The sequence below is a fragment of the Dasypus novemcinctus genome, chromosome 23, assembly GCF_030445035.2.
Source record: "Dasypus novemcinctus isolate mDasNov1 chromosome 23, mDasNov1.1.hap2, whole genome shotgun sequence".
In the NCBI taxonomy this organism is placed as follows: Eukaryota; Metazoa; Chordata; class Mammalia; order Cingulata; family Dasypodidae; genus Dasypus; species Dasypus novemcinctus.
The window spans coordinates 28,050,429-28,118,921 of NC_080695.1; the positions used below are offsets into that span (position 1 = coordinate 28,050,429).

A 68,493-nucleotide genomic window follows, 5' to 3' on the forward strand; every position below is an offset into this window, starting at 1 on the left:
TAGAGCTGGCCCATGCGCAGTGCTGATGCGCGCAAGGAGTGCCCTGCCACGCAGGGGTGTCCCCCATGTAGGGGAGCCCCATATGCAAGGAGTGTAAGGAGAGCCACCTGGCATGAAAGAAAGTGCAGCCTGCCCAAGAATGGCGCCGCACACACGGAGTGGTGACACAAGATGATGCAACAAAAAGAAACACAGATTCACAGTGCCACTGATAAGGATAGAAGTGGTCACAGAAGAACACATAGCAAATGGACACAGAGAGCAGACAACTGGGGGGGGGAAGGGGAGAGAAATAAATAAATAAAATAAAAATCTTTTTTAAAAAAGGCATGCTATTTTACAAGTTATTTTATTTTATTATTTTATTTTATTTTATTTTATTTTATTTTTTGAAGTGGTTTCTTGTTTGGGGGGGCTTTTTGGTTTTTTTCTCTTTTTTGGCAGTACAGGAGATTGAATCCGGGACCTGGGATATGCCAAGCAGGCACTCAACCCTGAGCTACACCTGCTTACCACAAGTGATTTTATTATTATTCTTTTATTTCTCTCCCCTCCCCCATTGTCTGCTCTCTGTGTCCATTCTCTGTGTGTTCTTCTTTGTCCGCCTGCATTCTTGTCAGTGGCACCAGGAATCTGTGTTCTTTGTTGCATCATCTTTCTGAGTCAGCTCTCCATGTGAGCGGTGCCACACCTGGGCAGCCTGCGCTTTTTTCGCAGGTGGCAGCTCTCCTTGCCAGGCACACTACTTGCACATGGGGCTTCCCTATGTGGGGACACCCCTGCATGGCACAGCACTCCTTGCATGCATCAGCACTGTGCATGGGCCAGCTCACCACATGGGTCAGGAGGCCCAGAGTTTGAACCCTGGACCTCTTATGTGGTAGGCAGACGCTCTATCAGTTGAGCCAAATCCACTTCCCTCGCAAGTGATTTTAGATGTTACATTTTGTGCAAAATATAACATACCCTTTAGAGGATCACAAAAAAGTATTTGAAGCCCACACGCTGTAATTTTCCCAAATTTTACTTATAGGTTATGTTATGTTAATGTAGCTAATCACGTAGCAAATGATAAAAATGAAACTACCTTGTGTAATAAAATTCTAAAATTTATAACACTACCAGGAAATTATGTTAGACCTGAACTACTTACTATCAAGAATATGCAAGTTTGATAGGCCCAGAAATAGAGAGTAAGTTTGCCTAAAGCCACTTAGTGAACTGGAAATATAGCAGGGGCCAGGTACAGACTCCTGGAGCCCACCTTGCTAACAGTGCTTAGCCAACGCCCAGAACCAAGGCTGCCTTGCTCTAGGAGTCAGGCAAGCTATGGTCTGTGGGCCAAATCCTGTCACTGCCAGTTTTTATAAGACCCGTGAACAAACAAGGGTTTTACAGTTTTTTAAGGCTGAAAAATATCTAAAGAAGATAATATTTCAGGATCCATGAAAATTCAATGAATTCAAATTTCAATTTCCTTAAATAAAGTTTTATTGGAACACACACAGAGAATATAAGAGGCCATGCACGCCATGACAGTGGCCTCGGCCGGTCACTAGCCCCGCCTCTCGATGATGCAATGTGGGTCACCTGACCCAGCTGCAGGGCTAAGGAGACAAAAGGGAAGTGGCTATAGCCAAAGCCGGCTCATTCACCGCCACTTCCTCCAGAGCCCCTCTCCCCCCCATGCCCTCCGAGAAGACATTCTAGCAGCGCCACACCTTCCAACAAAGAGCAAATGTCCTACTCTTCCGAGAGCAGCATCCTACCAAAATCCCGGTGATAACAGAAAGATAAAAGGGTGAGAAGGAGCTTCCTGTACTGGATAAAACCAAGTTCCTTGTACCAGATCATGTCAACATGACTGTAGCAGTTTGATATGATTATGAATTTGAAAAATAGATACTGGATTATGTTTCTAATCTGATCTGTACCTGGGCATGATTGACTTATGATTAGGGCATTGAGTCCCCACCCCTTGGTGAGTGGAGACTCACAGATAAAAGACATGGCAAAGAACAGATTTGAGGGGTTTTGACATTGGAGTTTTGATGTTGGAGTTTGAAGCCGAAGCCTTAAGCTGGAGCCCTGGGAAGTAAGCACCCAGAGGAAAGAGAAGCCAGCCCCAGGAAGAGAGGAGCCCTGAGCCCAGGAAGAAGCAAGCTCTGGGAGGAAAGGAACCATGAATCCAGAGGGAGGCAAGACCCTCAAGGGAGGAACCAAGGAAGCCTGAACCCTGGCAGCCGTTGGCAGCCATCTTGTTCCAACATGTAAAAATAGACTTTGGGGAAAAAAGCAACTTATGCTTCATGGCCTGGTATCTGTAAACTCCTACCCCAAATAAATACCCGTTATAAAAACCAACCAATTTCTGGTACTTTGCATCAGCACCCTTTTGGCTGACTAATACAATGACTGAACTAATCAAAATAATTAGAAGGAGCTTGCAGCTGAATGCTAATCAAGCCTTCTTCTCGTTGGTGAACTGACACAGCATGGTGAGCATTTCCACACCCATTTCTCAAGTGTGGGAAAGCAAGAAGGATGAAGATGGATTCCTGTATATGGCACATGCCTCTCAGGGGACATTTGGAATGAAATTGCTGGTTTAAGCCTGGCAGACGCCTTACTTAAAATTCCCTATTGTAGAATTTTAAAGCCCTTACACTGAGGCAAAAAAAAACAAGAATGTTACCAACTGAGATTTAATCACAGGTCATCAAAGAGTAGTGTTTCCCCTAGGAGCTTTAGGAAGTTGTTCTAGTATTTCAAGCAGAACAACTGAGCTCCAGATGAGCACATTCAGCTTTGGAAACCTATATTAGTTAACCCAGAGCATCTTATTTCAAATTTCAGAAGTTTTAAAATAAAAGAATTTGCATTTAAGTTGCCATTAAAAAAAGAAGATAAGAAATGAAATACTTTCCTTAGTTTTTGATTGCACAATAGAGTTCATCATGAACACATGTATCCTTTATAAAGTATATTCACATTAAGAGTATTGTCTTAACAACAGAATATGTTTCTACTTCATTGAACTTATAGAAAACATAGAATATGGTCTAGCTTAGGAAATGGTTATTAAATACTTGGAAAGAAATGATATTTACATCAAAATGCTTATGGCCAGAGATATAATACAGCAACTATAGCAGATGTATAAAAGGGTAGAGACATTATTTTCTCCCTGAAAATAATGATATATTTGTTTTGCTCCACTGATCATCTTAATATGTAAAACTTTTCCTTCTATGAATTAAAACATAATAAACTGTTGAAATATTATACAAAAGATCTTACACTTTTTTTGAAAATTCAGTGAACAGATTAGGTATCCTCTGTCTGTTCTAAATCCTATATTATAAACACATAAGGATATTCAATGGGCATCAAGATCAAATACAAGCAGAACACTTGCCCGACAAATTGGCAACATTATATGATATTGACATATATCTCAAATGAGGAAATGTGCTATGCTGAAATTAAAAGCATCTTAGTGCAAACAGATTACAAAGTTTTATGCAACTTATTAATGGAGGATATTTTTAACAAAATGGAAAAGTTAATGAAGCTCTACATTGAAAAACCTTGACCATACATAAAGCTGCATACTTACTCAAAAGCCAATCCCTTTGGGAAGCGGATGTAGTTCAAGTGATTTGGCTCCTGTCTACCATATGGGAGGCCCTGGGTTCGATTCCTGGGGCCTCCTGGTGAAGGCAAGCTGGCTGGTGCCACAGAGTGCTAATGGCCCGCACCGCGGAAAGCTGATAGCCCACGCCAGGGATTGCTGTTGGTTCACGCTGCAGAGAGCTGGCGCAGCAAGATGATGCAACAAAGGAAGACACAGAGGAGAGACAGTGAGAGAAACAGCAGAGCAGGAAGCTGAGGTGGCTTAAGCAATTGAGTGCCTCTCTCCCACGGAGGTCCTGATCGGTTCCAGGTGCCTCCTAAAAAGAAGACGAGAAGAGAAGCAGACAGAGAAGAATGTGCAGTGAATGGACACAGAGCAGACAGTCAGCACTGGTGACAAGGTTGGGGCGGAGGGGTGATAAATAAAATAAATCTTTTTTTAAAAAGTCTTTCCCTTTGCTTATAACAAATGAGAAAATAACTTTGAAGTATGTTTGGTTAATGTAAATCATAAGAAGACATACAAATATAGGTTCTGAAGTTGAAAATTAATAAAAAAGAGAAGGGGAAGCAGATGTGACTCAAGCATTTGGGCACCCATCTACCACATGGAAGGTCCTGGTGCCTCCTAAAGAAGATGACCAAGATAGCGAACTGATGGGGCAAGCTGACACAAGATGCCGCAACGAAGAGACACAAAGAGGAAACAATGAGAGATACAAGCAGGAAGCAGAGGTGGCTCAAGTGACTGGGTGCCTCCGTCCCACATGGGAGGTTCTAGGTTCGGCTCCCAGTGCCTCCGAAAAAGAAGATGAGCACACAACAAACACACATAGAGCAGACAGCAAGCACAAAACAATGGGAAGGGGGGGGTAAATACAACAAACCTTTAAAAAAGAGAGACAGAACTAAAGACACTGGAAATTATGAATCACTGTATGAAAATATCACTATGGGAAACAGGAATGGTTTTAAAAAACAAGATTAAGTCATCCTAATTGCACTTGGAAATGGAGATACAAAAAATTAAATGCTCTAGATTTGGAATTTTGTAAACGGAGAAAATTTACTTTAATGAATGCACTTCCTTTACATAAAGCAGCCAGTACCTGGCTCTTAAATATTTTGACAAAGTATGTCCTGTAAAAATTTCATATTTGGAAGTAGCTTTGGTAAAAAAAATGTTTACAATACTAGTCACAGTGGGGTCCTGCAAAAGATGTTTTAGGAAGCTAAAATCAATTAAAAATTATCTTTAACAGTCACAGGGTCATGAGAAATTATCAAACATGGCAATTCTGTCCATTGAAAATGATACAAGCTCAAAAGTATATTTTTAAAATATGATTATTAATGATTTAGCTTCCATTAAGTCTGGAAAGTAAAATTATGACAGATTCTGGTTTGGGCATAAAGTGATGAGATAAAAAAATGTGAATTTTAAAGTGCTTATCTTTCAACGTCTCGATATTTTTCTACTATTTTAATGTTGTAGGAGAAATTACTCATTAAATTTTTAATTAAAAGCATATATGCTCTTTGGTTTCGGCTGCAGAAATGAGATGGTGAAGGGAAAGTCATAGTTTGGAAATTGTCGCAATAAGAGGCAAACCTCGTGTGGCCACTGAGGCTCTAAGGCCTTCCTCCTTTAGAAGTCCACCTGTGGCAAATGTGGCTACCCTGCCAAGGGAAGAGAAAGTATAATTGGAGTGCCAAGGCTAAAAGATGAAACACCACCCTTGCGGGGTGAATGAGGCACCTAAAAATTGTATGCAGCAGACTCAGGCATGGATTCCACGAAAGAACTACACCTAAACCCAAGAGGGCAGCTGCTGCAGCATCCAGTTCATCTTAAGGATTTCACTGATCAGTCATGCAATAAATGTTCTGGTTTAAAAAAAAAAAAAAAAAAGCCCATCCGTATTACGGGTTCTGCTCTTCCCTTTGACCTCCAACTCCGCTATGGCTCCACTCGGCTCTGGCCATGTCCCCAACTCATTCGCCTTGGAGGGCCCCAATATTTTGTATATTCATTTCACGATTATATGTGTTTCCACTTTCTCTAAATTTGTATTGGGATTTCTCCCCTGGAAAAAAATCCTTAGTCTGTAAACAGCACAGCGCCTATGATTTCGAGCCGTCACATCCTCAGTCAGCGTACACTTTCGAAAAATAAGTCCTGCTAAAGCATTAAATGAGAAAGTGAAGAAGAAAACACCAGGGACAGAACAGAAAAGGGAAGTTTCTATGATCTCTAGTTAAGAAAAATATTTCAGGAAAAACCCGGCAAAGATCATCCGGAGCAAAGTTGGTCCCAGAGCCGCGGCAGGCGCCGGTTGGTCCGAAGAGACGGGCGCGGGCGCCCCCTTCCGGCCGTCGGCGCGCAGGGAAGGCCGGGGGCGCTCGCTGTTTAGCCGAAGCCGCGCTCCCCCTGCGGGCCGAACTGCTGAACCGCCGACATTCTCCATGGTGCGGTCTCTGGGCTGTTGCTGACGCTAGCAAAGCGCGGCTCCAGCTGCGCCTGCGCTCACAAACGGGTACACGCATTGGCGCCAGGACTTGGAAAAGAAGGAAATCTACATGCTTTTGAGGTAGCTAAAAAAGATCTCCTCTCAATCATGCTGGAATGAAGTGGACTGGCTAGTAGTTTCCTTAAAATTCATCAAAATCCAGAAGACACAAGGTACCTGTTTCTAAGGTCAGATTCTCCCGCAGAGGGATAAGCTATTCCCAGAGAAATTGTTTTACCTGTAGTACACTGGGGGAAAAAATGACTTGCCAAAAATATTCATTTCCTAATTCCTGGAACCTATGAATATTGCCTTGTATTGCAAAAGATGTGATTAAGTTGCAGATCTTGAGTGAAGGAGTTTATTCTGGGGCATCTAGTTGGGCCCTGAATGCTATCACATATATCTTCATAAAGAGAAGCAAAAAGAAATCAGAGACAGACAAAAGGAGGCAATTTGAGCACAATTAGAGATTATCGAGTGGCCAAAAGCCAAGAAAACCTGGGAGCAACCAGAAGATGGAAGAGGGGAGGAATGGGTCCTCCTCCAGAGCTCTGCAGGGAACTCGTCCATGCCAACAACTTCATTTAGGACCTGGGGCTTCCAGAATGGGAGAGAAGAAATTTCTGTTGTTTTATGCCACCCAGTTTGTAGTAATTTGTTTCAGCAGCAGCAGGAACTGACACTAGCCTTGACCACAGTCAGAAATAACTGGAGCTGAAATGAAACTAGGAAATATTTTTCTGTAACTAGGCTCTTGTACTAGGAACAGTATCTACACTTCTAACTTCCTTGGGAGGATCCAGCATTGAGTTGGAGTATTAGGCTCACAGGGGTTCTTGGTTAAAGGCTTCTTACATGAGGAACACAGGACCAGAAATATACAAATGCAAGGGGCAACTTCTACTTCAAGCATAAAAATACTAAGTGATTCAGACCAGCCCTCCCACTGAAGAAACTGGAAATTAGGGTGAGATAAAAAAGCCACCTTAAGAGTTACAACCTCTAACCAGGGAGCAAGGAATTTCAAGGAAAATATCCAGTAGAGGATGAGACCTCAGAAAGGTTAAGCAGTTTTTCCCTGTGGCATTTGTGGATCTGGAGAAAGCAGTTGAAATGTTCATCTGTACTTTTGACAGCCTTGTAGATCTAGAGAGGCAGTAGGGAAGTCTGGGTTACCAAGAATGGGGGTCCTTTAGGCTGGTACCACAAAAAGCAAGGGCTACCACTCAGGCAAGGGGTGAACTAGAAATAAACCAGTCCTCACTTGGAATTTATTTGGAGGCCCATAAAAGTATGGGCCTTGGACTTGGATTAAGATAATCCTAGACAGCTAGAGCACCTCAGGGGATGGACAGATACAGTCTCCCATTCCTTATATACATTCTATAAATAATTTTGCAATTACAACCTAAGTGTATTAGTCTGCCAAAAGGGTGCTGAAGCAAAGTACCAGAAATCTGTTGGTTTTCGTAAAGGGTATCTACTTGATATAAAAGTGTATAGTTATAAGGCTATAAAAAGTCCAGCTGGGGAGCAGATGTAGTTCAAGTGGTTGAGCTTCTTTACCAAGTATGAGGTCCCAGGTTCATTCACCAGTACCTCAAAAAAAAAAAAAGTCCGACTTAAGGTTGCTTTCTCACCAAAGTCAGTTGCCACAGATGGAAGCAAGATGATTGCTGATCTCTGGCTGGTCTCTGCCTTCCACTCTAGGCTTCCTATTACCCTTGAGGCTCAGGGGGCCAGGTTCTTTCTGATCTCAGCTGGAGGTTAGTATAGGGCTTGTCTATCAGGGCTTCCTGTATCAGTCTCAGCTTTCTTCCCAAGGTCAGCTGTAAGCTATCAGGCAAATTGCTCATTTTTCCCTGGGGCTTTAGCTGTTTAAGCCTTCTTTCTGTCACATGGCAGGATCAAGAATGACAAAGTTCTCTCCTCTGTGTGTATATGTCTGTGTGAATATCCATTTATATCAGACCCACCAAGGGGGCAGGGATCCAACCTGAGTCATGCTTTACTGACATGGTTGAATCAAAAAAGAAGCCCTAATCTTAACAGGTAATCTAATCAAATACATCTGAATTATTTTAATGCAATCAAAGGTATCACACCCAGAGGAATAGGTTAGTGTACAAGCATAATCTTTCTCTTTTGGGGATTCATAAAATAATCTCAACCTGCCACACCCAGCAATCAATCAAAGACACCCAGACACTTGAGGAGGTGAGAGCAGAAAAGAGAATCATAACAAAAAGACAACACTGTGAGAGTGACAGGACGCCAATATTGAAATTGTCAGAAGCATGCTATAAAAATAATTGTTGCTTGTTCCTTAAGAAGCTGAATATAGAACTGCCATATGATCCAGCACCCCTTTACTAGGGATATACTCAGAAGAACTGAAAGCAAGGATGCAAACTGACATTTGCACACCTATGTTCATAGCAGCATTATTCACAATTGCTAAAATATGGAACCAGCCTAAGTGTCCATCAACTGAGGAATGGATAAACAAAATGTGGTATATACACATAATGGAATACTATTCAGCTGTTAGAAGAAATGAAATCAGCATGCATACGACAATATGAATTAACCTAGAGGATATTATGTTGAGTGAAATAAGCCAGACAAAAGGACAAACATTGTATGGTCTCACTAAAATGAGCTAAACGCTATGAGTAAACTCACAGGTAAATTCTAGTAACCTAGGGTGTGGGTTACCAGGAAAAAGTAGGTGAGTTGAGAATGGGAGATGATGCTTAATGTATGTAGCATTATTAATAAGGTTAAGTGTAAAAAGTGGAAATGAATAGAATTGGAAGTAACACATTATGTAAGTATAACAAACAATGCTGATTTATAAATCTGATTGAAGCTGAAAGGGATAGTATGTGGAAGTAAATGTCAATTGAAAGGAAACTAAAGAATAATCTAGAGTGTTTAACAGTGATTTTGGTGGTGGATATAGATTGGGGTCAATTGTACAAAATAAGAATGCTCTTTTACAAAGTGCTAAGAATATGGTGATACCCAGGAAAATTACAACAAATGTAACTTATGGACAATAGTTAACAATAATATTGTAATATTTTGTAACAGTGTCGAGAAGATATTTTTTCAATACTAAAGGACAACAATGGGAAAAGGGGGTATATGATTTTTCCTTTTGTAGTAATGAAAATGTTCTAAAATTGACTGAGGTGATGACAGCACAACTCTGTGATGAAAATGAAAGCCACTGAGTATAGACTTTAAATGGATTGTACAAAGCGTGGGATCGTATAACATAGGAACTCCAATGGTGGATGATGGACTGTGGTTAAGAGGACAAATATGAGAATGTTTTCTCCTGAATGATAACAAATATATAATACTAGTATGAGGCGTTAATAATTGGGTGGTATATTGGTCCACTAAAGGGGTGCCAATGCAAAGTACCAGAAATCTGTTGGCTTTTATAAAGGGTATTTATTTGGAGTAAAAACTTACAGTTACAAGGTGTAAAAAGTTCAATCCAAGTTTGCTTTCTCACCAAAGTCAGTTGCCACGTGTTGAAGATAGATCTCTGCCTTTATCAGGGATCTCCGGCTGGTCTCTGCCTTCCCCACTGGGCTTCCTCTTCCTCCTGAGGTTCTGGGAGCCCAGCCTCTTGGGGCTTCATGCTTAAGTGGTGCTCTAGTCCTCTCTCTCCTGGCTTGTTTCTTTCTGGGCCTCCTCTATCGGTCTCAGTTCTGCTTTCTTCCCATTCTCAGCTGTAAGTTACCAGGCTAAATGTTTCATCCCTCCTGGGGACTTCAGCTGCTTGGGCCTCCTCCTTTCTGTCGCATGGCAGAATAAAAAATGGCAGAGCTCTCTCCTCCTGTGAGTCTGTCTGTGTGAGTGTCCATTTATATCAGGCCCCCCAAGAGGGCAGAGACTCCACCTGCATCATGCCTTACTGACACAGTCCAATCAAAAAGCCCTCAAAGCAATCTTAACAGGTAATCTAATCAAAGTCCCCTCATGGAAATTTAATATAAGCAAAGGGTATCACACCCAGAGGAATAGATTAATCTAAAAACAGTCTTTCTCTTTTTGGGATTTATAAATAGTATCAAACTGCCACAGGTGGGTTGGGGGAAATAACACCACATGTAAGATATGGGTTAAATATTACTATAAGTATAAATATTTTGACTAAGCTCTTTCATAGTTTGTAACATGTTTTACAACAATACAAGGTGTTAGTGTTGGGGACATGTATGGGAGCCTTGTATGATGATACGCATGTTGGTTTTGTAAATCCACAAATTTTCCTATACATTTATCATTTATGTATATTCATGTATGAATGATATACTTCAATAAAATTTTATTTTCTAAGAAAACTATCAAGCTCAAGAAGATAAAGGCAAGCTTAAAAATTGCAGCAGAAAACCAGAAGCAATGAAAAGTGATATAGCAGACATGAAAATGAATCACAAAGAAATCCAATAACTGAAAAATATAGCAGCCAAAATTGATCTCAATGGGGAGGTTTAACCACAGGTTAGACACAGCCAGCAAAAGAATTTGTGAATAAAAAGATCAGAAAGAATTAACAAAAAGAAATCATCTATAGGAAAAAATTATGGAGAATTAGATAAAGAGGAGGCACATCTGAGGGCAAAAGAGAGGTAAGCAAATAGTAAGGCATGCTACAAGGCAGGCAAAAGAGCCAGACATCCTTGAAGGCTAGCGTGAGCTGCAGGCACAGGGGTTGGAGACACCTGAGTGAAGATTCCATGGAACTTCAACTAAGGATGTCTAATTCTCTAAATTATAGATTTCCTGTATCCACAGAGAAAAAAATGATCTTGGCAGAGTGTTATGATAAGATAATCATATGTGTTGGCTTGTATCAATTTATTCCTTTGTATAATTTATTCTCATTTAATATACACTATTATTAAATGAAAATTTTAAATGAACATAACTATAGACCCCCACATGCAACTTACCACCCTCAGCTATTATCCACTTGTGTGAGCATTCTCTTAATACTTGTAACAAATTATAAGTACCATTTTATTATCTATTTCATTTTAAATATTACATCTACCATATTTTGCATAATCCTTTCAATCACTCTTTTCAATATTGCATTATGTTCCATGAAAGACACTATGCCAGTTCCTAATTATTGCTTCAGCAGTATAGGATTAAAGTTTATACCTCATTCCTAACTCTAATTCATATTGTGGTGTTTTGTTAACACAAATATCACCTGTGGAAGAATCCCAATGCCACCTAAGACCTCACTTCCCGAGAGCACACAGAGCTTAATTCTCTGGACATCTTTTTGTTTTTGCAGATTGGGGCGCTCCAATGCTTACCTTAAACAGGCTGTTGACAGCTTCACCTTAGCTGTCACTTCCTGCTTAAGTGGAGTCTCAAGATCAGCTAGAGGTGAAAGTTACGTGTCTTCTTAGGTCTTTTCTGAGCATGTGTCTGGCACTGATCAGGCACATGGCCTTCTGGATTCCCCAGGAACGCAAGTATTCCCCCCGATAGGGGCTTATCAAAGCCTTCACTCCCCTATATATCTATATATCTCCTTCTCCAGCCTCTTTCTTAGGCTTTTCTTTTTTTTTTTTTTTTTGTCTGCTGCTTGCCCTGTTTCTTATCACTTGCCCCAGGTGACTTTGAGTAGGGTGTACATTTCAGAAGACACCACCCAGGAGGCAGCTGCAACCCTGAGAAAGTTCCAAGAGAGATGAAACAAGGCAGGTACTTGAGCCAGTTCCTCAGGGAACCACCATATACATCAAAACACACAACTAAATTTTTTTGAAAACAAAGTCCTTCTTCCCCCCTCTTGCATGAGCAAGTTCCACTAGGAATCACGCCACTGTCCCCAGGGCTGCCTCCAAGCTGGAGAATGATGGGGGTGGGGGGAGGGAAGGAGATGAGTTAGCAAGAATGCCACAACCCCCTCTTATGGAAATCTAGCAGCTTCTTTTAAGCACTCTACTGGTTGGTGGAAATTTTTTATTAAATTCCAGAATCCCCAAAAAGCTGATTCTGATAGTCTTTGCCAGCTTTTTTTTTTTTTATCTTTAAATCCAGCCCTTTTTTTTTTTTCAAGATAATTAGATTACATAAATGTTACATTAAAAATGTAGGGGATTCCCATATGCCCCTCTCCCTACCCCTCCCACACTTTCCCACATTAACAACATCCTTCATTACTGTAATACATTTGTTACAATTGATGAACACATATTGAAGCATTGCCACTAAATGTGGATTATGGTTTACATTATAGTTTAAACTCTCTCCAGCACAGTTTTGTAAGTTATGACAAGATATATAGTGGCCTGTATCTGTCATTGCAATGTCACCCAGGACAATTCCCAAGTCCCAAAAATGCCCCCATATTACAATGGTTTTCCCTCTCCCTGACCTGACCTCAGAACCTCCAGAGGCCACCACCTCCACATTAATGATACAAGTTCTTCCATTGCTAGAATAACAAGTCTATAGTAGAATAACAGTAAGTCTACTCTAGTCCATCGTTCATTCCCCAACCCTGAGGATTCTGGGATGGTGATGCACACTCCACCTCCAGTTGAGAGGGGGCTTGGATCCCATTGGCCAGATGGATGAGGACTATCTTGCTTACAGTTGTAGACTCCCTCTCTTCCTTGGGGTGGTTATTTTCCATTCTCATTTCCTTGCTAGTTGCCCTGGGAGAGTCCAATGAACTGGAGAGTATGTGTTGCAACTCTGTTGAGATTCAGGGCCTGACTGGGAATTGGAAAGTCCAAAGATTTAAGTCTCTTGGACATAAACCTATCAACTCTAGTATTAATTATAGGTTCAAATATAAGGGGCAGAAGAGCCACGTGTAGGGAATCCACAACTGAGTCCAACACTCCCACACTGGGGACCATAAATTCCAAAGTAGGGCCACTAGCAGGGCGCCAAACACCTGAGCTGTCAGCCCTGCCTATACTGTCTGGATGTCTCTAGAGCCCTCAGGAGTACTATTTGAGGCAATATTTACTATGGCAGTCAATGAGATCCTGCTGAGATGTGCACAAGCATAACCTCTGGAATGACCTCCTGACTCACTTTGAAGTCTCTTAGCCATATAAACTCATTTGTCTTTACCCTTTTCCCCTTTTTGGTCAAGGCCTTTTCCAGTTGCTTTGCTAGTTGGTGCTTGGTAGCAATTCCTTGGTGTCAGGGAGGCTCATTCTCAGGACTCATGTCTCACACTGGGAGGAAGGTAATGCATTTATATGCTGTGTTGGGCTTAGAGAGAGGCCACATTTGAGCAACCAAGAAGCTCTCAGGAGATATTTGCTAGAGCCTCCCTATTTCACTATTCTCAGTGCTGTCACCTCTATCCTCTTTTAACCTACTTATAATCATTGTATTTGAAGTGAGTTTCTGATACACTGTATATTAGTTTGATATGCTTTCTTACCCATTCCAACTATTTCTGTCTTTTAATTGATGTGGTGAGACCATTTACATGTATAGAATTATTTTATGTATTTGGATTTAGGTATACGACTTTATTATTTGTTTTCCATTTGTCCCCCTGTTTTTTGTTCCATATTTTCCCTCTCCTGAGTTCTTTTGGTTTATTTGAATATTTTTGTTTTCCGTTTACTGGATCTATTATGTTTTTAAAATATATATCTTTGTACAGGTGGCATGTTTAAACTTTACCACTAAATAAGTCCCTTCACCCTCCCCCTTTCTTATTAGTTGTTATATATATATATATATATATATATATATATATGTATATAATGTATATACATGGAAATCTCATCAGACAATATAAAACTTTTTCTATCAATTATCATCCATATTTTAAAGAATTTAGGAGAAACATAGTCTATTATATTTACCTAGAAATGTATCCTTTACCTGCTCCTCCTTCATCCCAAAAATTCTTACTTTCCCTCTGCTCACATTTCTCTTCCACCTGAAGAACTTCCTTTAGCATTTATTTTGGAGTATGTCTACTCATGATGAATTCTCAGGTTTCTTTTTTTTTTTATTATTGAAGTATATCACTCATACATAAACATACATAAACAATAAGTGTATAATAATAGTTGTGAACTTACAAAACAAACATATATAATATCATATACAACCCTCATAACTCACCCTACCACCAATAATTTGCATTGTTGTTAAACCTTTTTAACTAATGGTTAAAGAGCATTGTCAAAATAGTACTACTAACCAAAGTATTTTCCCCCAACCAACCCTATTATTATTATCTTTATATCATTTGTATATGAACATACATAAAGAATTAAGTATATAGTAAAAGTTGTGAACTTACAAAGCAAATATGCATATCAAACAGGGGTCCCATATGTCAACCTTCCACTAACACCTTGCATTGTTGTGAGACATTTCTTACAAACTATGAAAGAATATTATCAAAGTCTTACTACCAATCATAGTCCTTATCTTATATTTGGTGTGTTTTTCCCACAACCCACCCTATTATTTTCTTTCATATATTTTTTATGACAGAAGTTGTAAACTTATAAAATAACCATGCACATGTGCAGAATTCCCAAACAACACCCCTCCATCAACACACCACACTGTGGTGGAAGATTTGTTGCAGATAAGAAAATATCATCTGATTGTTACCCTGTCCTTATTGTACATTTGGCTCACATTTTCCATACTGCCTCATTATCAACACAGTACATCTTTCGCATAGATGCAAGAATATTATATTATTACTAACCAGTCCATAGGTCACTCCAGCTGTATTTTTCCCATGCTTCTCCACATTCTCAGCACCCAGCCATCATGATGTGCATTTGCTCTAGCTCACAAAGGACACTCTTGCATCTATACCATCAACCACATTTTTCATCCACCTCTGGGTTTACTGTGTGATTCAGTTCCTAGATTATTCTCTAGCATTCTGTTAACTGGCATTTACATCCCTAGACTACCATTTTCAGTCACATCCCCATTTATTAACTAGCTGTTACTCACTGTGTGTTACCATCCACTCTACACATTTCTACACTTTTACAGTAAGGCTAATTAAAACTTCTACATACATTAAACATCAGTAGTCCATCTCAGACCTTCTCTTATCTCCTTTAAGAATCCACCACCTACCACCAAGTCTTGAAGATATTTTCCTACAATTTCTTCTAGAAGTGTCATGGTTCTTGCTTTTATTTTTAGGGTTTTGATCCATTTTGAGTTAATTTTTGGATAAGGTGTGAGAAATAGATCCTCTTTCCTTCTTTCAACTATGGATATCCAATTCTTTCAGTACATTTTTTGAATGGATCATTCTGCCTGAGCTGTGTGGGTTTGTCAGGCTAGTCAAAAATCACTTGACCATACATGTGAGGGTCTGTTTCTGAACTATAAATTTGTTTCCATTGTTCTGGGTGTCTGTCTTTAGGCCAGTCCATGCTGTTTTCACAACTATAGCTAGGTAATATGATTTGAAGTCTGGAGATGAGGGTTTGCTTTTCATTTTTATGATGTTTCTGGCTATTCAGAACACCCTACCCTTCAAATAAATTTGGTGATTGTGTTTCAGGTTTTTTTTAATGCTGGTTGAATTTTTGTCATGATTGCATTGAATCTGTATATCAATTTGAGTAGAATTGACATCTCAATGATATTTAGTCTTCCAATACATGAGCATAGAATGTTCTTCCAGTTATTTGGGCCTTTTTTCTTTCTTTTAAAATTGAGTTGCAGTTTTCTGAACACAAGTGCTTTACATCATTGGCTAAGTTTATTTCTATTTGAGTTTTATCTGTCATATTTTATTTTCATCACTCTTTTGACACTTTTAGTTACTTTTATTGATATAATCTTCATTTCTAGACTCTCTTCCAGGCCTCTCTATCCTGTCTTTTCTTTTCAGGCTCTACCACACCCTTTAGTATTTCCTCCAAATCTGGTCTCTTGCTTAGAAATTCTCTCAGTTTCTGTTTATCTGTGAATATTCTAATCTCACCCTCATTTTTGAAAGACAGTCTTGCTGGATATAAGATTCTTGGCTGGAAGGTTTTCTCTTGCAGTATCTTAAATATATCAGACCACTGTCCTCTTGCCTCCATGGTTTCTGGTGAGAAATCAGCACTTAATCTTATTGAGTATCCCTTATATGTTATGTATTGCTTTTTTTCTCACTGCTCTCAGAAGTCTCTCTTTGTTTTTGGCATTTGACATTCTTAGTATATGTCTCAGAGTTGGTCTGTTCACATTTTTTCAGATGGGAGTATTGTGCTTCTTCTTCCATGTCCTTCACTAGGGTTGGGAAATTTTCTACCATTATTTCTTCAAATATTCCTTCTGCTCCTTTTCCCTTCTCTTCTTCTTCTGGAACACCCATGACATGTATGTTTTCACGCCTTTTTTTTTTTAAGATTTATTTTTTATATCTTTCTCTCCCCTCCCCCCTATTGTCTACTGTCTGTGTCCATTCACTGTGTGTTTTTCTGGGTCTGCTTGCATTCTTATCAGTGACACCAGGAATCTGTGGGTTTTTTTGTTGCAACATCTTGCTGCATCAGCTCTCCATGTGAGCGATGCCACTCCTGGGCAGGCTGCACTTTTTTTTTCATGTGGGCCGGCTCTCCATGCAGAATGCATTCCTTGCATGTGGGTCTCCCCTACACGGGGGACACCCTTGGTGGCACAGCATTCCTTGCGCACATCAGCACTGCACATGGGCCAGCTCACCACACAGGTCAGGAGGCCCTGAGTTTAAACCCTGGACTTCCGATATGGTAGGTGGATGCTCTATCAGTTGAGCCACATCCACTTCCCTGTTTGCACACCTTTTGCTGTCACTTAGTTCCCTGAGACCTTGTTTAATTTTTTCCATTCTTTTTTTCATCTGTTCTTTTGTATGTTCACTTTCAGAGGCCATTTCTTCAAGCTCACCAATCCTTTCTTCTGCCTCCTCAAATCCGCTATTATATGATTCCAATTTAATTTCATTTTTGCACCTTTCATTCCCATAAGGTCTGCTATTTTTCTATGTATGCTTTCAAATTCTTCTTTGTGCTCATCCAGTGTCTTCTTAATATCCTTAATCTCTTTAGCCATCTCATTGAATTTATGAAGATTTGTTTGAATATCTATAATTAGTGTTCTCAACTCCTTTATGTCATCTGGAAGTTTATCTTGTTCCTTTAACTGAGCCATAGCTTCCTGTTTCTTGGTGTGGGTTGTAATTTTTTGTTGGTGTCTTGGCATCAGCTTACTATTTATTCTGGGTGTAGTTTTTCTCTTTCATTTAGGACTTCCTGCCCTTTCTCCCTTGCTGGTTGTGCAGTAGGAGCAAAGCATGAAGTTGGTGCTATAAGCTGTGGAGGCTCAAGCTGCCCTCCTTACACCAGGGACCAATGAAGCTACTTCCAACTTTCTCTTTTGCCAGGGGTAGGGACTGAGTCACAGTTGTGTGGAATAATCCAAGTCATGCAGGCTTGGATTATAGTTGCCTAGAGAGACTAATGAAGCTTCATGCCACTTTCTCCCCTGCTTGAGGTGGGGATGAGCTGCAGGTGTGGGCAGCAGTCTATGCAGTGCAGGTCCAAGATGACCACGGTTGTCCCAGTAGACTTCCAATTATCAGTCTGTGCCAGCCAAAGTTACCTGCAGTTACCTGGATAGGCTGGAGCAGGGCCCACCAGCCTCCTCCCTGCCAGAGGTGGGGTTGAAGCCTAGGCTAGGGCTGCAGGCCAATCTGGGTGAAAGAAATCAGTTTGCACCATCACTGTGAGGCTTCCCCTCAGGCTGGAGGTGGAGTCAAAATGGCAGCTACCAGCCTCTTTCCAACGTGGGCTGATTCACACCCCAGCTGTTCCTAGGGTTATATCTTAGTCAGATGAGTCTACCAATCAGTAGCTGAAATCAGCAGCCAACTGTCTCCTCCTCCCCTGTTTTTGGGAAATGGAGCTTCCAATTCCAGCCACAGAATAGCTCCTGGGGCAGCTCATGCCACCAAAGTAGGATAATCACCAGCTTCTGTGGCTTGGCCAGTAATTTCCCAGAGAGGATGGTGCAGGTCCCCTCAGCTGCCTCCCTGCTGGAGGTGGGGCTAGGGCCTAGGCTAGAGCTACAATCTGATCTGGATGGAAAACAGCCAATCCCCACCAGCACTGTGATTTTCAGTCCACCTTGCTTCCCCTCATGCCAGGCACGGAGTTAAGACAGCAGCCTCTTCCTAACTTGGACAGGTTCAAACTTTAGCTGTTCTCAGGATTATACTTTAGCTCACTGAGTTTCCTCATCAACAGCTGAAATTGGTGCCCAACTGTTGGAATATTAGCCAGCATAAAGCATGCTGAGATACTTGACATGACTGCTTTAATCAGAAATGTTTGCAGTTAGCATGGAATAAATGGCTCAGAAAGAAGTCAGTGAAAGGAGACAGTGACTTCTTGTTCCTCATTGTGTAGGTACATGTTAAGATCAATGTGCGTAGTGTTTGCCAAGTTTTTAATTACAGCATTGCTAGGACCTTTTTGCTAAACAGAACATTGTTTGGAATTGTACAAATACTATGACTTGGTACAATAAACTAGTAAGTAGCATTTGCTCTGATCCCCTGAACCCCAGTCTGCATGATTTTTTCATTTCTTCTTGAGCCACCATTGATACCCAACCATCTCTTTCTCCCCCATTTTTGGGAAGCGGGGCTTTCAATTCCAGCCACAGCCTGAAATATGAACTAGACCTATAGCTGTGGGGTGCCTAAGAGTTACCTCCTGAGAGCCTCCATGTTGCTCAATGTTGCCACTCTCTAAGCCAAACTCAGCATATAGATGCATTGCCTTCCCCCCAGCATGGGACATGACTCCTGGGGATGAGCCTCCCTGGCACCAAGGGATTTACTACCAAGCACCAGCTGATGATGTAACTACAAAAAGACCATGAACAAAGAGATCAACTCAGACCGGTAGAATATCTCAGCCTACATGTAATATCAGGTGTTAAAAACTGCTTTTTTACTTTGGATAAAAAGGGGGAAATGGAAAGGACAAGTGAGTTTATATGGCTAAGAGTCTCCAAAAAAGAGTCGGGAGGTCATCGGGGGTGATGCTTATGCATGCCTCAGCAGGGTACCAAAGACAGCCAAGGTAGATGGAAACCCAGGTGCTGGTTCTTCTGAGGGCTGCAGCGACCCACAGGTCCTATGGTCAAGGCAGATGGCTCTGGAGTTCAGGGCCATGTCAGTTGGCCCTACTTTGGAGTTTGTGTTCCTGAGTGTGATGGAGTTGGACTCAGATATAACCTTTCTACACATGCCTCTTCTGTCACTTTTACCAGACCTGTGGTTGGCATTTGGGTTGGTGTATACTCAGGAGACCTGAATCTCTGAACTGTCCATGTGACAGCCAGGCCCTGGGCCTCAGCAGACTTGCAGCTCCTACCCTCTGGTTTCTTGGACTTACCCTGGCCAGCTGACAGGGAGGTGAAGAGGGTCAACCACCACACCAGGGAGCCAAGAGTGCCTACAGCTGCAAGCAGAATTGCATCCATCATCCATGTGGAATCTAAACTCCGTCTTGATGTAGAGGGGGACTGGACATAGCCATCCCAGGTCCACAAGATGGAGGAATAGAGTATGGATTAGAGTGGACTTACTGGTGTTCTGCTGGGGAACTATTGTGATTAGTAAGAGAAGAAATTGTAGTAGTGATGTGGAGAGGGTGACCACGGTGGCTGCTGATGGTCGGGAGAGGGGAGAAGAGATACGGTTTGGGGGCATTTTCAGGATTTGGAGTTGTCCTAGGTGGTGCTGCAGGGATGGATGCTGGATGTTGTGTGTCCTGTTATGGCCCACTGGCTGGACTGGGGGAGAGTGTGGACTACAATGTGGACCACTGTCCATGTGCTGCAGCAGTCCTCCAGAATGTATTCGCCGGGTGCAGTGGATGTGCCACAATGATGGAAGAGTTTGTTGATGTGGGAGGGGTGGCGTGGGTGGGGTGGGGGGTATGTGGGGACCTCATACTTTTTTAATGTAACATTTAAAAGAAAATAAAGAAAAAAAAGTCAAAAAAAATTCCAGCCACGGAACAGCTCCCAAGATGGCTTGTCCTTCCAGTGGCCCTGACTCTGTGGCACTCTACTCATGAGTCTTCTCTGCAAATGCGCAGTCTCCTCCTTCCATTCCTTCAAGGATGTTGCAGGATGCTCTTCTGGCCTCCTGGAGCCCCCAAACAGGTGCTTCAGCTAGCTCCAGATAGCTCTGGGTGTTTACTAACTGCCCTGCTGCAGGAGCTGACTCTAGGATCTCCTTACTCTGCCTCCATCTTGCTGTTTCTCCTCTCAGTTTTCTTTTTTAAACATAATAATGCCTTTATTTCACCTTCATTTCTAAAGATATTTTCACTGGATATAGAATTACTGGTTGATGGTTCTTTCTTTCAGCATTTTAAATATGTTGTGCCACTATCATATTACCATCATAATTTCTAATGAGAAATTTACATTCATTCAAATCATTATTCCTCATCATTCTTTCTTGCGTGTTTTTGTTTTTGTTTTTGTTTTTGTCTTTGATTTTCAGTGGTTTGATTATGACATGGATTTCTTTTGATTTCTCCTGTTTGAGATTTGCTGAGCCTCTAGAATTTGTAAGTTTGTCTTTTGTCAAATTTAGAAGTTTTCAGCCATTATTTATTCAAATATTTTTCTGTACCATTCTTTCTCTTCTTCTGAGACACCAATAAAACCAATGTTAGATCTCTTAGTGTTGCCCCACAGGCCATGAAGGCTGTTCATTTTGTCCCCAATCCATTTTCTCTGTGCAGATTGGATCATTTGTATTGAAGATTGTTTTCTCTTCAAAGGTACTCACTCTTTCCTATGTCATCTTCATTCTGCTATTGTGCCCATCTGGTGAACTTTTATTTCAGTTATTCTATTTTTCAGCTCTAAGAGTTACATTTTGTTTAATATTTTTATTGCTTCTTTTTTTCTCTCTCTGCGATAATTACATCTGGTGTGAGGTGGGATGACTCCACCCATTCCCTGTAACTTGGATTTAGACATGCTCCCTATTAGGCCTGATCACCCACTATCTGGGGCCAATGAGATCAGTTCAAGTGAATCCCATTTGCCTCAGGTGCTGAGAGAACAATAGGTACAGGTCCTGCTGGAGAACTCCCTTGCCTCATTTATCTTTCAATATCATGTCAATCATCTTTTTATTGTTCTTTATGTTGGTCTTACCCTCTGGCATCATTTTTCATTTATTCTTTGCCTCCTTTTCTTATTTTTCTTATATTCTTTTTCTTTCTTTCTTTCTCTTTTTTTCACACTTTTCATGCATGTCCAGATATCACAAAGTATGCATAGCCACAAGCAACAAATGTTTCTCAAAATCCTTAGCACATCTGTACACCATAAACAAACCATAAAAACACCAACTACATATTGTATGATTCCATTTATATAAATCAATTTATAAAGATGGAATTAGATTAGTGGTTATGTAGGGCTGAGGAAAGATAGAGGGATTGAGAGGCGACTGCTAAGGGGTGTGGAGTTTCTCTCTTTGGAGTACAGAAATTGTTCTAAAATTGTTTGTAGTGATGAACGCACAACACTGTGATTATACTAAAAGCCATTGATTGTACACTTTGGATGGACTGTATGGTATGTGAATATATCTTGATAAAACTGCCTTAAAAAACATATACATACAAGAGAAAGAAAACAGTAAACTATCTAACCTGAAGGATATTTGGAGTGCCTTGAAAATCCACCAATCACAAACAACTTATGCAATCTTTTTCCTTAAAAACCCTTGCCAGGAAGTGCCAAGACACAATTTAGTTTGCCACCTGAAGCCATGCTCCCCGAATTGCAATTCTAAGACCCCAAATAAACTCCTTTTTTGCCTTGCAACTCAGTTTGTAACTTCTCCATCAACTGTTTGGCATTTCACTCACAAACATTTAAAAATACTTTGTAGAGGGACATGGCTGTGGCTCAATCAATTGGGCTCCCATCTACCATATGGGAGGCTCTGAGTTCATGTCCCAGGGCCTCCTTGTGAAGGCAAGCTGGCCTGCGCCTGCGGAGAGCTGACCGCCCACACCCGCAGAGAGCTGGAGCAGCAAGATGATGCAACAAACGGAGACAAGCAGACACAGAAAAACACACAGCGAAAAAATGGACACAGAGAGCAGACAGCAAGCAAGCCACAAGAGGGGGGAATAAATAATATTTTTAAAAAAAAATACTTTGGGGGGAGCAGATGTGGCTCAAGCAGTTGAGTACCCACCTTCCATATGGGTGGTCCTGGTTCAGGTCTTGGTGCCTCCTGAAAAAAAAAAAAAAAAAAAACAAGCAAAACAAAAGATAAAACCAATTCAGGGGAGAGCTGATGTGACTGAGTGGTTGAGGGCTGGCTTCCTGCATACAAGGTCCTGGTTCAGTCTTTGGCCCCGAGTACCTCAAAACAAAAACAAAACACAGAAATGCTTTATTTTTTCCTCCCTTTCTTCCCCCCCCCCCCCCCCATTCTTTCTTCTCTATTTGAGGCATTATAGTGAGTAGTTAACAATAGTGTCTCTTAAGTTCATTGTCTGTGTTACCCCAGCTCTGCCACTGGTGGATGACTTTAGGAAAGTTACTTAATCTTGCTGTGCCTCAGTTTCCTCATCCAGGGGATGTGAATAATAACATCACCTCATAGTGTGGTTGTGAGAATAAAATAAATTCATAAAAGGAAATTTCTTAGAATAGTATTGTGGCCTCTAGTAAGCACCAAGGGAACATTTGCCATTTATTAATCTCATCACTTTTACTTAGAGCATAATTGAATTGCCATCTTTTCTCTATTCTCTCAATCTGCTCTTTCCCCTCACATAGACTACATTCTGATTTTTCTCCATTGTTTTGCATTTACATATATTATCTTAACCATGTTTTGCTTTCTTCTCACATGTCTCTCTTCTCCTGTGCTTAAAACATTGTCCAATTACCATTTAATTCTCTCAATTTTTACATCTCTTACCTAGTTCCATTTTATTATCACACCACAGCCTTCTTAGGTTTTGTATCTCTCCAGCTTCTCTCCCTTTCTGTTAATAATTGCACACTCTCACACACACTCATGACTTCCCTTTCTTATATTTCCCTTTCATTCATTCATTCATGATTTAATAATTTGCTTTTTTCCCAGTTTTCTCTTGTCAATTCTTTCTTGTGTTTTCAGTATTGTTCCTTCTCTCATATTCCCTTCATAATGTGTTATATGTTTGTTGATACCCATTATCCTTTTGGTTTTTATACTTCTTTTTTTAAATTTCATTTATTTTTCCCCTTCCCTCCTCTCATTTGTGTCTTCATGTTTTATAGCATAAATTTCATTTGTAACTGTCTTTCTTTTCTAATTAACTTCTCATTTACCATTTCCTGTTTTCTCTCTTCATCTGGTCTCTTCCTTTGTCACCATCCTTCTGTCCTATTTCTTTTTAATTTTTTGTAAAATGGATCCTCTATGTTTTCTCTTTTTACCTCTCTCCAATCATACACCTCTCAGCTCACTTCTTTAATGCACCAGTCTTCACTAGAAGCTTTCTCTCCTGCTCTACTCCATTATCATATGGCTTCACTCCCTTTCTACCTATGATTCTTCTAAATATTGTTTTGCTCATTTACCTCCATATTTTTCACTAAATAATTTAACAAGAATGTATTGATCATCTCAAATGAGACAGCCACACTTTTAGTTCAGAAACAGAACTTTATTTTAAGGTTCTCAGTTTGTAGTGGAAGAAAAAGAAAATTGATGATTTTAATATAGTGAGATGAGACCCATAAACAAAAGTACAATGCACTTGCCAATAAGAAAAGGTTCATACAGGACATTGGTTGGTATCATATTAACTCTTTTCTACCTTCCTTGTTTTTATACTCAATTCTTTTTTATTCTCTCAAAAAAAAAAATGGGTTCCTCACATTGTTTTTCTTCTTGTCTCTTATTTCCCTTGCTATTTAATACTTCCTCAACCATAATAGGAAATGCTAAAAATCCGTAAGAAATTTGTTTTGCTGCATGGATAAGAAATATGAATTAGAGTTGTCTTTAAAATTATCATACTTTTCAGGGAAAAGAAGCTCAAAAACAGACCAGGGAAAACATATGTAATTAATTTACAATGAATTTAGCATTAATAAGCAGTATTAGAAGGAAGGGGTGTCCTCTAAGTAATGGTAAGTCAATTACATTTACAGTTTTAAATATTTTTGTGGACTTCTAATGGTGCTGAAAATTAGTCTAGGTCTCAAGCACATGTGCCCACTCATTCCAGGATATTTACACATTTGTGGTCAATTTTGTCTCCATTTCCCAATTTCTTCTCTTTTCCTGAGATAATCACTAGTTTTTGTACCAAAATTCCTATTTTGCTTCTGACTTTTTCACTCAATATTATGTTTTGAGGTCTGTGTAGGTTGATCTATGAAGCTCTGGCTCAATCATTTGCATGTATCACATGGTCATTTTATTTTGTTCCTTTGCATGGACCATCCTTTCCTATTTCTTTGTATGCCTTGTGATTTTTTGTAGTTGATAGTTGGACATTTGAAAATTATAATTTGGTAACTCTGGAAGTCAGATTCTTACCTTTCCCTAGGATTTGCTGATTTTTTTTGTTATTGAAGGTTGTAGTAGACCATTTATTTAATTATTTTTCAAACTGTTTTTGCAAAGACCATATTCTGTGTCATGTGTAGTCACAAAAGTCTATTCCTTTAGCATGTGCTCAACTACTATTTTAATGAGAATTCCTTGAACACCAGGAGCTAAAAATGAAAAACACTTCTATCAGTCTTTGCAAGTTGGTTCTGTACTGCAGCACTCTTCTAACACTTACCCAGATCAGCCCATGGTGAAAACATAGTCTTCCCTTTAATTTTTTTTTTTTTTTTTTAGGGACGGGGATTGAACCTGGAGCCTCATATATGGAAAGCCCTGCACTCAAACCACTGAGCCTCATCAGCTACCCTCATGTCTTTTCTGAAACTGTGTCTTGCCCTGAGTATGCATGTAGCTTTCTAAATTTCCCCCTATTCATGGGTGTTTTTGAATGCCCTAATTTTCCAAAGAAACTCCAACCACCTTTAGATGGTGTATTACTCAGCCAAAGGGGTGCTGATGCAAAATACCATAAATTGGTTGGTTTTTATAAAGGGTATTTGGGGTAGGAACTTACAGATACCAGGCCATAAAGCATAAGTTACTTCCCTCACCAAAGTCTATTTTCATGTGTTGGAGCAAGATGGCTGCCAACGTCTATGAGGGTTCAGGCTTCCTGGGTTCCTCCCCTCCAGGGTCTTGCTTCTTTCTGGGTTCAGCGTTTCTGTCTTCCCAGAGCTTGCTTCTTCCTGGGTTCAGGGTTACTCTCTTCCTGGGGCTGGCTTCTCTTTCCTCTGTGAGCTTACTTCCTGGGGCTCCAGCTTAAGGCTTCAGCATCAAACTCCAACATCAAAACTCCAACATCAAAACCCTCAACTCCGTCTTTTGCCATTTCCCAATGGCATGCCTTTTTATCTGTGTTCCCACCCACCAAGGGGTGGCCCAATCAAAGCCCTAATCATAACTTAATCATGCTCAGGTATAAACATAATTCAACATCTATTTTTGGATTCATAATGATATCAAACTGCTACAGATGGTCTATTGTATTTTTTGCCCCTGGCTGCTGTGGGATGATCACTCTATTTGCAATGTTTTGGAGCAATACCCACCACTCTTCTGAGTGGGTTCTGTGATAGACAAAACAAAAATTAGTGCCTTGCTTCAGTTTTTCAGGTAGCCATCAGACAAGTTAGACCAGATATACACAATAATTTGTGAATAAAGCCCACTCTACTCCCTCCAGAACCAGGGTCCAGAGTCCCACACTGAGAATTCAGGTTGTCATCCTCAAAACTGCCACTGAGCTGGGGAGTGGGTCAGGAAAGGGCAAGGAAAAATTCCACAAAGCATTCCTAACATCTTTAAGTTGTTTTTCTTCATTCAGTGTTCATCTGGTTGCTGTAAACCTTTGATTGTTTTCCAGAGTTCTGAGAAACTTTGGTTCCGACAGTTTCTGCTTGTTTTTCAATGTTTCTGTAGGAGGCTGGGATCTTGGAGCTGCTTACTCTGCCATCCTGCTGACACGATTGTCAAAGAAGTATATATTTTTAAAAACAGTACAAGTGTAAGCAAGTTCAGAGTTATACATAGTTCTCAAAAGTACGTTCTTTTGTGTGTTACATGAAATATAGATGAAACTGGAGTGCATGGGTACAAAAAGATACCATGCCCAAAACTCATTGGTGATGGTGAGGGTCAGGGTCAGGGTGTGGTTGAGAGTCAGGGTTAGTTTAAGGATCAGAGTCACTAATAGGATCATGGTGCACTTCACTATGAGAGTAAGAGTCAGATTGGGGGTCAAGGAAAGGTCAAGATGTATGTAAGAAAGAAATCTCCCTCCGGAAGAAAATAAGGCTCACCCAATTGTGAAGAAAATAATTTTTTCTCAATCTTGCAAGGAGTGGTACACAACCAGAAAACATGGCTGGTGTCCTGAACAAAGAAAAATGACACAATTTATACCCCTAAGCCTAGCAAGCAAGCCCTTCCTCTGTTTCTCCATAGACTGGATACTTCAGAGGTTACAGCCTGAGAAGTCTAACTTTCCAGCACAAGTTCCCAGTTTTTAATTAACAGCTTCTTCCATCATATTCCAACCATTTTAGCTTTTACCTACTCCTTTTGCCAAATAAGGTATGGAATTTAGTGCTGAATTGGTGTTGACTTAGCTCTTTCTTGTGCATCCTTTTGACTGGCTTAAGCTGGTTTCCTTTGTTCCTGCTTAACCAGGGAGTGGTTAATTAATATTTTCTTCCTCTATGTGAAAACTAAACTAATTCCTGTCTCTTACAATGTGGGTGAGGTTCAGGGTCACATTCCAGGTGAACATTAGGTTGACGTTCAAGGCCACAGTTAAAGTACAGTTCAAGGTAAGGGTCAGATATTAGGGGAATTCAGTGTGATAGTGTCATAGTAAGGGTCAGGTTCAGTGTCTGTGTGAGCTAAGAGTCAAGGATATTAAGAGTCATGATGAGGATCATGGTCAGTGTAAAGTGAGGTCAGGTTCAGGGTGAGGATAGTGTGGGTATCAGAGTCAGCTTCAGAGTTAAGGTCAAGGTGAGAGTGTTGCTCAGGTTTAGGGTAATGATCAGGATGAGGGTCAAATTGCATGTCAAGTAAAGGTTAAGGTTCAAGGGTTGGGGAGGCCAGAGACACTGCCAGGTAACATCAGGGTCAGAGTCAGATTAATGGAGATGGTAAGAATGAGGGCTAAGATCAGCGAAATGGTCAAGTTCAAGGTCTGATTCACAGTCATAGTCAGAGTGAAGAAGGGTGAGGATAATAGTGAGGGTCAGATTGAAGGTAATTGTCAAGTCAGGGTTGACAATGGGTTGAGTTAGGATTAAGATCAAGGTGACAATCATGTCAGGTTGAGGATCAAAGTAAGTTTTAAGATCAGGTAGAAAATCAGGGCCAAAATGAGAGTCGGCGTTACAGAAGGTGAAGTAGGGGTCAGGGTCTTTCATGTAAAATAAGGATCAGTGTGAGTGCCAATGTGAGGGTCAAGTCAACTTCAGCTCCAGAGTCAAGGAAAAGGAAAAAAGTGAGGGTCAGGATCAGGGTAAGGGTGAGAGTCAAGGACAGGTTACTTGTCAGGAAGTGGTTGAGAGACAACTCCATCACCAGGGTTAGCATCAGTGTCAGAATTCAGATGAGGGTAAGGGTCAGGTTGAGGGTGAGCATAAGGTTCAGTTCAGAGGCAGTGTCAAGGTCAAGTGTACTCTAAATATGGTTCCCTGCTTCTGTTAGAATCATTGTCTGTGGTGGTTTGGAGCTATGTACCCTAGAAAAGCATGTTATTAAACATAATCCATTCCTGTGTGTATGAACCCATTCTAAGTAGGACTTTTTAATGAGGTTACTCCAGTTAAGGTATGGACCAATTCAATCAGGATGGGTCTTAATCCTATTACTGGAGTCTTTTATAAGCAGCATGAAATTCAGACAGATAAAGAGAAAGCCATGGAAAGCAAGAAGATGAAAGTCAATGGAACTGGGAAGAAAAAGGAGAAGCCAAGAGAGACCACCATGTGCATTGCCTTATGACAAAGGAGCCCAGGACCAAGGATCACCAGCAGCCAGCCCCAGAAGGACAATCTTCAGGATGAAACTATTGCCTTGATGACATCCTTTTTTTCTTTTCTTTTTTTTAATTTGTTATTTTTTTTAGACACATAGATCACCCAAAACTTGATGACATCTTAATTTGGACTTTTTCCTAACCTCAAAGCTGTGCATCAGGATAGACATATTCTCCCTGTAATAAAGGAGTACAAAATGGAATCCTGACCCTAGACTTTAAACAGAATGTGTTCCACTTCCTCTATTGCCAAGCTTCTGTGTCATGTTGCAACCCAGTATCTAAATCCTAATTACTGTAAACTTTGTCACAGAGAGGGATCTTGCCTTGCTCACTCAGCACTGCAGCCAGTGATAATGAATGAATTAGCATGATTATCATGCATTTTAGTTTGCTAAAAGCTACTGAAAGCAATATACCAGAAATGGGTTGATTTTTCCAATGGGGATTTATTAATGTATGTAAGCTTACAGTCCTGAGGCTGTGAAAATGTCCAAATCAAGGTTTCATGAGGCAATGCCTTTCTCCCCAAAGACAGGCTGTTGTGATCCTGGATTCCTCTCTCATAAGGCAAAGCACATGGCAGTGTCTGCTGGGGCGCCCCCCCCCCCTCTAGGCTTCCTTGCCTTCGGCTTCCTGCATCGCGGCTTTCTCTCTGCTTCTTTGTTCTGTTGATTCAGCTTCTGACATTCAGGGCTGTCTTTCTCAGCTTCTCAGGATTTCTCTCTATGGTCCTGTGTCTTTCTCCATATTCAACCCATTCATAAAGGACTCCAGTAAGAGGATTAAGACCCACCCTGGGTTATGCCCTACTGAACTAATATAATCAAAATGTCCACCAGAATAGATTAGCTCTAAGGACATGATTTTCTGGAGTCCATCCAGTATCAAACTGTCATACCATGTTTCTTCATACAGGCAGCAAATGTTCTGCCAGATTATGGATTTTTTATATTCATTTCATGGTAAATGTCAAGGTAAGGATTAGGTTGAAGTTCAGGGTCAGGACCAGTGTGAAGCTGAAAATTAGGATCAGGTAAGGTTAAAGACCAAGTACATCACAACAATGCAAGATATTGGTAGTAGGGTGAGGTATGAGAGCCCTGTCTGATGGTATGTATGTTTGTTTTCTAAGATCACAACTCTTACTATACACTTATTGTTTATGTAATGATATACGTCAATTTTATTATTTTTTAATAATTTATTTTTTTAAAATAAAAAATAATAAAATAATTAAAAATAATTTTAAAATGAAAGAAAAAAAAAGAGTCAAGTGCAAGATCAGACTAAGTATAAAAAGGTAGTGTCAGAGTCAAGGTGATCAGGTTCAGGGTTAGTCATGGCCAGAGTCAGTTGAGGGACAGATTCAGTTAAGTCCCAGGGTGGGAGATCAGAATCTGTGAGCATGACGTCAGAGTAACAGTTTCAGTGGTCATGAAGGTTAGGATGAGATTCAGAGACAGGGTTAGGATCAGGTTCACAATGCAATTCAGAGTCAATATCAAGGTGAGGGTCAGGGTCAAGGTGAAGATCAGGGCAAGGGTCAGTGTCAGGTCAGCTTCTAGATCAGGATCAAGATGAGAATGAGGGACAGATGAGAGAGAAGGCCAAGTTCAGTATGAAAGTCAGAGTTAGGTTTAAGGTCAAGATGAGCAAATGAGGGTTAGGTTCAGTGTCAAGCTAAGGGTTAGGATCAGGGTCAGCTTCAGGGTGAGGGTCAGAGCAAGGTAAGTATAAGTGTGAAGGTCAGAATGCAGTGCAGTATCAGTTTGTGAGGCTACAGATGAGGATCAGAGAAATGGTCAAGATCAGGGTCTGTAAGAACTTTAAGCAGGAGAGTATAAGGGTTAAGAAGACCTTGTTTTCTAACAAGGAAAGTTAGAAACCTATTTAATAGTCCAAGCAAGAAAACGGGAGAACCAGATTAAGGCAACAGAAGCATTTAAGAGGTGAACAAAAGAGGACTTGGCAGCCAAAGGAACATACGGTGTTCAGAATGAAGAGGCATGAAAGATAATATCCATGTGGAAGATAATCCAACAACAACAAAAACAGATTTCTTTCTGTGACCATTTGAAGTTCTTATGTAAATCCCAAAAGATCATATTCTTAGAACTAATCCATTCCTGTGAGTGTGGGGCCCTTTGATTGGACTATGTCAGTGAGGTGTGACCCAGGTTGGGTCTCCACCCTCTTGCTGGGGTCTTTTATTAAAATTTATTTATTTATTTTGCTGGGGTCTTATATAAACTGAAAACTGAAAGCAGAAACACACAGAAAAGGATCAGGTACAGCTGAGAGAGAGGCAGAGAACAAAACCCTGAGAGGCTGAGAGAAAAATGATGGATGCTGGATCAGTGGAACACAGAGGCACAGAAAGAGGCTCCTGAGAGACTAGGCCCAGGGAGCTGAAGAGATGCGTCATGCTTTGTGCTTCATTGTCCACAGCTCAGCTTGCAGAGAAGGTGGCCTGGAGGAGAAGGCAGAGACACAGATAGGAGAGCCTCCATTTTTCTGTCAGCAACCAACCATTGGTGAAACAGCATCTCTTATGATGCCTTGATTTGGACATTTTCACAGCCTCAGTACTGTAAGTTTTTACCCTAATAAATCCCCATTATAAAAGCCAGCCCATTTCTGGTAATTTTTCATTGGCAGCCTTTGGCAAACTAGAACACTTTCCCTTCTATTATGCCCCAGGTACTGTTTAAAGAATCTAGTCAAAGAAAACGCACATACACACACACGTAAACAAATAAGTACAATAATAGGAGCATTACAAAAGAAAGCATAGAACACAATGGGGCACAAAGAAGAAACAGGATGATTCTATCAAGGCAGAAGAAATGACTACTTATAAGAAGTCATAAAAATGACTTCAGTCCGGGCCATGAGTTACATGGTGGACATTCAGGTAAAATTTGTCCCAGTGTTAGCAGAACACTGTGGGTTCTGGGCTTCTAGATTCTTGGCTAGGTTGTCTAAAAGAATTTAAGGACACACCATATGGTAGGCAAGGGCATAAAGAGTTTATTAAGAAACAAGAAAACTAGAAATGAGATAAGCACACAACCTGAGACATGGGTTGCAGGCTACAGGATAAGACACACACCGGCTAGGCCTTTTTAAAGCCTTTCCTCCTCCCCTTTCCTAATGTTGGGAGCAGCTATTTGCTCTTCTGATTGGTTGCCCTGCATGTTAGATGTCAGGGGGCCAATGGGGAGGCCTGTTGCTTAGAGGTATCCGGGGCTTCCCTTTGATTTGTTAAAGTGTTCCAAATGAGACCTGGTAGCCAGCGTCTCAGTGGGGTCTCTCCAGCTTTGTTTTTAGTAGCAGCTTTCCCCTTAGAGGGTTTCTGGTTGGGGTTTCATGGCCATGTTCTCTGCCAGGTACCAGCTGTGACTCCTCTTCCCTTTTCCCTATACTAAACTGCCTCACAAGAGGTACTAAAAATATCCAGGATCTGAATCTCCATAAAGAGGCAGAACTAGAGATGGAGATTTGGAATTTGTGAACCATCAGTATTTATATGGCAATTTAAAGGCATAGGAGTAGGTCAGTAAAGTCTACCATTAAGTGGTATGATATTTCACTCTTTGATTTACAGTCAAAGCAAAGAAGAATGATTCTTGCTAATTTTAGTTAATTTTTCTGCAGAAATAGTAATGGATTTGGGCTACTCACTGCTCCAGTAATTTTAATTTTGTTATTATCAGATCCAGGTAGCTCATACCACCATCTCTGAAAATCAAAATATTACAAATTTTACTTTCTTGAAGATATACGACCAGATGCCGGGGTGGTAAGATCACCAGAACATGGGGTGCAGTTGATAGGTTCCTGTCCTAAACATTTTTTTTTTTTTTTTGCTACTTCTCAATTTCATACAATCTTATGGAATGGCTAGAATGGAGTTTAGATGTGACCCTTCCATCCATCATAGGACTCTTTTCTACAACATACCTGATAATTGGTCATCTTCCTTTGAGCACTTGAGGGATGATTCACACACCCCTCCCAAGGCAAAAGTTTAATCTGATAGAAAGTTCTTCAGGTCTATCTGGAATAATCACAATAGCAGGTTTTTCAGCTGGAAATGACCATATACAAAAAGTGTGGTCAGTCTAGCTAGTTTCATGATTTCAGATATTCACCTTTGTCTATTTTATAATATACTGTCATCTATATAGTGATCCCGTAATCATAATTATTTGTTAATCCATAACCCTTGGTTACACTGTCTCACCTGAGGGGGCCCTGGGTCCCCAATAACAGACTGGGATTTCCAGAGGCGCGCAGTGGGGAAGGCCCCGGCCTCCGCCCGGGCCACCTCAGAGGCTCTCACTGCCTGGTTCCCTGTGAGGTCGCCACTGTTCGCAGCGTCTGGGGCCTCACCCCAAAGCTGGAAGATGGCTGGGGGCAGAGCCCGTTCCCTTTGGACTCTGGACTAGGCTGCGGACGCCCTAAAGCCCGAACTCTGCGGTGGGGATTCCCAAAACCGAAGGAAAGGCCCGTGGGATGTTGGAAGAAGAGACGCCCTCCCACCTCCAGCTTTTTCCCGCGGAAAAGGAGTCGCCCCGCCCCCTTCCCGGCGCGCGCGCCTAGGGCGACCTGTGATTGGCCGAGTCCTGGCGCGCGCCCCCGCGCCTTGCGCGCGCCCCGCCCGATCTTTCCGTGGAGACCGCCCTCCGGAGGAAACCCTGGCTGTTCTCCCTAGTACCTTCGTTTCGATTTTGAAAGCTTGTGAGTCTGCTCGGCTCACAAGTTCCGCCTCTATCCCACCGAGCTGCAGAATAAGACGGTTTAGGGCCTGGTGGTCGGGGAGAAAGACGGTCTAGTCCGGGGAGAATGTTGGGGGCTAAAGAGAAGGCGGGACGGGCTAGATGGTTTTCGAGAGCCCTGCCAGCTCTCAATTACTCCACTACTCCGGGGCACCGGGGAGGAATTCTGCTGTGGTCTCCAGAGTCAGAAAATCCTAGAACTTTGCTCAAGCTGGAGCTCAGGGCAGGGGACTGGAAAATCGAGGCGGGCGGGCGCCTCATGCCAACCAGACTGGGAGACTTCCAGCAGCTTTCTGCGAACAAGCCCATACCACAGTTGCTGGAGAGCTTCGATCCTCCTCCCCTTTTCCTACTATCCCCGCCTAACCTCAACCCCCCAGCCCAAGCACGGACGTTTCAGATCCTGCCTGTCGGGCCCCTCCTCCAGCCCATTTTAGTGCTGACCATTGATTCCTTAGGGCTGGTGACCTCTGGTCTAAAGAATTGAGACTCTAAGATGAGATCTAGGAATTAGGACTGGACAAAAAAGAAAAAAAATGCCCCCAACTGCCGCCACAAGTCGGGAACAGAAGCAGGAAAAAGAGCCGAAGATCTGTAAAACTAGTATTTGTCTTTATTGCGTGGGATGGTAAAGAAACTTTACGAAGGAGCAGAGTCTGAGGATCTGAAGAAAAAAAACAGGACTTAGAGAGGAAGGGCTGGGTGTCTAGGCTAGGGAAGGGGCAAGGGCGATCTGGGTGCTCACAGGGTGTTCAGGAAGGCCCGGTATTTGATCAGGAAGGGGTTGGCCAGAGCAGTCAGCTCTTGCTGAAGTTCCTGCACAGCTCTGTTCTGCTCTTGCTGCTCCCCGGTCATCTTTGGCCTGTAATGGCTGATATAGAGGTTCACCCAGTCATCCACAATGACGGCCATGGCATCTTCAGAGATGGGAAGCTGGGTGGGTTCCTGAGGGGTGGAGAGGGAGAATGTGGTCAGCAATGTGATTCCAGGATACCAGGAATAGTCCCACAAACTCTAACTCACCCCTTCCTCCGATTTATATTCCCTGTCTCTAGTTTCCAGCACTTCTACCCTTACTCTCCCTTTTCTGCCCTCACCCCCACCTTCCCAGACCCATCTTTTGAACCCAAGGGCTGGGCTTACCTGCTGGTTCAGTAGAATACTAAATTCCCTCATTGCCTTGGAAATGAGATCCTTATTGGCCTGAAGAAGGGCCATCTGTCTGGTGAGGAAAAGAGGTTGCATTTAAGTATCCTCTTCGCTGCCCCTGGGTATTTCCCCCAATCCATTCACTCCCTGAGAGACCCCTGGTGTCCCAGCACGGCCACCATCCCCACTGCTCGGAAAGGATGTGGGCTCACCTTCAAGACCAATGGTGCTGCGTGGGTCGTCTCCCGCTCTCCAGGGTATGTGTGTTCCTCTGCCAAGCTAGAGGTAGGCAAGGAGTCAAGCATCAGCCCACAAGGAAAACGCCCTGCGTCTAGGTCCTGTTGGAAGATGATAGGTGGGAGAGGTTTCCCTGACATTAGAAAGATAGCAAGGCTGAAAAAAACAGATAAATGAGGAGACCTAGAAAACACAAGAACCAATCTAGGGACAGATCCTTTTCTCTGCCTTCCCCCACTCCCGCCCCCCCCCCCCCCAGCTCCTCCATCACAATACCCAGGCTCCAAATGCAAAGGAAACTCACATGTATTGACCCCTATTGCATGATAGGCCCTTTTAAGTCATCACAACACCATGATGACAATTATTCTTCCATTTCATAGCAGCATGTGTTACACTAAGTCAGCAGGTACTTTCTTTTTGCAAGCATGTATTAAGGTCTCCTTAGTTTTAAAACCCTATTAGTAGCCACATTTGGCAGATGAGTCTTAAGAGGGGCTCTGTGGGGAATGGTAAGAAGTTTGGGCTTTATTTTCAAACGTGAGGAAAAACCATTGAAGGGTTTGGAGAAGAATATTGCAGTCTTCTTTCAAATAAGCAGTGGGAATCCACAAATGGAAAGGTTTTAGGTAAGGGAGTATTAAGCTATATGGAGTGTGGATCATAGCCAGGCAGGAGGGAAAATGGAGAGACCATCACGGGAAAAGTCAAGAGGTGAGGTGTGTGGAGCATTCTGCCCACTGCTTGGTATACTGTCAGATGCCAGGATTTAGGGGCAGGCCACCCAGAGCCCTCATGGGGTAGGAAGGGGAACCATCACTCATGTCTTTGTGAAGCAACTTGTCTGATTGCTGGGGTGACAGGGAAGTGTATGATGAATCCTTGTCCTCAGGTACTTAAGAGTCCACTGCAGAAAACAGGATATAGGTACTGCTGTGATCATCTCAGCGATAGGTTGGCTCGAAGGGAAGGCAACACAGCACTTTACGAAATAAAGGACAGAGGGAGAGACACAAGAGAGGAAATAAAGGTGGGACCCAGGGACTCACATCCTCTGGAACTGAAAGCCTCAACCTTAGTTTCCACCTCATATTTATTGGAAACTACCAAGCAGCTGTTTGCTATTAGAACTGACACATCATCTACAATAATAGGGAATAACTGCAACATCTAACAACTGCAACATCTAATAGAACAGGTGTAACATTTACAATAAGGAACAGGTAAGCCAGTTTCCCACAACATTTCCCCCTTTTCGTGTCGGAGTCATGGACCCGAAGGGTATCGGGAATGAAAGATAAAATAGAGATTGGGATCAGGGGATCTGAGAGCTTGATTTCTCAAGCTCATCAGACAAATTTATCAGTCTCAGGGGCCTGCTTATATACCCCAACAGGCCATGAGAAGCAGGAACTATCCTACATCACTATTACCACTAGCAGGAGCTATTCTAGATAACTATTACCATTAGCTCATTCAAAATGATACAGTGGATTAGATAGAAACCAAAGCTCACAATGTTCTATTATGTTATTGAAACAAATATACTTATGAATCTTGTTGCCCAAGTCGTCCCGTGCTATCAAGTCCTGGTCCCACCAGGATGTTACATCCATGCTATCAAGTCCTGGTTCCTTCAGGATGTTACATCTCCCTGCACGTGCACCTCTAGGGACAGCATGACCCAGTTGTTAAGGAAGTAATTTGCTATTATGGAAACAACATGCCTTTGTTTCCCACATTTTCGTTTTTGCAAAGTCTTCCCAAATGACGTTTCACTGATTAACAAAGCTTCCTGCATGATATTTTCACTTTTAGGTTTGAACAATACTCATTAAATTTTTTTTCTCAATACATTTGGTCCCAGGATTGTTCAAACTTAAAACAAGAGATTTATATATTCAACAAGATACATATGTATATCACTTACAGGTCATCAAATCAAATAAGTACACAATATGTTTCATTATTAAAGTTCTGACTCAATCAAAAACCAGTTTCCCACAACAAGGTACCTAATAAATTCAAAAACAAAGGCTCCAAGCAGCATTTGCTAAAGACTGAATAAATGCTACAAAGACAAAGGGCCACCAAATTCTGAGTGTGGAGAGGCCAATGTGGACAAGGGTGGCCAGTGATGCTGCAGAGTGTGACCATATATATATATATACAAGACTGTCTCCCAGAATAGCTCCACTTTAGACCTGTTATCCTGACATAATTACCAATAGTGCTGGTTTGGACCATAAATTAGATGGTGATACCAGTCATGAAGGCCATTTGACCTGCTTCACATGGAGCAAAAGTCCTCAAACCAGCACACGATGTTATCTCCCAAGAATAATGGCCAGCACTTAAATAGCCCGTTCTATGTGCCAAACACAATTTAAGAGACTTACATATATGACTCATTTCATTCTCATCCTCATCCCAACCCTGTGGGGTAGGTACTAGTACTATTCCCAGTTGACAGTTGAAAAAACTGAAGAGCGGAGAGATCAGGTAACTTGCCCAAGATCTCACTGCTACTAAGTGACAGAAACTAGATTCACACTTGGGCCCTCTGATGGAATCCATTCATATAAATCCGCCTCAGAGTTCTCTTAACCATTAAACTGTTATCACAAAGGTACAATCACAGAAGCTAACATTTAAAACATAACGCAATGCTTGTTAACACTTCATTTTTCCACTCTACCAGGAAAATAAAAATTGCATGTCCCAGGCCTATCTTGGCCTCACAGGGACTCTGAGCAGGTCTCAAATAAGGCCAAAGGGACATCTGAAAGTACATCCCAGGCTGAGATCCACAAGGAAGGAAACAGTTTGGGAGAATGAGAAGTTTCCAGAAGGATCATGGTCAGTCAGCTGGGACCAAACTGTGGGAGCCTGAGAATGTTAAGCTAAGAAACCAGGACATTTTATTTTCTGAACAAAAGAGGATGCTCTCGGCAAATTTCTACTTTGGTGTCAGTTCATTGCACTAAATGGGAAGGAGAAAGGGAGGGGGGGAGAGAAAAAGAGCTGATTTAGGAAGGAAGTAAAGAAATATTGTCTTCCTCCAACTTCATGGAATCTGCCCCCCCTCATTCCCCGAAACACACACACACAAGCACTTCGCCCCTCTTTCTCTTATTTTCTAATGCTATTACTGCAATTCCTTGTTTTTCTTAACACTCGGGGGTCCTCAGGGTCTTTCCAGAAATAACCTACCGTTCTTGGAGAAGGTTCGGGTAAATTCTCAAGGAGAATTTCTACTCAAGCCCAGATTTTAAAAAAAGAAAGAAAAACAAAACTGCAGTTCAACAGGCCCTCAGGAGAAGGCCCAGTAGTCTAACGTCTTATCATTCACTCCTTCATTCATTCCTGTCTTTTAAGAACTTATGTGTATTAGGTACTCGTAATAAAATGAGTAAAAATAGATATATTCCCTGCTCTCTCAGCAAAGAAGGCATCTGAGGCCCAGAGAGGGATACTGACTTGCCAGAAGTCACACAGCTAGAAGTTTTGTGGCTGAACAGGGTCTGGAACCCAATTTATTCCCTAGGAAGGCCCTCTTTTCTTCTCCCCAAAACAGGAAGTTGCGAGCCACAGGAATTCAGATTCCTCCCGGTCTTGGCGGTTCAAAGGGCCCCATTCTTCCCGCTGCCCAGCTACAAAGCGCTACATAGAACAAGGGTCGGGACCAGCCCAGGGGTGTCCGAAGCGGGAGCCCCCGGGGCCAGAACTGGATAGTCTGTTTCCAGGGCAGGACAAAGGGGCGTACAGCCTGGCTGCCCTTTCGCCAAGAAAGATTGCCCCTCCGCAGCCGCCGTAGCCTAGCCGGAAGCAGAGCCCGGCCACGTTTCCCAGCGGGTGGGACTCGGGCGAGGCGATCTGGGATGGCTGACCACCCGGGGATTGGGGCTCAGCTGTGCTCGGAGCAGTTTGGCTCCGGGGCGAGCCGGAACTGCTGTGCTGCAGCCGACGGGAGCCTGCAGTGGGAAGCAGGGCGGCGGCGCTGGTGGAGGTTGTCCGGGGCCTTTGCGGTGAAACCCGCAGGACAAGATGGTAGTGGAGCGGGGGCGCCCGGGACTACCTCACTACCTCTCTCGGATCTCCAGGCCGTGTTCCTGCCTCAGGGCTTTCCCGACAGCGTTAGCCCGGACTATCTGCCCTACCAGTTGTGGGACTCCGTGCAGGTCAGCCTGACTGTCTGGGGCTGGGGGCGGCTCATGACCGGGAGGGAGCAAGGGGGCTAGGTCCGGGCCGCCTTCCCCTCCCCATTTACAGGCGGGAGTCTGAGGCCCAGAACGGGGCGGTGACATCTCACAGGTTACACACCAAGGAGAGCTGTGAACCGAACTTAGCCCTCCGTGTTCCTGCCCCCATTCCTCACCCTATTTCTTCTCTTCTCCAGGCCTTTGCTTCCAGCCTCTCGGGCTCCCTGGCCACCCAGGCAGTCTTGCTGGGCATAGGGGTGGGGGATGCAAAAGCCTCTGTTTCGGCTGCCACAGCCACGTGGCTCGTGAAAGGTGAGCTGTACTGAAGCCGCAACTAACCATGCTCTCAGCCCTACCCCTCTCTGACCGCCTCTTTTTCCTCCTGTCCGCCTCTGCCAGTGTTCTGGGGTCCATGTTTCATCTTTTATAAGTATATTTATGAACTCGGGCCTGATTAGGTAGAAGACAGGAGCCAGATCTTCCTACTCTCTAGAACAGTGCTTTGTACCCCAGCCATATGGCGCATGGCTGGGATAGCCTAGCAGCCACACCCCATTTCCCATACCCGTTATTCAGAGTGTCTAAATCACCTGAATCCCAGATCCCTAAGTTAACCACCTGCTCCCCATTCATCCTAGTCTGTTTGCTTAGGATTGTCTTAGAGTGCAACTACTGAATAAAAACTGCCAACTGCCCAGAATGGGGGAAACTGATTAGTTTCCCCAGAAAAGAGGAGCTAGATGGTCCTGAGTAGAAGAGAGGAGGTTCTGGAAAGGGTGAGAGCATTCTAGGTCCTCTGGGATACTAGATGATGCTATAAATAATAAAGTAACCACCTGTTGAGTGTCTACTGCTTTTTTCAAAACTTCTAAAGAAAAAAAAAAAAATAGGTAGAGTTTGGCACCATGCACCTAGAGAGGAAAGTAGAGAAGACAGGGAAACTGGCCCAAATTCCACAGCAGGAGGATCTGTGCTCTCTCCACTGTGGTTTTTATTCACTGCTGTTTCCAGATGGGTGTTTAAATCCGACCCCAGGGGAGGCTCATTCTCTTCCTAGCTTCATTGTGGCCACACCTCTGAACATCCCTGAATCTTGAAGAATCAGGAGGCTTCCATTGACACTTTCACCATTAAAAGGCATGAACAAACTGCCCAATGTGAGTCACCTCCAGCAAGAAGTTTTCTCTGATAATGCATATCAGTGGTGGTGATCTGTGACTGGCTGACCTGGCTGTGTCTCCTTTTAATAATAATAATAGTTCACACAAACAATGTGTATTATGTGCCAGACTTTATACATATTGACTGATTTAATCTTCACAACAGCTCTGAGATCAGTATTGAGGTCAGTATTGTCAATCCCCACTTTACAAATGGGGAAACTGAGATACAGAAAAGTAATTTGCTTGAGGTCACACAGCCAGGAAAGTGGTAGGGCTTGGATTTGAACCCAGGTATACCACCACGCTGTGCTTAATTTGTATCTTTTCAGTTGCTCTCCTATTGGCTGAGTTTTTGGAATGCATTTGGAGCTTGGGTCAGTAGTTCTTGTTTTCATGTCATTTCTGAGCACCCAACATATGGCCTATATACATCTTTAGTTCAGGCAGTTTATTAAGGAAAAAAAAAGACCATTTTAAGATTTGGAAGAATGTCCATTTACTTCAGAGCCTGTCTTCTTAAAACAACAAAAAAGAACCTTCTTAATTAACAGCTTGTTCCCATCAACCAGGAGAAATTTGTATGCAGAGCTTTATATCAGAAACTCTCTTGGAATTCTTTTGATGTGGTCATTTTCAGTAACAGATCTTTTACTGGAGCATGATGTTAATTGTCATCACAATGGTAATACTACTGGCAACTCATTATACTGAGAGCCTGCTGTGTGCCAGGCATTTTGCACACTTACATGTAATATGTAATCTCTGCAGCACCCGTATTAGGTAGATGCCATCGTTAGTCGATTTTTCAAAGGGGAAAACTGAGGCATAAAGAGGTTAAATAACTTGCCCAGGATCAGTTGCAACCAGGATTTGGGTGAGGCAGACTGACTGCTGTGTCCCACTCATAAGCACCACACTCTTGCTGATTCAGATTTAGAATGGAGCCAAGTACAATTTGTGGACAGCAGATCCCTTACTAGGACTCAGAAGTTTCTAGATCTTAGAGCTCAGCTGACTGTAAGTGAGGCAAAGTAGGGCAGGCAGGAATTGAGTTCCCTATTCTAGTGGACAGTATTGGCTTTCAGGTAAAAGGGAGGGTATATACCATTAATGCTTCCTAGTGCCAAGCACCAGTTGCTGACAAAGGCCCCGCAGACTTCCTCCGACAATCCATGCAAAGGTTGCATAGGCCCACCTGGCAGAAAGTGGGCCTTATATGGAAAATACCCCTGACTGTAAGTGAGCACTTAAAGAGAAGAAAAGTAGAGCCAGGGACAGTAAGCTCCTTCTCAACCTGTAAGTGAAAGTTTCTCTTGTCATGTTCAGAATCAAGTTGAGCCAACACAAGAATATTAAGTGGAACAATGAAAATTTTGTGTCGAATAAAATTTACTCAAAGGGAAGTAAGGAAGGTGAATGATAGAAGGGAGGAGGCCAATAAAACCAATCTGGTGGGAGTTAATTCCAGGGCAGGCTGGGACAGAAATGGGAGAAGCCAAGCTGGCCAGGTAGGAACCGTGCTGCTCTCCTGAGTCAGACAACCACTGCTCGGTCCCATCTGATTGAGATGGTAAGAGAAGGTGGGCCAGCTTTGCCATGTTTTCAGGTTATTCCAGAAGAGCTGACAATCCAAATTTTCTTGTAAAATGTCCCATTTTGTTCACCTGTTTTATCTGAGCATCAGCTGCTTTATCCATAGCAGGGAATGACCCCTCTCAAGTTCATGGACTTTTGAAGATTCCGTAAGCATAGGTATTTTAGGTGTCCACCAGAGTGCTTGGTGGTCTCCCGAGTCCAGGATGGGGTAAGAATGTCCAGCCAGATGTCTAGGTCAGAAGTCTCAATGACCAAGAACAGAGGCTGTGGCAAGGGGTGAGTGCCTCTCTTTCCTGTGGAGAGCAGGGAGGGCTGGGGCTGTGTCACCTTTATAGAGAGTGGGAAGCTCTTGATCCTTGTTCCCACAGCCTACTTTGTCTTCTCCTTGAATCTCCCACTCCATGCCTCAAGCTCACACAAGTTACCCACCCACTGTCCTTTCCAGTACCCACTGTGAGTCCCAGATGTCTGGTTCTGAAGCATTCCTTTGTGCTTCCCCTACTGGATGTAAATTGTGCTCCTAGCATAAGGATGATCTAAATCAGGGATCAACAAACTTTCTTGTAAAGGAAGAGGTGGTAAATATTTTAAACTCTGCAGGCCATACAGTCTATCACAGCAAATTGATTCAGCTGTGGTATGGCAAAAACAGCCATAGATTAGCCTTAAACAAATGGGTGCAGTTATGTTCCAATAAAACTTTATTTGCAAAAACAGACTGGAACCTGAGTTTACTAATCCTTGGTGTAAATCAGTGTTTTCCATATTGATGGCTTTCTGCTCCTAAACTAGATTCTGACTCTCTAGTCACTGCAGTATCCCCTGTGTCTCATGGATAGAGTAGAAAACAGGTCTGCACCAGTTGTGCAAAGGAATGTCCAGCTGATTCCAGAGACTTCTCTGACTCTCACCAGCCTAAGGAGGCTTCTTCCTCTGCCCCACACCCCCTGCTTTCTTGGTCACCAACTTGCCATTCAAATCCCTTTTAAAATTTACTTTTTCTAGAATGACCACCTGTGAACCCACTGCCCAGCCGAAGAGCTAGAATATTGACAATACCTCTGAACTTTCCACTTAACATCCCCTATTTTTTTAGTAGTTTTGCCACACACACATGTATATACACCTAAACACTGTATTGTTTAGTTTTAGTTGTTTCGCACTTTATGGAATGTATATTGTGCTGTATGTAGTCCTCATGGCTTTTTCTTTTTAATACTGTGATAACATATACACCAAATTTTGCCATTTTATCCATTTTTAATTGTAAATAACCAGTGGAATTAATCACATTCACGATGTTGTGCTCCTGTCACTACCATCCATTACTAAAACTTTTTCATCACTCGAAATAGAAACTCTATACCCATTAAGCAGTAATTCCCCAGTCTCTCCCCATGCCACCCACACACACCCTGGCCCCTGGTAACCTGTTATCTGTCTCCATGAAGTTGCATATTTCTAGGTATTGGACATAAGTGGAATCATACAATATTTCTCCTTCCGTCTCTGGCTTACTTCACACAACATCTTCAAGATTCATCTGTGTCATCGCATGTATCAAGACTTTGTTCTTTTTTACCCTGCATAATATTCCACTGTATGGATAGACCACATTTTGTTTATCCATTCCTCTCTTGATGGGCACTTGGGTTGCTTCCACCTTTTAGCTATTGTAATATGCCTCTGAGTGAATATACCAGAATTTATGTATGCATTTTCCTGTCAATGGAAATTTGCATTCTTCCCAGTGTTTTTTGCTGTTGGGAACCCTGCCCTCGGTGTGCAGGGGTAGACATTTCCTTGGAATTCTCAAGGAACTGCTGGGTCTAAGCACTTTCAACCCCAAGGATAGCTCTGTCTGTTTATCACACCAGACAGCTCCTTGGGGCAGTGCCCAGAGTCAACTGACTGATGCAGTGCCAGGGTCTGCCAGACCCCACAGCCCCCAAGGCTCCTCCTTGATTCTTGCCAGTGCCTTCCCCAATGCCTTCTTCTCTCCCCAGATTCAACTGGCATGCTGGGCCGCATTATCTTTGCCTGGTGGAAGGGGTGAGTTTGTTCTTCTCTAGCAGCAGACTTCTAGCCACTCCTTCTGGACAGGGCCATGGCCATCTCAGCCCTGGCTAATATATAGCTCTTCCCACTCCTTCCATTCTCCAGGGGAGGGGGGATTCTGCAGTTACCTCATTGGAGCTGAGGGGTTTTTAAAGAGGAGTACCTGGTCCAGCTGGCTTGCCCAGGGTCACCTGGCAGTGAAGGCCCAGAGCCCTGACTATGCTCACTTGTACTCTCAGGGGCACTGATGTGCCACTCTCCTGTCCATCCTAGGAAAGCAGAGAGCCACAGTCTCTGAGTGTGCTCTGCCTGGGGATGCTCACAGGTTGAAAGAGCTCAGCCCAAAAGGAATGGTTGGTCTTTGCTGAGCAGAGTGGGGCGTGAGCTCGGGTAGCTCATCAGGAGCCCTGTCCCCACAGGCCTGGGGGTCACTATCATGTCTGGAAGGGATTAAGGACCTGTGCTGCTGGCTTCCTCCCCAGGGAAGTACCAGGCAGCCTCCTGAGAGTTACTTGTGGGTAGAAAGGATAGTAATTGTATCTGCCATTAATTGTGGCTTGGAGGTTTCAGCGAGATAGTCCACAAAGTGCTCAGTAACCATGAGATGCTATGTACTATGAACACTAACTGTGCCCCAGGAACTCTCTATACACTACCTCTAATCCTTACAATAACTTTATAGGGTAGGGTTGAACATATCCATTATAGAGATATGAAATTGACCTACAAGACGGAAGTTACTTACCCAAGATTACAGAGCTTGTAATTAGTGAGCTGAGATTGCCCCAAAAGCCTCTACACTGCATGGGCTTAGGTTTTTGTGGGCCAAGCCCTGGACCAGCCCCTCCAGCTGGGTTCTAGCCCTCTCTCTGCCATGTATTCCCCCAGGAGCTCCCCATTGTGTATCCTGCATCCCATCCAGGAATGCTTCTTTTCCCTCCAAGAGATTTCAAATGAAGAGTCAGAGCTAATGAGCTGGGTGGGGGCTGTAGCCTCTCCTGCCCTAGGGAGTTGAAGAAGTGGTCCCAGGTGTTTGTGGACCAGTGTCACCCAGTCTGCCCTCGAGGGGCAGAAGAGGCAACCACCCAGTATGGTGTGGTAGAAATATCCTGGGCCTCTCTCTTGACCTTTCCCCTACTCCTCATGACCGAAGGGAAGTCACATCCCCGCTTTGGGCTAGTTATCGTAATGTGTGGGGGTTACGCTAAATGTACCATTTACCAGTCCAAAATACCTGGACTTCTTGCTGGGTACCCTTGATAAAGAAGAAGAATTGAGCTGGCAGAAGAACTGAGAGGTATGGCCTCTCAGGAGAGGCAGAGGGCAGACAGTAGCCACGGGCAGCTGGTTTCTTCCTTGGTAAGTCACAGGTTAGTAAGGGGGGGAGGGCACCTGGTGGTCACTGAAGGGCCTCCCAGCTAACAACAGTGTTTCAGGCAGCAGTGACAGCCTCTGGTGAAAATGTCTGGCTGAGGTGGTTTTCCAGAGCCTCTTAGGCTTTAACATGGCCTGGGACTCCCCGCACTGTCCCCCAGGATGTGATTTCTCCTTAAATCCAAACCACAGTAACCTCTCCCCCCAACAGGATCAAGCTGGACTGTAATGCCAAGCAGTGGAGGTGAGGAGGGGCAGGGGCGATGGGGGAGGAGGTGGCGAGTCCTCTGACAGGAGGTTGGCTGACCTCTAACCTCCGATTCCTTCCCTCAGGCTTTTCGCTGACATCCTCAATGATATAGCCATGTTCCTGGAGATTATGGCTCCCGTATACCCAATCTTCTTCACACTGACTATCTGCACCAGCAACTTGGCCAAGGTACCCACCTGTGGGGCACCCCCATGCCCAAGGCACCCACCCTGGCAAAACTTCCTGTGTAAGCTTACCTGGGACCTGCCCTCAAGGTACTTCTAGAAGGGTGAGAAAGTGTAGATGATTCTACCTGGGACCCAGCGTGAGCCACACTTCCTGGTCCTCCTCCAGCAGGACAGCCTCTTAAGCCTGAAGCAGCGTCTGTAGCCACTGGACTGGTGGGGAAGCTCCGAGGAGAGAGGCAGAAGGGGTAGTCCAGTGTCACCATCTTGACAAGAACTTGGGACCAGTTCCTGGACTCCTATCATTCTTTCAATACAGTATTTCAGGTGTGCCTACTGTATGTTTGGCACAGAACCTGGCTCTCCCATCTTTGAAGGGAAGCCACACTTCATGATGTGGATGGATGGATGGATGGATGGATGGATGGATGGATGGATGGATGGATGGATGGAAAGAGAGAAAGAAAGAATGATAACTACAAGTATCCCAGATGGAATGCATAGGCAGCTGCAAGAGGGTTTCTTGGGGAATCCCACCTGGTAGGGGGATGCCCCAGGCAGTGATGTCTCGGCCAGGTCCTAAGGAATGAGATCAAGGTGTTGGGAGGGTGTTGTGTGCAAAAGAACATCACCGGTCAAGGTCCGGAGGCAGAAGAAACACAGACAGGGCAATGAGGCTGGAGGGGTGATCAGGGCGAGCACAGGCTGCTCACCCTCATGGTAGCTTCTTGAGGTTGGCCCCATCCAGAGCAGGAAACCCAAGGAGGCTCAGAAAAGAGCTCAGCCTTCTCCATAGAGCAACGACAAGACTCTGAAGAAGACACGTACATCAGCCGCATATCAAAACCCTTTCTAGCTGTTTAAAATCGCTTCCGAGCAGTGCTTCTCCACCAGCACTGTTGGCGTTTGGGGAGCGCCAGTTCTTTGCAGTGGAGGACATTTAGCCTCCCTGGCCCAGGTACTAAAGGTGTGGGCCAACCCCCCACTCCCAGGGCAGACCCACTGCTATAGCTGTGGGCCAAGGGCTATGACCTCTGACGTCTGACGTCGGTTCCAGATTCTGCCACTAAATTTTGCCCTTGGGTCCTCGGTCTCTTCATCTGTCAAATAAAGAACTAGAACAGACCCATGAACCTCCCCCGACCCCTCTTTTGGAGTTTCTTGACTCAATGGCCAATACCCCCATCCCCCAGCTACACCAGGCAGAAGTCTGACTGTCATCCATGCCTCTTCCACCCCCTCACCTATCACCTCCACCTCTACTTAATTCTGTTATTTTTCCCTCCATCTCTCCAAGCCATCTACTCCATCTCCCTGGCACCACCACCTTGTTGCCAAAAAAGCACAGTTGCTTCCTTGCTTCCATTCTCACCACCCTTCAGTCTTTCTCAAAGCAGCCAGATGTCCTTAAAAGTGGAGATCAGGTCACTTACCTGCCCAAAACCTACAATGGCTACCCATTGCTCTCAGGACAGAGATTGCAATGAAGGTCTCACATTTCCACATGCTCAGGTCCCCACCAGTCACGCCAGCCTCATTGTGTACCACCTGTGCAAGCTGTGTCCTCTGCCAGCGTAAAAACTAGCTTAGCATTTTTTAATTTATAATCTTCCTGAGGGCAGGGGCCATTCTGACTTACATTGCAGCCCTCAGCCCTGGGTCTGGCATCTAAAAGAAGTTTGATAAATAGGGAACTAATGAGGATGCTCAGTGGCTGTCATGGGTGAGCTTTGCCACCCTGACAGCTCAGAGGGAGAGATTCCTGGTGCCCCGGAATTCAGGGCCACCGGGATGGGTTTCGAGCTGGCCTGGAAGGCTGGGATAGCCTTGGCTGGGGCAGAAAGAAAGCGGAGGAATTCCAGGCAGGTGGAGTCTTGTGAACCAAAGCATAAAGTCGGAAACCAGAACAGGCCTGGGAGCTCAGCAAGGGGGAGAGTGTGCAGCCCAAGTAGGAGTTGGAGTGTGGGGACGTTCTGGGCCAAGAGGGGTCTTTGGGCCTCCACCCTGGGGGTCAGGTCCACAGGGTGAGAGTGGCAGGAGTGACTAGTTTCCCAGGGGCAGCGTGGAGTGAGAGCCAGCTATTGCAGACAGCATTCAAGGTTTTGCTGAAGGGTAACCGGAGGCCTGGTTTTCCCAAGCTGGTCTGAGCCGTTGACTTGGCTCTCCTGCCGAAGCACCTTGTCACCACTGCCTATGGCCCCTCTGACCTCTGCACTTCCCCCTCCCCACCCAGTGCATCGTGAGCGTGGCTGGTGGGGCCACTCGGGCCGCATTGACCATGCACCAGGCCCGAAGAAACAATATGGCCGACGTGGCAGCCAAAGATAGCAGCCAGGTGAGCAGCGGGGATGGGAGGCGGAGGTCCAGGCCAGGCCACGGTTGGGAAACATGGAGGGTAGGACCTGAGTGCCAGTGGGGGTAGGGCCACAGGCAGAAGCTGAACCCCAGCTTCACCCTTTCCCTCTCTAGGCTGTGGCCCCGCCCTGGGTGGTAGATCATCTCATCTAATGAGGCCCCACATTGAAAAGCATTTGGCAAACTAAGCGCAAGTGGGTGGCCAGGGTCACTGGCCAGAGGTCTCCACTCAGCAGTTTAGCAGACACTTCTGCCCCAGCCCCTCCGCCTGATCAGGGGAGTCGGAAGTGGAGGTGGGAACACCCCTAAGATTGAACCCTGCAAGTCTTGGCACCCCCCTGCAGAAGTCAGGGTGTTTTTGCACATCTCATCATTCAGCTTTCACATGAGCCCCATGGGGCAGCTGCCAGGACTCACCCTGTTTTACAGAGGAACAGAGTGAGCCCCAGGGAGGGCCCAGAAGTGTGGGCTGGTTTTCATTGACACTGAAGCAATTTAAAAATTTTGTTGTTATTTTTTAGGTACTGGGGCCAGGATTGAACCTAGGACCTCGTATGTGGTGTGCCGGCACTCAACCACTTGAGCTATACTGGCTCCCATACACTAAAGCAATTTAGAAACCCCTTCTCCATCCAGTCACACTTTCTGGCCTCCCTGATACTGTTTTACTCAATTTCCAAACAGAAGTTCATTTAAAAGAAAAAGCTTGAAAACACTAAAACTAACTCTTTTGAGTACTATTATCTCAAGCTAATGTTTATTAATCATTAACCATGTGCCAAGTATTTCCTATGCATGGACTCGTTAAACCCATACAGCGTTCTTGTGCAATGGGTATTCACTGCCACCATTTCACAGATGAGCAAACAAGGCACAGAGAGGTCCAGTCTCCTGGGTGACGGGTCCAGCCCCTTCTCTGTGGATCCAGTTGGACCTGTTCTTCCCCACTATCTCTCCTAGCTCTAAATCTGTGGATTGTTAGGGAGGCAGAAATGAGTATAACCCAGGCTCTGATTTTTTTTTTCCAATAAAGTCCTCTTTTATTTTTTTCTTGTTAGAAATTATTCTTTATTGATTAATTAAATCACCAGGAATTTTCTGCACAGACATCTTAATGACCACCAAGGCCTGGGCTCTGGGGCTCACTCTGCCTCTCCCAGTCCTTAACGGGGTTTAGAGGGAGAAACATCATTAACAGAGACCAGGCCAGGTGGTTACGGGTCCTTCTTTCCCAGTCATTGGACAAGCTGCTCAATTCTCGTCCAAAGCAGGAAAGAGGCTCTGATCTTTAGAATCTCCCAGGGGAGCTGGTGTCATTCAGTGGTTGAGTGCCTGCTTCCCATGTCCAAGGTCCTGAGTTCAATCTCCGATACCTCCTAAAGAGTAAAATTGATTGATTGATTTTAAAAAGAATTTCCTAACTGCCGGCCCACTCTCTCCCTCCTGCTCCTTCTCTCCCCAGCTATATTTTCCCAGGCCCCAGGGGTTCATCAGTCCACAGCAGCAGTAAGGGGCAACCTGGGACCTGGGACATGTGCTCCGTTCCACAGCAGACTCCTGTTTTGCACTGATGTTGCTTTTGTTGCCACTTGGTGTGGCTATTGAAGATGGCTGTTCCCACCTGGGGGGAGGTGTCCCTCTGCTCCCAAGGCCCCTGATCCCCAGTTTACTAGCATGTCCATAGCCCACCCCCTTGCCAGGAGGGCTAAATCAGAAGTGTTCACCCTCAGGCCCCCTTTGCCAGAACCAGCTGCCCCCTGGGGGCCCTGTAGGCAGAAGCAGCAGTCCAGAGTCTTCCCTCGAGCTGGGGGCAGGGAAGTGGATATAGCTCAAGCGGTTGAGTGCCTGCTTCCCACATGAGAGGTCCTGGGTTCAGTTCCTAGTTCTTCCTAGAGGGAAAAAGGACAAACAAAAAGCAAAGAACAAGCAAAGGGACCAATTAAGGGATGCTGATGAAGCTCAGTAGTTGAGTGCTGACTTCCCATATGTGAGGTCCCAGGTTCAATCCCTGACCCTGGTACCTCAAAAAACAAAACAAAGCAAAAACAGAGTTGGGATAGGCAGCCCAAGGTCTTTTCCTGTCAGAGGACCTCTTAGGCTGCCACACAGGTTTCTAATAACATTGATTCCCGATGGAAGAGGTTTGAGTCTTGTTCCTTTTCTTCCTGTGTAGTTTGTTGACCCTTTTGCAGATTTGTCTGCCCCTTTCCCACCTGTTACATGCAAAGGATCTTGGGGGAATCAGCCTTTTTTAAACTACCAAATAAAAGTGGTTCCCCACTCTGTGGACATTCACCTGCCTGAGTGAGTATGGGGCTACTGGTGTGACTCTTGCAAAACAATGAAGACATGTTCCAAGGGTGTTGTATCTGTCCCAGCAGAGAAGCAACTCACCAAAAATTTTAAAAATTTACTAGGCATGATCGCCAGAGTCGGGAGCCCTGGGGGTTCAGACACTTGCCCTCGGGGGCCTGGTGATGAGGCCTCCAGCTCCCACCCCCTCTGTTATTTCCCAGGAGACTCTGGTGAACCTGGCAGGGCTCCTGGTCAGCCTCCTGATGCTTCCCCTGGTGTCAGATCAGCCTAGGTGAGCCAGATCGAGGGCGGGCAGAGACACCCGGCTAGGCCTCGGCCCCTATTGACCCCTTCACTCTCTCGCCCCAGCCTCAGCCTTGGATGTTTCTTCCTCCTCACTGCCCTCCACATCTACGCCAACTACCGGGCGGTCCGAGCTCTTGTCATTGAGACCTTGAACAAAGGCCGGCTCTGGCTGGTCCTGAATCACTTCCTTCAGAGGGGTGAAGTGCTCGACCCCACTTCAGCCAATCAGATGGAGCCACTGTGGACAGGTGACCCATCCCCTCCGTCTTGGGTCCTTTGTCTCCCAGCCTCTCCTGCGCCCAGGTGTCCTGACTCCAGCTTCCCACAGGTTTCTGGCCATCTCTGACTCTGTCCCTGGGGGTTCCACTACACTGCTTGGTCTCCAGGTGAGGGGTCCAATATCTCCCACCCCACCTCTCCACTGATCACTCTGGCCGTCCCCTCCCCACATACATGCTTCTTATTCCGGTTGCACACTGGCCTCCCCTGACCCCTCCTGTTGGAGGTTCTCTTCTTCCATTGGTGGCCATTGAGGATGCCTGAGGGCAGCCGGGTGGGCAACACCAAGTAGAGATGAGTGATAGGCTTTTTGGATGAAGGAAGGATGAGTGATGGGGAGAACGAATGACGGTACAAGAAGAAAGGAAGGGTAGATGTGGGGTGTGTGGGTAGTGGCTAAGGGCTAGATAGGTAATAGGTGAAGGACAGACAGTTGTGGTCACTCCTGCCTTTGGCTTTCCCATCCCCCGCTGCACTCTTCTCTCCCCAGCGTCTCGGAGCTACAGCAGCTGACCGAGGGGCACCAGGAACCTTACCTCCTGCACTGGGACCGGTCACGGAGTGAGTATGAAGCCTTCTCCCAGCCATAGACCCACCCCCTGGGGCAGCCCCTTATCCCTCCAGCTCCAAGACCCCCAGCCCTGGACAAGCCCTCTGCAGTCAGGAGACTGCCAGGTGTCCTGGGGGAGCCTGCTGACTAAGACTTGAATGCATTCTGGCTTCTCGGCTAATATGGCTTCACTACTAATTAGCAGCATGTCCCAAAGAAATTCACTTTACCCCTCTGTAAAATGGAGCTAGCAACATCTGCCGTTTTAGCTTGCAGTGATCAAATAAGGTGTACAGGTTATTGCAGCACACGCAGATAAGATGATGAGCAAATCACTTTGCTCTCCCTAGGTCTCCTCTTGGGGAAATAAGTTCCCCTATTGAGTTTATTGTCTGCTCTGGGAAATATTATAAATACCATGTTCTCCCTTTGAGGCTTGTTCAGGAAACCACTTCTTTAAATACAAAGCCAGAGCCCATGCCCAGAACTAAAAGAGAAGGCCTGACTGATTACTGGAAACACAGGAGATGTCCATGTGCTCCCAAGTGCTTGTATTCTCACTAGCCATTAAAGAAATAGAAAAAAGTGAGCTGCTGTGATACTGTCTTTGGAAATTGGGTGCTTCAGTTTGGCCAGGGCACTGAGGGGCAACAGGAGGGGGTGAGGGGATGGCCTTCTGTGCCTCACCAAGGCCTCTGGCATAGAGGGGGTTGGTAGGGTCAAGGGTGTTGGGAGAGGGCCCTGCCCTCACACCAGTCTGCCCCTGCTCTCTCCAGACAAGGTGCAGGTAGTTCTGAGCCAGACAGCAGGCCCTGAGACCATCCTAAGGGCCACTACACACGGCCTGGTGCTTGGAGCCTTGCAGGGAGATGGGCTTCTCCCAGGAGAGCTGGAGGAGCTGAGGAACCGGGTGCAGGCAGGTAAGACCCCCTGAGCTGGGCTGCCAAGGACTCTGAGAGGGGTTGGAGAGAGGAGGGAGCCTGCCCTGCTTGGGGACCTGAGAGCTTTTGATTCTGCTGCCCCTGCCCCAGGTCCTAAGGAAGATAGCTGGGTCATCGTCAAGGAGATGCACCAAGTGTTGGACAGGTTGTTCCCAAAATTCTTGAAAGGTAACATCCCTCAGCCCCATGGCGCATTGGCCTCTGAAGCCTTTCTCCCAGGGCCCTGCCTACCCCCCCACCCCTCTACCTGGGAGGTAGAATACCTGGGCTGTCTTGGTCACCTTAGGGCTGGGCCTCAGTTGCCCTGTCTGCAAGAGAGGGAGAGGTTAGGATGTTCTCTGAGGCTGCATTAAGTGTTGACAGGTGTGTAATCCCAGTTGGCCTTGAAGAAATTTAGGGGAGGAAGGAAATTTTAATTAGCAACTACTTGGTGCCTGCCCTTTTCCACAGGGTCTCTCAGTGAATTCTTCCTGCCATCAGATGGGGTTTTAGCCTCATTTTATGAGCTCAGAGAGGGTAAAGACCTTGCCAGAGGTGATGGGAGCCCAAGTAGTATACAAGCTTGTTCGTGCCCCATGCCACTCCTTGCTTCCTCCCCAGGGGTGGCCCCAAGTCTCCCCCTAGCAGTCCAGGCAGCAGCCCATGACCTCTCTTTAGGATTGCAGGATGCTGGCTGGAAGACCGAGAAGCATCAGCTCGAGGTGGATGAGTGGAGGGCCACGTGGCTCCCATCTCCAGAAAAGAAGTTCTTGTGAGCAGCCAGGACCCAGGACAGGAAGCAAGGACACAGGGACCACAGCAGGACAGAGGAAAGGCAGCTTTATTTTTGCTTAGGGGAACTGTCAGGGCCAGTTGATCAAGCCCCAGTGGGAAGTAGCTGCCAGTCAGCCGGCCTAGGCCTGGGCAGAGACAAGGCTGGGAAGAGGGGAGCCAGGACCTCCCGTGCTCCTCCCCCAGTCCCTTCTCCAGGGACCACTGCACGTCCTCATCCCCACTCCTGGGAGGCTGAGCCCTGGCCCGGCTCCTGCCACCCCACACACTCAGGCATAAAAGCCCCAAAGGAAGGTGGCCACAGCCATCATGAGCAAGGCGTTGAGGTTGACCACCCGGGCCCAGCGCGGGTCCTCGCTGATGTCCTCCAGCCGCCTGGCTGCTGCAGCCACCTCCTCCTGTGTAGGGGGTGGGGGGCCACCTGCCCCACCCCTGTTCATTCCACAGAACCAGAGCAGGCACTGGCGGCACCAGCCAGGGGCTGGGGGCCGGGGCTCTGGGAGAAAGTGAGGCCCTGTGGTTGGTGGGCAGGAACTGGCTCCCCCAGCTCCCCAGCCCCATAGGGGCTGTGCCCTCCCACCGGGGCTATGCCCTCACCCTCCATCTCCAGCGAGTGCTCTGGGCGCCCATTCTGGACAGGGGGTGAGATCGGGCCTTCCGGCTCATCAGCATCCAGGTCCTCCCGTTCCTCCTTGCTGTGCCGGAGACTGAAAACCAGGCGGTGCAGCTGGGGAGGGGTGGGAGCAGGGAGCAGGTGGGAGTTCTGTACCCCCACCACCCAAGGACTAAGTAAGGTCTCCTGTCCACATCCAACCCTGCCTTCCCTCACCCACCTTCATTCAGCCTGCCCACCTTGCCCAGGTGCAGCTCACTCAAGTTTGACTTTCCCCAGCTGCCCTTCACCCTCAGCTGGGTATTTAAAGGTGCCAGCCCTGCTCACCCCCCTCAGGCTTCCTCACCCCAAGTCCCCTATTACCCTTCCAGAGTTTTAGCCCTGCAGACTCTCCCCTACAGTCCCACCAACATAATTTTCCTTCCTGTGAGTATTTGCGCCCTTGATTTCCTCCTGCTGCCCTTCTCCACCTATGGTCTCCACACACACACACACACACACACACACACCCCATCTTCTGGGATCCCCCTCTCTTGTCCTGCCTCCCAGAAGCCCTTCCCTGGAGCAGCAGCACAAGAGCAAACTCTTTCCTGGGCTTTCAAGATGGTATAATTTGTCCTTTTCCGCCACCAGTCAGATCCTGCGGCTTGAGCCCTGAAGGTCACCCCAAAGATTGGCTTCCCAAACCATCTCAAATAAATATATCACTTAAATCAAGACATTGTGCTTGGCTATGCTGATGAAACTTCAGACAGGATCCACAACCTGCCCCTACCAGCCTTCGGAGCAAAAATTCTCGGGTCCGCCCCCACTGGGCGTAGCGGGAGGCGGTGGAGCGGGAGAGGAGAGGCGAGCACGCCTGCTGGGCGCTTACGTGCTTGCGCGGTATGGGCGCCGTGCACAGGGAGACGGCGAGGGTAAGGAGGCCCGAGCCCACGAAGAGCACGATGGCAAAGTAGAGGTAGTGCACGCCGCAGAGGAGCGCCGGGCACGCCGAGGGGCGCACGCAGCTGCCCGAGCCGAAGGAGAACTCGGGGATGAGGCGTGCCAAGCCCATCAGCAGACCCCCAATGAGCCCCCAGAAGGCACCCTGCGGGGGGAGACAGCGTCAGCCTCCTGGGGAGGCCCCGACCCTGCCCCAAGGTCACGACAGGTACGCACCCACCTTCTCATTGACGCGGGGCACGAAGAGTGCCAGCACGAAGACAGCGGACACGGGCGGCGCCAGGTAGCTGGACACGGCCTGGATGTAATCGAAGAGCTGCCCACCCTGCGCCGCCTGCACCACGGGGAGCCAGGCCACCGACACGGCCACGATGAGCACCACCCAGAGCCTGCAGGGGGCGGCCCCCCGAGTCTTCATCCAGGCCTCCGCGCGGGAGCTCCCTGCCTGCCCCCCCTCCCGGGCTGGTTCTTGGGGCGGGGGGTGGGGAGAACCCCCGGCCGCACCGTCCAACCAGCAGCAGCTCGCGGTCGCCGGCGCGGGGCCGCAGGCGCGTGTAGATGTCCATGGTGAAGAGCGTGCTGCTGCTGTTGAAGATCGAGGCGAGCGAGGACATGAGCGCGGCCAGCATGACCGCCAGCATGAGTCCACGCAGACCTGCGGGCCCACCGCAGCCGTGAGGGGCGCCCCCTGCCGGCGGCAGTCTGCGCACCGGGCCCGCACCCGCGGGCAGGGAGCAGGGCGGGGTCCTCTCACCGTTGGGCATGAGATTCACCACGAGCCGAGGGTAGGCGATGTTGGAGCAGCCCACCTCAGTGCCGCACACGCGCTGACACACCTCGGGCACCACGCACGCCACCTCGTCTGCGGGAGAGAGATACCCGGACTGGGAACGAGGATCCCCAAAGTGGGCTGGAGATCTTAGAGAGGGAAAATGGGACCCGTGGTGAGAGATGGGACTGGGCAACCGGGTTCCGGGATCTGAGGACGGTTACGCCAGGATCCTGACACAAGAGCAGGTCCAGGACGGGCGCAGGACCCTGGGTGGGGGCGGGAAGGCGGACGTTACCCGGGTAAAGAATGCGACTAATCATGCCCGGCATAACCATGAGGAACATGGGCATCATCTTCAGGTAACCGCACAGGATGCAGCCCGCCTTGATGTGGGTCAGGTTCTTCCCGGCCAGGCAGCGCTGCACTATGACCTGCGACAAGGGCAAGGGGCCTGCGTCGGCCCCGAGGCCCCACCCCCTCAGGCCTGGCCTCAACGCGTTCTAATCCGGGGTCCCGGCAGGTGTCTGGCTCCGCCCGCACGGGGCTCAGCTACATGCCTAGGCCCTGCCCCTCGCCCCGCCCATCGGTTTAGCCCCACCCACTGGGGGTTTCCGGGGGGGGGCCCCCGTCCCACCCCTCTGGCCACGCCTTCCAATTCTCCCTGGCCCTGGACTCAGGCTCCACCCATCTCAGCCCCGGCCCCGCTGCGCTCACGTCCCCGCACCTGGTCGCTACACCAGTACCAGCCCGAGACAATGGTGAGCCCCAGAAGCAGCGCGGGCCACGGCAAGTCTCCCGTCACAGGGTCGCGGAGCAGGTGGTAGGAGTCAGGCCGAGGTCGATAGCAGGAGCTGGAGATGTTGCCCACGGCCGGGTCCTCGGACACCGTCAGCCTCGTCACCGCCTCCAGGTACTTGTCGAAGAGCCCCGAATACCCGCCCACCGCGTGGAAGGCTGTTCGAGCGAGGCGGTCAGGGGCCCCGGTGCTCCCGTCGAGGCCCTCCCTGGGACCCACGTGCTGGAGATGATGCGCGTGGCTGCTGCTCACGGGCTGAGAGCTCTGCTACCCGCACCCTCCGCGTCCCCCTTCCCCCAAGGCCGAGCCCCGTACCGTAGCCCATGAGGATGAAGGCGCCCCCCAGAATGACGAAGGTCTGCACGGTATCCGTGTACATCAGCGCGGCCAGCCCACCTGCAACGGGCGTGGGTCAGTGGGGGGCGCTCACAGTCTCACAGTTGGCGGCCCCTCGAACAGACCCGGGCTTTGTGCGAATTTGGGAAAGGTGCGCCTTCCTGGGGAACACATTTCCAAAGGGAGGTCCCTTCCCCGGGCTGAGGCACCCCGGCACCAGAGGCAAGGCTTGATGAGCAGAATGCGGGCTGAGCTGGAGGTTCCGCTGAGGCGGCGGAGAGCCCCTGTGCAGGAATCCCACTGTGCGCCCCTTTTTGGGTGCCAGTTTACACGTTTCTGTCATACGAGGGGGTGACTCTCTGAGGTCCAGTTCTCAGTTTATGCCCTCCCCTGGGCGGGGCCGCTCCTGCCCACGCTGACCTCAGGCGCCGCCCACTCTGGCCCGGGGTATGCCTCCAGATCCTCCCGCGCCAATCCGCGATCCTCGGAACAGAGTTTGTCGAGAGAGAGAGCCGGGACAGGCTAAGACACTTGCCCCTCCAGCGTTCAAGAAGCGCAGGAGCTGCTGAGCCTTCCTACCCTTCTCCCCGCCCCTAGTCCTCACTCCGAGGCCCAGCACTGCCTCAGCGCTCCGAACTTCCGGGTCGAAATCCAAGAGGCAGTGGGGGGCCGCGAGGGCAAGTTTGCTTTCCAAGGGTTCGGATCCCCCTCCTGTTGGGACCACATGGCACTTCCAAACCTCTCCATCCCGCTTTCCTCTGTGACTCCCCTAAACGCGGCCCACGGTTCCACCCTGGGGGCACGTGTCTCAGCCCCGCTCCCTTCCCTCAGCCCCTTCCGTGTCCACCTGTCACCGTGTAGATCATGGTGATGCCCAAGAGCGCGATGACGGAGGCGTAGATGTTCCAGCCCAGAGCCTGCTGGATGAACACTGCCCCGGAGAACATGTCCACCTTGAAGGGTGGAAGAAGGGCGCAGGTCAGGACGCAGGGGCCAGCAGGGCAGGGACCCAGGACCCCTCCTGCCCAGCTCCCCCCCCCCCCAGTGGTCACGCCCTCAAAGGCGCCCTCCTTCGTGCCCACCCACTGTGGCCGGGACCCCAGACACCTGTTTCTCCCAGGCCCTCCCCCATGGTTGTTTCGACAGGTTTCTCCTTGGCCGCCCCCTCCAAGGACACCCTGAGACCTCCCCGCAGCGGCCCCGCCCTTCCAGGGTGCCGGCCGCGCGGGCGCACCGAGATCTTGGTGAAGATGTACAGGAACAGCGAGAGCACCGACAGGTAGAGACGGATGCGGTGGCCGCCGAAGCGCTTGCGCAGGTACTGCGGCATGGTGATGACGCCCGCGGTGAGGTAGACCGGCGCGAAGAGCCAGCCCAGAAGCAGCACCACGAACAGCGCCTGCGGACACAGCGCGGCGGCTGAGGGTCACCGGGCCGAGAGCCGGCCCTGAGCGCGCTGTTCCCCCGGAAGGGCCCGAGAGACCTTCTCTTCCAGAACATGCCGCTCCAAGGCAAGTGGCAACTGTGGGTGATGGCCCTGGGCATGACAGGCCAGGGTCTTGATTTAACCAGAATCCTCCTTGCCCTCCCAGCCCTGGCCAGTCCCTCCCAGGAAGGGGCTCCTGCCTCCCTCCCTCTGCTTCCCGAGCTCTTGAACCCAAACACAGAGGCCCTCGGCCTTGCTCCCAGGCAGAGCTGCCTCCCCTCTCCTGTCCGCCATCCAAGGCTCAGCTCAGAGACCTCCTCCTCCAGGAAGCCCTGAGCTCAAAGCACTGATCTGCCCCCATCTTCCAAGGTGAACCTCAGTCCCAGAGCTTTGTCTCCTCTTCCCACTTCTGCAAGAGGCTTTAATTTGGTACAGCAGTCCTCACAAGTCACACCTTCAAAGGGGCTAACAGGTGCTTGGCTATCTTTGAGACCCACTTTACAGAGGGTAGGGGCTGGTCCGCATTCACACAGCAAATTAGAAACAGACTTTCCCCTGATTTGTAAGTCCACTGGGACCCTCACTCCCAGCACAACCCCAGCCCACCACTGGGAAGGCCATCTCCCTGCCTTCCCGAGGTCAGATCCTCCCAGGGGTTCCCATGGCCGGGTGGGGGGGGGGGTGATTGGGAGCCTCACATTCCACTCAAAACCAGCCACGGCCAAGCCACTTGCAGCACCAGTCCCTGCCAGGCCCACAAAGTGGCCACTGCCGATGTTGCTGGCGAAGAGAGAGGCCCCGACCTGGATGACCGGAGAGGGGGGTGAGCCAGGCTGCCTCCCTGGGCCCCTCCCAGCTCCACAGCCCAGACCTGCTCACCGGCCACCACGCCATGCTTCGTCCTGCCAGGAAGTAGCCACCAACGGTGCCTCTGTTGGTTCTGCACATGGCCTGGGGGACAGGAGTGGGGGCAGATCTGGGGTCGGGGCCCAGCTTGAGCCTCATCAGCCTCCTCAACACATTCCTCAGCCTTGTTTCAGGCTGAAGATTAACCAGCGCTTGGCTCCCCAAGGCCCCCTACCTCCTCCCAGGGCCCCAATCTTGGTGTTTTCTCCCCAAGAATTACCCAGATCCAAGTGTGGCCAGATTCAGCCTGACTTTCCTGGGGTGGTGGGGGGAAAGGGAGTTTGGGATAGGGCTGCTGGTCAACCATAAGTGTGGACAGAAGCAGGTACTTCATCTTGAAAGCTGACTGTGGTGGAATCCACTGATGCCCTCAACTCGTTCAAAATGAATGCCGGCTGAATCTGCCTGAGGTCCTCAAAAACCTGCTAGCCTCCCAGCCCTGGATTTCTCCTTCGAGGATCCAGGCATTCTGGCCCCACCTCCACCCTGGGGTCCCCCTGGGACTTTTTCCCCAGGCCCCAGAGGCCCAGCCCCCCACCAGCACACCCACTGGTGTGACTTCTCACCCACAAGCCAACTCCAATGACCAGCAGGAAATAAGCAGCGATGACCAGAATGTCAGCAGGGTTGTCGATGAGGACCCTCTGAACCCCTAGCCCTGGGGCCAAGTCTGCCTCTGTGTGTGCTTCCATTCTGCCCAGGATCTGCCCCTCCAGGAACCAGCCCCTGGATTCCCCCAAGGGAAGGATTAATGGTTACCTCGGGGGCAGTGAGCCGACAAGAACCCCAGGCCTTGCCCCCTCCCCGGCTTCATTTAGCTGAATCAGGTCATATCAAGGCCGAAGGCTCATCCTTTTAAGCTCAGGAGCACTCGCTCCTTCCTGGGTCTTAATCACCAGCTCTTACTGGTGTCTCAGGCTCAAAATCACTCCTTTTATCCCCTAAAAGTGCCCACCCTTCAGCCTTGATCTGGGGAGCCTGGCTGAGCCAGCCCCTAATCTTGACTAATTCAGAGGTATCATTTCCAAACCTAAATCTGATGGTGTTGCTCCCTTTCTCAATAGCCCTCTATAGCTCCCCATTACTCTCAGGAAGAAGTAAAAGCTGATAGCCAAGTCATGTCATACCTTGACTCCTGCCCACCCAGCCCCTTGCACCTCTGTACCAAACCTACAGTGAAGCCCCACTTTCTTTTCTACTACCTGGTCCTGCCTAGCTCCTATACTTTTTTATCTCCAAACTTTAGCACAAGCTGTACCTTCTGCTTAGAGTGCCCTCTCCCTGCCTGCCACATGGCCAACTCCTATTCAGCCTTCAGTACCCAGCTGTATTACCTATTTGGGGAAGACTTCTCTGAGTTTTCTGAAATACAGTTCTGAGCACAGGATGTGGACTTTGTCTGGGTCCATGTCTGACTCCCCAACAGGCTGGAAACTTCTCAAGAGCTAGAATTGGTCTGACTCATCCCTGGAATCCTGTTGCTCAGCACAGGGCCAGGTGCAGGGAGGGAGCGAGGGGGATTGGTGCATATCTGTACCTCTGCCTTTCTAGAAGAATGGAGCAGAATGGATGCAGGGGAATGGCTGGGAGAGCTGCTATCTGATTATGGCAGCTGGGGTCATTCCTGAGACAGAGAAAAGGTATTTCAGGGCAATGTGATAAGCTCTGTTTAAGGAGTGCTTTAGTTTGGATTCTGTGGGAGGTTGAATTATGTACCACAGGGGGGAAAATATCCTTAATCTCAATCCATTCCTGCAGGTATGAACCTATTGTAAATAGAACCTTGAGAAGACGTTATTTTAGCTAAGGTATGGCCCAAATGCATGAGGTTTGTCCTAATCCTGTTGCTGGAGGCTTTATGAAGAGAAAGCCACAGGGAAGAGCAGAAGGTGGAAGTCAACAGAACCTGGAAGAGAAAGGGAAGGACATCACCATGTGACAGAAAAGTCAAGGACCCACGGGACGGCAGGCAGCCAACCCCAGAATGACAGTCTTCAGGGCAAAGGTACGTCACTTTTGGACTTCTCTTGGCCTCAAAATCGTGAGCCAATACATTTCTGTTGTTTAAACCAACCCACAGTAGGGTATTTGTTTCAGCAGCTGGAAAACTGAGACAGACTCCTTCAAAGGCAGACCTAGAGATGACAATTTGGGTACAGGGGCTTTATTTGGGGAAGAAGTGGGTAAGTGAGACAAAGGAAGGAGACAAGTCAATAAAGGGTGTGCTGATGAGCAGGCTCCCGCTGTGGCCCTGAGGACTCAATCCCAATGGGAACCCTCTGTCTCTACAGAGAACACACCTCAGAACTGACCCCCAAGAGGTCACCATTTTCTGCCCCTCACTGGCTGAAGGTGGCAGAAACTTCCTCCCCACACCTCAGGCCTGCCCTCCTCCAAAGACTGCCCTCAGGCAAGAAGCTCTGGAAGCAGCTGGGGAGTCCAGGGGTCTGAGAACTGTCTGCACATGACTTCCAAGGTGAGCCAAGAGGAGATGGTAGGGCGCCCCCCAGTGTCTGCTTCAGTGGATGATGAGAGAAATTCAGGGCAAGTGTCAGATGAAAAGCTCTGAAAAGATTGCGGCCTACAAGGCACTTCTTGATGTGAGCCATTCCTCCTCAGTCTCAACTCCTGCTACTCTCCCCTGTGCTTCTGGTAGCCCAGCCACATTGGCCTTCCCTTTCTTCCATAGGCCAAGCATTTTCCTACCTCCTGGCCTTGGCACATGCTGTGCCTTCTGTCTGGAATGCTCTCCCTGGGCTCATTCTCCACCGTGATTCTCATTTCCCCAGAGGCCTTCCCTGACTACCTGGTTAAAGGGCCTTCTCTAACTTTAGTCTTCTATTTTTCCCCCTTCTCACCCTCCCTTCTTTTCATTCTTCCTTCACTTAACAAACGTTTGTTGAGAACCTACTGTAAGCTAGACTTCATTCCAGACACTGGACAAAGGTCAGAAAAACAGGGGTTCCCTGCTCTCAAGGAAGAAGAGCAGGAGGCCTAGGGAGACCCCAGGAGAGTAGCCTTAGAGAGGACAAGATCTGTGGGGTCTGCACAAGGCAAGGGCAGAGGGTACCTCACCTTTGTCACCTGCCCACACATGCTCTCCTTGGTGACCACCTCCCCCGAGATGACTGGAAGGGCCTCTGAGGACCCATCATTTCCAGCCATAGAGGCCACTGGTAGTCCAGATACTCTCCCCAAGGAACCGCAGGGTCAGTGTAAAGGTTCTACTCAGGGAAGCCCATGATGAGGCTTGGGGACTTAGAAGGAGCCAGAAATTTTTTCACTACTGAAACCCCTGACTCTACCTTTTTCTAATGGGACTGAGCTTAGGCATCACCTCTTCCAAGAAGCCTTCCTTGACTCCCAGTTTGGTTAAGTGCCTTCTAGCTCCTATAACCCCTAGTGCTTGCCTGAATCACTGCCCTGACCACAGCAGGTGTCATTCTCTGCCTAGTTATCTGTCTCCCTGGGGCTCCTTCAGAGCAGAGAGAGCCTGGCTCTGCCTCATCTCTGTGGACTCAGCACTGCCCAGCACAGAGCTGGTCAGGTACATCTCAGGGAGTGACTGAGCACCAATAGGGAAAATAAATAATGACTCCGGGCATGCCAACTCCCCTGCCTTCTCCCTGTTCTGGATTATTCCTCCACATTTGGTTGATGCTCAGAGGGTGTCATAATGACCCGGAAGTTTGAGGAGTTGGGTGAGAAGGGTAAGATGAAGCCAGGTCTACCGACGCCTACAGGCTATTGGGAACCAAGTGGGTCAGTACTAGCCAGAGGGAAGGTGTGCCTTGTGATCCAAAGGGTGGGCATAATTTGGCACTTCTGAAAGGAGCCCCATGCCAGAGGGTCCTAAGAGAAAATAAGAATACTGACAATTCTAGGGGAGGGGAAACAAAGGCACATACAGATGGACTGCTTATTTCAAGGATCTAGGGAACTGAAGAGCGGGGGGCGGGGCGGGCCGGAGGTTCAGAGGGGCTCCTGTCCTGTCCAGGCTCGGCCACTATCTGACCTATCCTGCGCAGGCCGCCATCGTCCCCAGCTGCAGGTTCATCTATTTTAAGGACAGGAGTGGCCGAGGCTGCAGGTCGGGCTTCGGCCACAGGGCGGTGACCTAGAGCCGGCACCGGGGGGCGCCCAGACACAGGGCTGTCGACCGCGCAGTCACAGACACGGCACCAGCGAGGCGTGGAAGGCGTGTTTATGTAGGTAGAAAAAAAAGTGCACAGAGAGGTGAGGGAGAAGGACGTCCGGTCCGGGCCTCCGGGTAGTCGGAAGAGCCAGGCCCCTCACTCCAGTCAGGGGGTTCCCCCAAGGGTAGGACTACAGTGAAGGACTCCTGCAGGATCCCCCGTCAATGGTCCACCCACCATTTGAGGCGTGCGACCTTGGGACTGGCGGGGCCTTTTCTGCAGTGACCACCGAGAACGGAGTGGGTGGGGCTGCCCAGACGGGGGTGGGCAGGGGGGCCGGCAGCGGCCAAGGCCAAGGCCAAGCGCCAGGCAGCGGGGCCCAGGGGGCGCGGGCCGCGCGGGGCGGGCGCTCAGCCGAAGAGCTTGAGGAAGCAGGGCTGGCAGTAGGGCTTGCCGGCGCGCTCCTGGAAGGAGCCCTTGGTGAGCGGGCGCAGGCAGAAGGTGCAGGTGAAGTGGTCCGGATGGAAGCGGCGGCCGAGGGCCGACACGCAGCGGCCGGTCACTGGGAGGCCGCACGTGGCGCACAGCGACCCGCGCCGCGCGTGGAAGTGGTTCTCGCACAGCGGGCGTCCCTCGTGCTCGAAAAAGCTGCCCCCCGAGAAGGGCGCGAAGCATTCCTGGAGGGGAGTCGCAACGCGTGAGGAGCCCTGCGTAACCCGCTGTGCCACACACCGTGCCCGCCCGCGCCGAGGACCCCGAGCTGTGGTCCCCAGGCCCCGCCCCAGGCTCCCGGTTCCGCCTCCCGTGGGGCCGCCCCCCCAGGCCCCGCCCATAGGCGCGCACCCTGCAGACAAAGCAGTCCGGGTGCCAGAGCGCGCTGAGCGCCGAGATGTAGTTGTCCAGGATGGGGCCTTGGCAGCCCTGGCAGCGCGGGGCGAAGAGTTGCAGGAAGTCCCGGCGGCAGTACGGGCGGCCCTCGCGCTCGTGGAACCCTGGGGCAGGAACGGAGTGGGTGGAAGGAAAAGGGGGCCTCCAAGACCGGAGACCGGGAGTCAGTGAGCAGGGGCAGGGGAGTGCGGGGCCTGGGGCGCCACGGGTGGGAGAGGATGGGGTCAGAGGTGGCCGGAGAAACTGGGAGAGCCTCGAGGTCGGGGCAGGAGAGGCCCGAGCCAGGCGGGGTGAGACCCGCGGCTTTTAAGCCAAGAGTAGAGCTCTCACCCTCATCCCCGAAGGGCTCCCCGCAACTGACGCAGCAGAAGTGTTCCGGGTGCCAGTGGGTGCCCAAGGCGGTAACCATCTTCTGCGGGGGAATGAAAGAGGAGACAGACTCAGTGTGCTCCTTCATGCCTTGTTCCCTGCATCTCCGGCCCGGACCCAGGTGAGTGGGCTGAGATGCGGGAGCCCTAACAAGGAACTTAGGAGTCAAGGAGAGGGCGAAGCAAAAGGGATCGCGGACGTGGCCAAGGGGAGGCTTGCGAGTGGCGGGCTCGGAATGAGACCCATCCCACGGTGCTTGAAGCGAGACCGAAGCAGAGCTCACGTGGCGGATGGGTTGGTTGCAGAAACCACATCGTGGCGAGAAGCGCTCGAAGTAGCACTCGGGGCAGAAAGGAGCTCCGTCCTTCTCGAAGAAGCTGCTGCCTCCCAGGGCTGTGGAACAGCCACCGCAAACGAAGTGTTCAGGGTGCCAGGTGTGGCCCAGTGCCGTCACCACCTGTGGGGCGTGGGTGAGGCTGGGGTCAGAGTGGCCCTTGGGGCTGCCACATGCCAGTTGAGGTTTACAGGCATTTTCCCACTCTGATCCTCCGAGGTCAGGATAAAGAATTTAAGACTCATTCAAGGGCATGCAGCCTATAAGTGATGGAGTGTCAACCCAGATGTTTCAGTTTTGCTCCAGGGCTGACAGACCCATTAGGCTCAGTAGGCACAGTGTTTAGGGCCCCCAAAATATTTTAATTTCTTTTAGAATCAGGAGGAAAAAATGAACTAGAAGAAAATGCTTTGATATATAATATGTAATATTGACATATCCATCTTTATACCAATATAGCCATAAAATACTTTTAAGAAAATTTTATTGAGCAAAGGACCCATGAAAGCAAAAGCACCTAGGGCCCACAAAAGTCACAATGTTGCCCTGATTTGCTGAGACTGGGAATTCTGGGATAGGAGCTGGGCACTTATCCAGCAAGGAGACTCTTGGTTAACCATGAGGTCAGCTGCTCTCAATAATATCTGCTCAGCTAATAAGCCAAAAGTGGATGGTGGTGGAGCCAACAGGCTTTTGCAAAATGAGATGGGGGGTTGTCAAAGAGCCTGCACAGTACCTGGCATAGTAGGAGCACAATACATGCTAAAGGGGTGGGAATAGTCTCACCCTGCACTTACTTGCTGTGGAACTCAGAGGCTCAGTTTCCTCACCCATAAAATATAAATAACAGTAATACCCACTTCAGACTTAGTTTTCAAAAGGGAACAGCACAAAGCCTAACTCAGGTGTGTAGGCACTGCCTCCCCTCTTACCCAGCTCCACTTACTTGCCCAGCGATGGGTTTATTGCAGGAGCCACAGAGACCCTTGGCCTGTGTGGGAACTCCGCGGCGGCTGAGGTCGGACTGCAGCAGCCCAAGCATGGTGTCCAGGCTGCCCTTGTTGGCTGGCCCTGGGGGCGGTGATGGAGAGCCCTCATTCACCGAGCTGGGTGCTGTTGGCTGAGTCGGAGCAGAGGCTGGAAGCTGCAGGGGGAGGACATGAGCGCTGAGTCAGCAAGCGTGCAAATGCAGAAGGGTCTAGAACAGGTGGGGGTAACTCCAAATGGACACCAGCCCATCCTCATCCCCTGCCTAACTCACATGGTTCTGGACACGAAAGTCAGAGAGCGAGGCCATCAGTCTGTCTAGCTCCAGGGTGGCTGAGGTGGCCGAAGGCTTTGTGGGAACAGGGGATGAGCTGGGGGGGCTGGGAAGACATAGTGTGTATCAGCTGGGAACCTCCCAGATGCTGCCTCTGGGAGCTCAAGCCTCCAGGATCCCTGTCACCTCTCTTTCAGACTCACATGCTGGACCTTTGCTTCTCCTCAGACTGGTCCTCCTTCTGCTCCCCCGCAGCCGCCTTGCTAGATGGGAACTGAGACATTATTTCATCTGGAGAGAGGAGAGAAGGGCACCTGGACATGGGGCCATGCTCAACCCGCCCTCTCAGTAAAGTCTTTGTGTCTGTTAGCTGCCCCTCCAGGAAGTCTATGAGCCTTAGTCTATGCCCTTCCCTCACGCCCATCCCACCAAGGCCTTTATCGTTAAAACGCTGTACCTGTGATGTTGAACTGGGTGGCATTAAGTTCCTGGAGCAACCGGTCTAGCTCACAGAGCCCAGTGCCCAAGACACCGCTGGAAGAGGAGAATGGAGGGGCCCCAGGGGCCACAGGCTTGGGGGAACGAGGTTTGCATACCGTGCTGGGAAAGAGGATGGGAGCCTGGGGTCAGGGATGGGGAATCCAGGCCCCCCCACCTGACCTTCAGTTGGCTTCTCCAGCCTCCCCTCCACCTCCAGCCCCCTTACCTGTACAGGTGGTCTTTGTCTCCAGAAGCTACCGAAGATTCCCCAGATGCTGTCTACAGAAAGAAAAGACACCCATGTGGGATGCCAGTCCTGTCCTTGAGCCCTCTCGGGACCAGACTTCTTGAGTCCTGGCCAAGCCTGGCTCCAGGGACTGCCCCAGTCCCCAGCCTGTGGCCTCACCTGTGACTGGTGGCCATAAGGCAGGGGAGGCGTGAGTGGCTCCGGGGGCCGCTCCTTTGGAGGCGCTGACCTTGGCATGTGTGAGGTGGTGGTCTCCAGGTCAGAGAGCAGGGCATCTGCAGTGAACAGCAGTCAGGGCGAGAGGTCGAGGTCAAGGTTAGGGCCACCTGACTTAGAGGCTGAGCTTAAAGTCACCAGGAATCAGAGAGCAGAATTCCTTAGGAGCTCAGATGAGAAGGGTTCCAAATGCATGGTACTTGAACAGGACAGAAGTTGGTGTTAAGAGGTCAGGAATCAAAAAGCACGGGCTCCGACCCAGGCAGAGAGCAGGAAGGAGTATTTAGGCCTGGAACATCCCCACTGACTCTTTCTGGGAGTCAAGCACAAACTCAGGCGTCTGCTTCTTTTATGGCCCCCATCTTCTCTAATGCAATCAAAATTGGCTCTTTTCTCGAGCCAAGTTTGGCTCCACCCCAAACTGCTCAATTGGCTGTGTGCCTGGCATCCAGCTTTTTGATTGGATACCCCCTCTCCCACACCCACTAGCTCCTCACCCTACCTAAGCAGGCCCTGCTCAGCCCTGGCCCACCTCCAGGCCCGGCTGGGGGCACCCTGCGTTCCTCACTGGGGAGCCTGCCGGGGACCTGCTTTCTGACTGGCTGCTTCTCCACTGCGTCGGTGCCGTTACCCCCACTGAGGAGCACCCTCTACTGGGGGGTACCGGAACTCCTCTCACCCAGGGAGGGTGCAGCCTTCCAGCCCCAGCCCTAGCTGCTGGGGACCCCCAGCCAGTCCCAGGTCCCCTTCACCATCACCTGCGGGGTCCTTTTAACCCTTTCCCTTCCAGAACCCAGAAGTCCCTGCCCCTTACTTACTCCCCATCTCTTAGTACCCTGGTGGACCCCTTAACCTCTCCCAGGCACCTTGGCGCCCCTCATCTATTATTCACTTTCTTGCCCCAAGAACTTGACTCCTACTTGCACTTGGGGGCCCTTGACTCTCCCTTTCCCCAAACTCTGGCACAGACCCGCTTCCTCCTCCAGAACTCCAAGACTCCATGTCACACCCCCCTCCAGTCCACTTTCCCACTTTCCTGGTCCCGAACCCAGGGTCCCTTTGGCCCCTCCCTTCGGAGCCCCTGCGACCAGGCGCCCACGGGCGCCGCACCACCCGGCCCATCAGCGCCCGCAGCCAAGGATGGAGGAGCAGAGCGAGGGAAGGAGGGAGCTGCCGGCCCGGCAGAGGCAGGAAGGGAGAGGCAGGAAGGGGGACGTGGAGTCGGGAAGGAGGAGCGGGCAGAGACGGGAAGCGCGGAGCGAACAGACGCGAGGCGGGGATGGAGGGATGCGGCGAGTGCGGAGGGGCTCCCGGGTGAGGAAGAGGGACCGCGCGGCGGCGAGGGGCTGGGGACGCGGGGACCCGAGCCCCTCTCACCCAGGTCCTCCATGGCGGGGCGCGGGCAGACGGCGCGGGGCGAGCAGGGCGGGGGCCGTGTCCGGTGGGGGCGGGGGGCGGGGGGACGTCCGGGAGCCGGAGGCCCGGCCGTGACCATGTAAGGAAGCCGGGACCCGCTGGGATAGGGCTGCGGGGTGGGGGAGCGAGGGACGGGGAACCCGGGGTGGGGGCGTGGAAGTGGGGAGGGCCGCGGCCCACCCAGGCCCAGCCCGCGCGCCTCCAGGCGGCCACACCCCAGCCTTGGCCTCAGCTGCAGAGAGCCCCAGAGAAGTGAGAGGAGCGGCTCTCCCAGACCAAGCCTGCAGCCTGGGGCCCCGGAACAGGCTTCCAGAGCCAGCACCTGAGCCCTCGTTAGAGCCCCTTCCCACCCGCGCCGTTCCTGAGAGACTTGTCTCGGAATTTTGGGGTTAGGGGAGGAAGTGATGTTCTAAGGCCGGCCAGATTCAGAGACCTTCCCTCAGAGACCCTAGCAGACCACCCCATAAAGAGATCCC

At 47.8% G+C, this 68,493-nt stretch overlaps 4 protein-coding genes across 8 annotated transcripts; 1 reads left to right on the top strand and 3 right to left on the bottom strand.

Moving 5' to 3' along the window:
- Window positions 1-33,756: 33,756 nt before the first annotated feature.
- Window positions 33,757-38,946, bottom strand: AHSP (alpha hemoglobin stabilizing protein). Of its 2 annotated transcripts, XM_004479443.5 has the most exons (5): window positions 38,930-38,946; window positions 34,527-34,652; window positions 34,309-34,383; window positions 33,911-34,110; window positions 33,757-33,829 (listed from the first exon to the last, which is right to left on the bottom strand). In XM_004479443.5, exons 2-5 carry the CDS (start codon window positions 34,617-34,619, stop codon window positions 33,805-33,807), a joined length of 393 nt encoding a protein of 130 aa, XP_004479500.2. In that variant the 5' UTR covers window positions 34,620-34,652; window positions 38,930-38,946; the 3' UTR covers window positions 33,757-33,804. The 2 variants fall into 2 exon arrangements, with proteins under 2 accessions (XP_004479500.2, XP_004479502.1); XM_004479445.5 differs by lacking the exon at window positions 38,930-38,946 and having other exon boundaries at window positions 34,309-34,387; window positions 34,527-34,671.
- On the top strand, window positions 38,300-54,206 carry RUSF1 (RUS family member 1). Its single transcript, XM_004479439.5, has 13 exons — window positions 38,300-38,732; window positions 38,951-39,065; window positions 43,519-43,564; window positions 45,156-45,188; window positions 45,278-45,383; window positions 47,613-47,714; window positions 50,251-50,321; window positions 50,399-50,583; window positions 50,664-50,721; window positions 51,105-51,175; window positions 51,941-52,084; window positions 52,196-52,273; window positions 52,763-54,206. The coding sequence occupies exons 1-13, from the start codon at window positions 38,433-38,435 to the stop codon at window positions 52,858-52,860; spliced, it is 1,407 nt and encodes a 468-aa protein (XP_004479496.1). The 5' UTR covers window positions 38,300-38,432; the 3' UTR covers window positions 52,861-54,206.
- On the bottom strand, window positions 48,748-59,370 carry SLC5A2 (solute carrier family 5 member 2). Of its 4 annotated transcripts, XM_058286022.2 has the most exons (15): window positions 59,237-59,370; window positions 58,644-58,715; window positions 58,463-58,567; window positions 57,573-57,737; window positions 57,186-57,291; window positions 56,318-56,398; window positions 55,931-56,160; window positions 55,502-55,637; window positions 55,189-55,296; window positions 54,939-55,089; window positions 54,655-54,823; window positions 54,364-54,579; window positions 53,474-53,603; window positions 52,369-52,413; window positions 48,748-49,623 (listed from the first exon to the last, which is right to left on the bottom strand). In XM_058286022.2, exons 1-14 carry the CDS (start codon window positions 59,360-59,362, stop codon window positions 52,388-52,390), a joined length of 1,821 nt encoding a protein of 606 aa, XP_058142005.1. In that variant the 5' UTR covers window positions 59,363-59,370; the 3' UTR covers window positions 48,748-49,623; window positions 52,369-52,387. The 4 variants fall into 4 exon arrangements, with proteins under 4 accessions (XP_058142005.1, XP_004479499.2, XP_058142003.1 ...); XM_004479442.5 differs by lacking the exons at window positions 48,748-49,623; window positions 52,369-52,413 and adding an exon at window positions 52,908-53,372; XM_058286020.2 differs by lacking the exons at window positions 48,748-49,623; window positions 52,369-52,413 and adding an exon at window positions 52,908-53,390.
- Window positions 59,371-62,859: 3,489 nt separating this feature from the next.
- TGFB1I1 (transforming growth factor beta 1 induced transcript 1) lies at window positions 62,860-68,073 on the bottom strand. The gene is made up of 11 exons (XM_004479438.4): window positions 67,979-68,073; window positions 66,545-66,660; window positions 66,365-66,417; window positions 66,116-66,258; window positions 65,862-65,949; window positions 65,659-65,764; window positions 65,344-65,541; window positions 64,347-64,520; window positions 64,025-64,106; window positions 63,650-63,798; window positions 62,860-63,483 (listed from the first exon to the last, which is right to left on the bottom strand). Exons 1-11 carry the CDS (start codon window positions 67,989-67,991, stop codon window positions 63,217-63,219), a joined length of 1,389 nt encoding a protein of 462 aa, XP_004479495.1. The 5' UTR covers window positions 67,992-68,073; the 3' UTR covers window positions 62,860-63,216.
- Window positions 68,074-68,493: the final 420 nt, after the last annotated feature.

Coding starts and splice junctions, on each gene's coding strand:
- AHSP (XM_004479443.5), bottom strand. CDS start 34,619: ATGCTTGACTCCTTGCCTACCTCTAGCTTGGCAGAGGAACACACATAC. Junction 34,111..34,308: donor GTATTCTACTGAACCAGCAG/GTAAGCCCAGCC, acceptor TCCACCCCTCAG/GAACCCACCCAGCTTCCCAT. Junction 33,830..33,910: donor CGGGCCTTCCTGAACACCCT/GTGAGCACCCAG, acceptor TTTTTTCTTCAG/ATCCTCAGACTCTGCTCCTT.
- RUSF1 (XM_004479439.5), top strand. CDS start 38,433: ATGGCTGACCACCCGGGGATTGGGGCTCAGCTGTGCTCGGAGCAGTTT. Junction 47,715..50,250: donor CAGCCAAAGATAGCAGCCAG/GTGAGCAGCGGG, acceptor GTTATTTCCCAG/GAGACTCTGGTGAACCTGGC. Junction 52,085..52,195: donor GAGGAACCGGGTGCAGGCAG/GTAAGACCCCCT, acceptor CCCCTGCCCCAG/GTCCTAAGGAAGATAGCTGG.
- SLC5A2 (XM_058286020.2), bottom strand. CDS start 59,362: ATGGAAGCACACACAGAGGCAGACTTGGCCCCAGGGCTAGGGGTTCAG. Junction 57,292..57,572: donor ACATCTTCACCAAGATCTCG/GTGCGCCCGCGC, acceptor CCACCCTTCAAG/GTGGACATGTTCTCCGGGGC. Junction 55,297..55,501: donor TAGTCGCATTCTTTACCCGG/GTAACGTCCGCC, acceptor TCTCTCCCGCAG/ACGAGGTGGCGTGCGTGGTG.
- TGFB1I1 (XM_004479438.4), bottom strand. Junction 66,418..66,544: donor CTTATGGCCACCAGTCACAG/GTGAGGCCACAG, acceptor TTCTTTCTGTAG/ACAGCATCTGGGGAATCTTC. Junction 63,799..64,024: donor GGAGCCCTTCGGGGATGAGG/GTGAGAGCTCTA, acceptor TTCCTGCCCCAG/GGTTCCACGAGCGCGAGGGC.